The 72,089-nt window shown below is 34.0% G+C and overlaps 4 protein-coding genes, 3 long non-coding RNA genes and 2 other non-coding genes across 12 annotated transcripts in view; 6 read left to right on the top strand and 3 right to left on the bottom strand.

The window, feature by feature from the left end:
• The first annotated feature begins 18,517 nt into the window (after positions 1-18,517).
• On the top strand, positions 18,518-23,209 carry LOC146938394 (glycerophosphodiester phosphodiesterase GDPDL3-like). The gene is made up of 9 exons (XM_085752354.1): positions 18,518-18,744; positions 19,879-20,172; positions 20,321-20,442; positions 20,540-21,044; positions 21,231-21,269; positions 21,410-21,694; positions 21,795-21,925; positions 22,037-22,520; positions 22,780-23,209. The coding sequence occupies exons 1-9, from the start codon at positions 18,648-18,650 to the stop codon at positions 22,974-22,976; spliced, it is 2,154 nt and encodes a 717-aa protein (XP_085608480.1). The 5' UTR covers positions 18,518-18,647; the 3' UTR covers positions 22,977-23,209.
• A 384-nt stretch (positions 23,210-23,593) lies between these two features.
• LOC146938393 (U5 spliceosomal RNA) lies at positions 23,594-23,710 on the top strand. Its single transcript, XR_015033896.1, has one exon. It is a non-coding gene; the product is annotated as a U5 spliceosomal RNA (small nuclear RNA).
• A 2,603-nt stretch (positions 23,711-26,313) lies between these two features.
• On the top strand, positions 26,314-31,914 carry NHX3 (Na+/H+ (sodium hydrogen) exchanger 3). Of its 3 annotated transcripts, XM_085752355.1 has the most exons (14): positions 26,314-26,728; positions 27,598-27,716; positions 27,800-27,897; positions 27,993-28,052; positions 28,484-28,530; positions 28,620-28,811; positions 29,062-29,108; positions 29,261-29,327; positions 29,692-29,792; positions 29,874-29,975; positions 30,249-30,393; positions 30,489-30,551; positions 30,901-30,984; positions 31,187-31,914. In XM_085752355.1, exons 1-14 carry the CDS (start codon positions 26,540-26,542, stop codon positions 31,472-31,474), a joined length of 1,602 nt encoding a protein of 533 aa, XP_085608481.1. In that variant the 5' UTR covers positions 26,314-26,539; the 3' UTR covers positions 31,475-31,914. The 3 variants fall into 3 exon arrangements, with proteins under 3 accessions (XP_085608481.1, XP_085608482.1, XP_085608483.1); XM_085752356.1 differs by lacking the exon at positions 29,874-29,975; XM_085752357.1 differs by lacking the exon at positions 27,598-27,716 and having other exon boundaries at positions 26,604-26,728; positions 27,750-27,897.
• Positions 31,915-32,375: 461 nt separating this feature from the next.
• LOC146938391 (Bifunctional inhibitor/lipid-transfer protein/seed storage 2S albumin superfamily protein) lies at positions 32,376-33,159 on the bottom strand. The gene is made up of 2 exons (XM_085752358.1): positions 32,793-33,159; positions 32,376-32,544 (listed from the first exon to the last, which is right to left on the bottom strand). The coding sequence occupies exon 1, from the start codon at positions 33,103-33,105 to the stop codon at positions 32,794-32,796; it is 312 nt and encodes a 103-aa protein (XP_085608484.1). The 5' UTR covers positions 33,106-33,159; the 3' UTR covers positions 32,376-32,544; position 32,793.
• Positions 33,160-49,275: 16,116 nt separating this feature from the next.
• On the bottom strand, positions 49,276-52,158 carry LOC146938390 (uncharacterized). The gene is made up of 2 exons (XR_015033371.1): positions 51,236-52,158; positions 49,276-49,512 (listed from the first exon to the last, which is right to left on the bottom strand). It is a non-coding gene; the product is annotated as an uncharacterized LOC146938390 (long non-coding RNA).
• A 3,363-nt stretch (positions 52,159-55,521) lies between these two features.
• LOC146938389 (disease resistance protein RPM1-like) lies at positions 55,522-59,164 on the top strand. Its single transcript, XM_085752353.1, has 2 exons — positions 55,522-58,689; positions 58,860-59,164. Exons 1-2 carry the CDS (start codon positions 55,889-55,891, stop codon positions 58,861-58,863), a joined length of 2,805 nt encoding a protein of 934 aa, XP_085608479.1. The 5' UTR covers positions 55,522-55,888; the 3' UTR covers positions 58,864-59,164.
• A 2,505-nt stretch (positions 59,165-61,669) lies between these two features.
• Positions 61,670-63,543, bottom strand: LOC146938388 (uncharacterized). 2 transcript variants are annotated; one of them, XR_015033370.1, is made up of 3 exons: positions 63,127-63,543; positions 62,246-62,356; positions 61,670-62,052 (listed from the first exon to the last, which is right to left on the bottom strand). It is a non-coding gene; the product is annotated as an uncharacterized LOC146938388 (long non-coding RNA). The 2 variants fall into 2 exon arrangements; XR_015033369.1 differs by having other exon boundaries at positions 62,246-62,352.
• Positions 63,544-64,708: 1,165 nt separating this feature from the next.
• TRNAN-GUU (transfer RNA asparagine (anticodon GUU)) lies at positions 64,709-64,780 on the top strand. The gene has a single exon. It is a non-coding gene; the product is annotated as a tRNA-Asn (tRNA).
• A 6,690-nt stretch (positions 64,781-71,470) lies between these two features.
• The window catches only part of LOC146938386 (uncharacterized), a 732-nt gene continuing 113 nt past the window's right edge, over positions 71,471-72,089 (top strand). The window contains exons 1-2 of the long non-coding RNA XR_015031270.1: positions 71,471-71,813; positions 71,951-72,089. The exon at positions 71,951-72,089 is cut by the window's right edge and continues 113 nt beyond it. This is a non-coding gene — a long non-coding RNA (uncharacterized LOC146938386). The remainder of the gene's footprint in view (positions 71,814-71,950) is intronic.

Here is a 72,089-nt window from a genome sequence, read left to right as displayed (position 1 = left end):
CTGTCGAAACACCCGAGGTTGGGGAGAATCCAAGGCCTTCTTTGCGCTTGTTTTCCAAAATCTGAATTACTTTGCCCCAGCCAGCAGCTTGCCCTGCTTGAACAGCCTTCTGGGCGTCTTTCAGTGAAGCCATAGCAGTACCAGCTCTTCGGGGTTCTGCTCCTTCAACAGTCAAACCTTGAAATGACGTCCCTTCAGCGGACCCTGCTTCAACACAAGAGAAAGATGATACCTGGCTAACTAGATGTGCTTCTTCACCATGCACAGTGACAATCTTACCGTTCTTCACGAACTTGAGCTTTTGATGCAAAGTAGAAGTGACTGCTCCAGCGTCATGAATCCACGGTCTTCCGAGGAGACAGCTGTAAGAAGCATTGATGTCCATGACTTGGAAAGTGATCTGGAATGTTTCAGGACCAATAGTTATTGGCAAGTCTACTTCCCCGAGAACATCTTTGCGAGATCCGTCAAAAGCTTTCACCAAGTAGCTGCTTCCCCTCAAAGAGATTCCGTGATGACTCAATTGCCTTAGTGTGGACTCAGGCATTACATTCAACGATGATCCAGTGTCCACCAACACGTTGGATATCATATCAGACCCACAGTGCACCGAGATATGTAGAGCCAAGTTGTGGTGTTTCCCTGCTTCGGGGAGTTCATCGTCACCAAACCCCAAGTTGTTGCAGGCAGTAACATTACTCACTATCCCATCAAACTGATCCACAGAGACTTCGTGATCAACATAAGCTTGCTCAAGTATCTTCATCAACACCTTCCTGTGAGCTTCTGAGCTCATGAGCAGAGACAAGATGGATATCTTTGATGGAGTTTGCAGCAGCTGGTCAACAATCTTGTAGTCACTCTTTTTAATAAGCCTCAGAATCTCATCCAGATTAGACTCTTCAATAGATTGGCCTGTTGGGCCGGGGTTCTTGTCAACAGGAGGAGCAACTGGTGGAGTTATTGTGGCAATGGGTGTCACCATCTTCTTTTGAAACAAGGGTGGACGGACTTTTCCGCTTCTCAGAGTTGTAATTTCACCGGCAACATTGTCAACTGTAGCTGGGGATATCAGAGGCACTTCCACTCCATTCTCGACCATGGTTGCATTGTACTTGTAAGGAATTGCTTTTGTAGAGGTATAAGATACAGGACCAGGTAACCTGATCACCAAAGGCTCAACATTCCTTGTCTTAGATACACTTTCAGCGGGAGAGTCATGAAACACTGGCACAATCACACATACGTCACTGGCAATCAAGTGTTTGTTATCCATCAGACTCTGGATATCACCTTGCACAACACAACAGCCCATAGGATTTCGAAGACATTCTGGACAAGAAGCATGATCATGTTTGAACAGAGAAGCCTGGCAGAGCTTGACATGTAATGGTACCAAGGGAGTAACGACATTGCGGACATCCAGCATGGGATCATCTTGAGGAACGGGGATTCCTTCGAAGGCCTCGATCATGTTAACAGCAGCATGGTTTGGAAGCGGATTGTCAAGAACATGAGGGACACTATTCTCAAAAGTCAACCGTCCTTTTTCTATCAGGTCTTTCACAATATATTTCAGAGCAAAGCAACCTTCAACATCGTGACCTTGAGCACCCTGGTGGAATTCACATGTTAGATCCTGTCGGAACCTGGGAGGCAAAGGATTAGGCGGAGGCTTGCCTGGTCGGGTGACACAGTGTCCCTTGGCCAATAGAGTTGGGAGCAGTTCACCATACCGCATTGGTATTGGCGGAAAAGAAGGTTTGGGTCGGGGACCCTGTTGTTGCTGCCGTTGCTGTTGGGCAGGAGGCTGTTGTTGTACTTGCTGAGCGATGGCATTGACGGGCACTGGTGGTTGGCCTGGCGGCAGAGGATACTGTTGATAGAATGGCGGGAAGAAAGGATGTTGAGAGTATTGCATGTATTGATAAGGCGGAGGTAATTGTGTAGCAGCTGCAGACGGGTTACCGGATACCATCCCTACTTCAGATTCTTTCCTCTTATGGTGACCATTACCATACTTCTTTGGTGCACTGGCTGAAGATTCACCCTTCTCAAGGACAATAATACCCTCTCGGACAGCCTCCTCTAGACGAGTTCCCATTGTAACCATATCAGAGAAGTTGTTTGGAGCAGAGACTATCATTCTTTCCTTATATTCCTTCTTCAGAGTCTTCAGGAATGTCTGTGTTAATTCTTCCTCATCAAGTCGGGGAGAAACACGGGCAGCTGCCCCTCTCCATCTCTGAGCATATTCACGGAAGGTTTCATCTGATTTCTGAGATAGGGCTTTAAGAGAGTCCCTATTTGGCTTCAGACGGGTATTGAATTCATATTGACCTTCAAAAGCAGCAGCGAGTTCCTCAAAAGTATGGATGTTATCTTTGCTCAAACTAGTGTACCAATCTGCTGCATCATCTGTCAAGCTACTCTGAAAGCAGTGGATCATCAGTGCATCATTATCTGCGTAATTAGTCATCTTCCGGACATACCGGATGACATGGTTGTGTGAACAGGAAGTTCCGTTGTATTTGTCAAATTCTGGCTCTTTGAATTTCTTAGGAACCTCAAATCGGGATACCAAGCATAGATCACGAGCTTTAGCAGGAACACCGTTGTTTCCCCGGCTAGCCTTGACTTCACGGAGTTCTCCAGCCAACTCCCTTAACTGTCTCTTCATAGTTTCCATTGCGGGATCTTGTCCACGCGGAGCGTCAACATCAATCACCTGTTGCACAGTGTGTACAATAGGATCGGTAACAACGGTGGTTACTTGAGGCATGGCAGTGGATACAGGAATTTGTCCTTGACCAGCAAAACCAGAGACTCCAGCAGCAGTATTAGGAGAGTAGTAAGCCGAGAGGCCGTAAGGACGGCTGTTGGACATAACAATACGAGCATCAGTAGCCACAATAGACAGTGGGATAGAGGGAATCACCTCAGCAGTAACTGGAACAGAAGTGGTTGGTTGTTCCTGTGCAGCCATCATAGCGGACATAGCGTCATGAGCCTTAGCCAAGTCTTCTTTCATAGCAGCCAATTCGGCACGGAGCTGAGCATTTTCTTCTTCAAAGTTAGCCATCATTCTTCTCTTGTGAAATCTTGTTTGATGAATTCTATCTGGTTGATAAACTTTGCGAACACGAGCCACTTTTCAGACTGCGGCGGACAAAACCAGGAGGCAATGAGCACGAGAGAAGTTTTTTGTGACCAATGAATGCATATGATGCATGAGATGTGTTAATGCATATGCAAAAAGACTCTTTTTTGTGTTACCGAAGGGTTTTAGACAAATTAGAAACTTGTAAACATTACTAAACAACAATTAGCATGAACGGGAAACAACCAGTTTTACAAGACAATTCCGACATAAACAAATGGAAATAACAACAGGAAAAAGAAATCCTCAAGCATAGGAAGTGGAGGCATCATCCTCAGACTCAGACTCATAGCTGCAGTATCGTGCATAGAAGTTACGGGCACCCCTAGCCCTCTTGGGGTCTCTCATAAGCAACCTATCTTTCTCTTCAATCTCTCTCTTGGCCTTAGCTAACTCTTTCTTCAATGTCAAGACCTCATGAGTCTGCTGCTCATCCTTTCCATCCAAAGTCATGATCAAGTTCTCAGCCTCATAGTATCTAGCTCTCCACTGATGCTTCTCCCGACTCTCCATAGCTAGATGCTCCTGATACATCTCCTGGGTAGGTGGGAGTAGAGGCAAAGGCATGGTAGGAACAGATGCAGACACATCTCATAGAGGGGTAAGGCATACCAATCTCCTCAGCTTGGTTTATCACCCACTGTGTATAGGCCTCATGAGCAACACCGGACCTTACACCCATGTGCTTCACCTCTTTCTTCCGAAGCTTAGACCAAGTTCCTATGAAATCCTCTCTTATTCCGGTGGGAGCATTGGAGTAGTGAAAGAAGTAAGGATCTGTAGCAAGATTGATGGGCTTATCTTTCATCGGAAAACCAAATTGTCGCAAAGCAAGCTCCGGGTTATAGTTGATTCCACCCCGGGTACCAAGAAGAGGTACATTAAGAAACTTCCCACCGCCAAAGATAATTTCCTTGACTCTAGAAGCGGGAGTGAGCCAAACCACTTCATTGGGAGTGAGAGCCATAATCCTCTGTGAAATAGACCACTTCTCCGGATTGTCGTGGAAAGACTCCAGAAGGTGCGAAATAAACCACCTATAGAGGAGAGGCACACAACAAAGAATGTATCCACGACCCTTGCCGGAACGATCGTGAATAGCATGGTATGTGTCAGCTAGCAAAGTAGGAACCGGATTCTTGGAGTGGAAGATCATAATAGCATTCATGTCCACGAAGCCATCAAGATTCGGAAAGAGAATACGCCCATAGATGAGAAGTGCAAGAATAGCTTCAAGAGTGTCCTGACAAGTGGTATTGAGGTTGGCTTTCCCAAGAAGATACTCTGAAGCGAACCCTCGGATGCGTGCCTTAGTGACAAGATTCTTGGAGACATCGGTGGTCTTGAGATAGAGATCCTTAGCAATAACCAATGGAGTAGGAGGATTTTCAGGCCCTGAGAAAGGTATCCCCTTAGCAGTAGATAGACCCATCAAGGAAGAATAGGCCTCTAGAGTAGGCATCAACTGAAAGTCGGGGAAAGTAAAACACCGATACTCTGGATCATAGAATTGCACTAGAGTGTGCACAAGCTTTTCATCCACATTAGTCTGGAGAATAGTAAGTAAAGCCCCGTAACGACGTCGGAAACCAGTTGGATCCTCGATCTTGAGTGCCAAATCTCTCAAACTAGCCAAATCCACTTCCTTGAACTTGTAGGAATTAGTCCTCTTCATTCCTACAATGTTTACAAATTTAACTTGTCTAAGCCCTTCGATAACAATGCATGGAAAAAGTTTATGCATGTATGCATGTATGCATGAATGCATGATTATGTTCAAGTTCGGAGAAAACATGGTGGGTTGAAGTTCAAAGTCGAGGAGTCATGGGTGGACACGGTGTCCGGTGAATCTAGGGCTTTAGGATAATAGTAACCGGGTTCTAAAAAGGTTCCCAAGCTGCAACCTCTCCGACGCATATCATGGTGTCACGAGACAACACTCGCTCCAAGATTACCCGCGGAAGGTCTAACTTGAGTGTAGTATCGCGTGACGACTAAAACTCGAGACAACACTCGGTTTAGCCTCCGCACTACGTCCTAGAAAATGGCCATGGATGGGTTTGGTTATCTACGGTTCATAGCGTCATAGAACAATTAGAAGTAAAGTGCCAAAACGCGACAACACGCGCCGACAACATCACCCCCAAAATGCCTCAGCTATGTGGGATTGATCGCATAATCCAAAACACGAGGCAACCCCCGGAATGAATTGTCGATTATATCCCTCCTAAATCCTAAGTTCACTCAGCCCGGGTGCAGGACTTTTGATATTCTCACCCCACACGTTTGCAAGAATTTAAACATTTATTCACATAGGAAAGCAAGTAAAAGAAATAAGTAAAAAATACAAGCGCAAGCGTGGAAATAGAGACTAGGCGTAACTCTCGAATCTCCCCAGTGAAGTCGCCAGCTGTTTTATCTTGGTTTTTCGGGTGTCAAACATTGATTAAGTTTGAACCTTTTTAACCTTTGATATCTTATTTTTTCTTGGGAAGGGAAAAAGTAAGCAAAACCCTTGAGAATCGAGGTCCGGGAGTTGTTTCCGTTACGGGAAGGTGTTAGGCACCCATAACGACTATAGTATCCTATAGGAACCGTCTTTATTTTCTACGCGCGCGCTTTATTTTTAAATGCTATTTTGAAATGTTATTTACACCTAAAGTTTGCTAAATGAAGAATTGGAGGGAGAGGAATGTTTTTGGATTTTTATTTTATTTGAATTGAAGGAATTTTGTTCCTTGCCTACGTACCCGTTTAAGGGATCAAATCCATCGTAGTTCTCTTCCAAAAATGTTTTTGTTTTTGTTGGTTGATTTTAAGTTTGAAAATTGGAATTTTGAAGAATGGAGATTGAGAGGCCTCAAGGGCATAAGATTGGAAAAATGTGGGGTTTGATTAGTTATTTGCAAAGTATGGTCTAAGTATGGTTATTTTTCATTGAAATTTGATTAAGAAAATGAAGAAGGAAAATTCAATGGGATTTTGATCCCAAGGTTTATTATGAAAAAAGGTTTGAGTGATAGTTTGTTCACATTTTTTTGGAAAATTGATTTTCTCTAAGTATAAAGCCTAAACATTCATCTAAACATACAATCCTAGACATACATCTAAACATGCATATTCTAGCTATATACCTAAAGTGAAGTGTGTGCATGTGTCGGTGCTTGTGTCGGTGTACATTATTAGAGTCCATAGTCCATATTACATCATTGGCCTAGATACATTCTATGGTCTTGCAAGAAATTAAATGGCATAAGAAAAATATTACAAAAGCTCCTAAGTCTTTACATTCTAAGTCTTGGTACAAATTAAATTGCAAGAAATAAAGTGAATATGAGATGAGATGGGGATGCTTTATGAAATGATGAACAAAATGGTTAGTAGCATAGTATGTAATATGGTAAGGAGATGTAATCAAGTAAACACCACAAAACTTCAAGACACACCAAAACAAAGGCAAAACACACCCAAAACTTGACCACAAAAGCAAAGCCAATTCATCACTCCCAACCCTCATATTTCAATCAATTTTTAAAGGTTCCATTTCAATTTTAACCATGAGGATTAGAGAGAAGTATTAAACTAAGCAATTATGAAGCACTTTTAGGCCTATTTTACACTTTAATTCCACATAGAGCTATTCCCATGACTTATAACACAAGGAACTAACAAACCACACTTCAAAACAGTAAGGAACAACTCTAAATCAGGGGTATACACATTGCAAACTCTCACACTAAGGGTCAATATACCATATCAAGATTTTGGGATCAAGAACATGCAAGAATTTCACAAGAAATTAACAAAAAGTAACATAAAATCACAAGAAAACTCCACATATATTTTTATCAATTTTAACATGCAACAATTATCACAAAAATACCACAAAACTATCAAGGAATGTGTATGAAAATCTTTGGAGTTTTTTAGAGAATTTTTAACCACAAAAAAACATGTGAAATTTCACAAGATTTAACAAAAATAATGAACAATTGACTAAAAAAAATGCCACTTATTTTTTATCCAGATTCAACACATAACAGCATCACAAGAAAGTCAAGAATCTAATCAAGAACCCATGAAAAAATTAATTGGATTTTTTAACAAAGTTTTTGAGCATGAAGGTGCACAAATAGAAAGAAGTAGTGACAAAAATAGCAAAAACAGGGGAAATTCGCAGGAAAACCAAGCCCAAACCCAAGCCCAAGGAGGAAATGGATCCTGGATCCTTCAGGACTCACAGAAGGCCGTTGGATTGATCCAACTGGATCAACCCCTAGATCTAATGGCCAGGACGTAAAGCCAGCGAACCAAGACTGAACCAGACCGGTTCAGTCACCTATACAAAGGCTGGTGGACCGGTCCAATTCATTATCACCATTCGTTTCTCTCTCTTCTCTCAGGTTTCTCTCGTTCTCTCTTTTTCTCACCCTAACCCTAACGGCGCCGTTTGAATGAGAGGACGATGATAGAGACCTTGCAAACCCTGTAAGACGACGGAATCATCGTCTTCTCCGACGAGAACGACAGATTCCGTTTATCCTTTTTTGTATCTTCTTGAAATGTGAAGGTTCGGTTGGTGTTCTCATCGTTCATCATTTCAAACCCTAATCTACCTTATTTTGCACGCTGATGGCGAATTTGCATCTGGCTTTACCAAATAAACGGTGATTTGTTACAGATCTGTGTTTTAGGGTTTTGACTTTCGAATCTTTTCAAGCTTTTTCAGTTCTTTCGAATGAACAAGTCTCAGGCCTTGTTGATCCGTCTCATTTCACCGTTTATTTGGGACGTGAACCTTCAATGATGAATTAAACACAAAAATGAGAAGGATTCATAAGCTTACCTGGTTTCGAATGGAAATTCGAGTGAGGAGATGAAGAAAACCTTCTCGGATTCTCTCTAAGCTTCTGGTGAGTAACTTGTTGTCGTTCGTCTTCTTCCTCTCTGATTCGTTTCGAATTCAATCCCTCTTCTTCTTCCTTTCACCCAAAACCCTTCGTGATCGCAGGAAATTCGTCTTTGTACGAATTCTTGTTTGAATTGTGAAGGTGAAGGTTCAATGATGATGATTTTCGAGGAAAATCACTGAGAACCTTCTGCAAATTCGAATCACCTTTGCTGAATTGAATACACTCTGCTTTTTTGATATTCTGGAACTTTGAATTGATTTTTGTGTGTGTTGAATGATGAATTCGATGAAGAATTCGTATGAATTTTGAATTTGTGGTGGTTTGTGATTCTGTTACGGCGGTGGAAGTGGCGGTGGAAGGTTTGTTACGGTGGTTAGGATTGGAGAAGAAAGAGAAAGTTTGTTAGACTTTCTGTGATGATGTGTCACTGAGTGATTGCTGATTCTCTGAAAATTTCTGAGTTGGCAATGCTTTATAGGCCAGCTTGTGACTTCTGATCCAATGAGTGTTTGACACCTGTGCTGGACTGAAAAATGGCTCGGCCTTGGGCAATTTCTAAATTTTGGGACCTTCTTGCAATATTTGGAACTTTGGGGACTGGCCTGCAAAATAATAAAAGAACTAAAAAGGACCTTGGAAAAAAAAGGACTACTTTGCAATACTTGAGACTTTTTGGGACCAAAATGTAATTGACCAAACAGAACTTGAAACGAAAATTGACCTAAAATAATCAAAGACTTAACATAAAATGACACAAGGACCAAAAATGCAATTTTTAGAATTTTTAGGGTTAAAATGAAATTTAAAATAAAATTGAATTAAAATTGGTAAAATGAAAATAACATAAAGTGAAACGATTAAAATTTGACAAAACGGACTAAAATGAACCAATGGCTTAAATGAGGTACTTTAAAGTAACCTCTCTCTGCCAAAATTTCGTGTGAAATGACCAAAATGCCCCTGGGGCTTAAAACGATTGAAGATGACTCAGATGCAATTTAAAAGATGGATTTTTAACAGGGAATTGAAACAAAAGTTTATTTGAACCAACTTGAAAGACTCAGAGGCAATTTTTAAGATTTGAACAGGGTTTTGACACTTGAAAAGACTAAAATGCCCCTAGGGGCAAAACTGACTCAAAATGACTTCAAATGCAATTTTTGAGATGGATTTTGACATAGAATGAAACAGAGACTTTCAGCATGTAGGTCACAGAATTTTTATGGACTTTCAGCACAACTTTTCCGAATTTAAAAAAAAAAACTGGTATTGATCGGTACAGAATTGGTCTTAGGCGTAAACATGAAAGTTTTAGATAATTTTGTTAGCTTTCTAGTGGCTTTGGTTTGACGTGAAAATAATGTTTGGTCTTTGAGTTATGATTAAAATACTACAGGGAGGTCTTAGCGAAATTGTACGGTGACATCATTCTCTGTTTCATGTTTTTGCGTTTTGTTCATATGTTTCTGTTTTGAATTGATCTTTGTTCTAAACATGAAAGTTGTTGATATTTGTGATATCTTTCCAGTAGCTTTGGTTTGACATGAAAATATGTTGTGGATAATTTATTATGTTTTTACAAAGATACATAGTGAATTATTGTCGATGTTTAAATACGATATTATATGAAGTTGTTTATGATTGATGAATATGATGTTTTAAGATGTTGTTTATTATCATTTGATATTGTTATATTATGATATGACATGAATTATTTATGTGATCCATATGTTGTCAAGATGTTAAGATGTTAAGACGTTAAGATGATAAGAGTTGTTAAGTCGTCGAGTCGTTATGAAGTCATCAAGTTGTTAAGATGTTATGTTGTCAAGATATCAAGATGTTAGGATGTCATAGATGTTCATAAAGTTTCTAAGACGTAAGATGTTGAGTCCATGCATACTCATTTAAAGATGAGGGCTCATGCCCTGGAGCTTTTGCTCAACCACGACGATGGAGCTTTTGCTCAACCACGACGATGGAGCTTTTGCTCAACCACGACGATGAGGGCTTATGCCCTAGGAGTATATTTATGCTCAACCACGATGATGAGGGCTTATTCCCTAAAATGGTACCACATGCATTTGCATTTTCATGATGATCAAAGATGGTTTAAGACGTTAAGAGTTGCATAGTCGAGTCTAGATGCATTGTCAGGTCAAGTTGTTAAGATGTCAAGTTATCGAGATGTTAAGATGTTAAGATGTCAAGTTGATGAGCTATTAATGAAGTGCTTTATGAATGATTATGATGCTTAAGATGATGAATGATTATGATGTGTATGATGATTGATTAAGTTGCTTATGATGATTGATTATGAAGTTGTTTATGATAAGATGATATGTGATTTATGATAAGATGCTATGTGATTTATGGTATGATGCTATGTGATTTATGATATGATGCTACATGTTTACTAATGATGATATGTGATGATGTATGTGATATTATTGATAATATAAGATGAAGTATATGACTAATATAGGAAGAATAGTGACACTAGTTAAGAAAGTTTAAGTTGTTAGATATGATTAATGAATTATAAGATGTTTAAGTTGTTGAATGTACTTTATATGATTTATATGCTTTATATTATTGTTTGAGAAATCTCACCCCTCTGCTTGGAAATGTTGCTCTTCGTATGGGTAACTTGCAGGTAACCAGGATTAGTTGCGGTCGTGAGTGGACTCCTCACAAGTGTGTCTTAGGTGCTCTGATACGTAACGGGATGGGATTATGTCTTTACTTTCTGTTCCTTACGTATTACTTTATGAATCTTTCAAGAATTGATGTTGAACTAAGTTTTATGAAATTTTATATTGAGGCCCTTGTGCCAAAGATTATTTAAGTTGTCAAACTATTCCGCTGCGAAGATTTAAAGATTATGTTGTTATATTTTTGAAGGATAAATTATTATTCCATTTACGTTTTTTTAAGAAATGTGACATTCCGTTTTATGATGAAAAACTCTGATTTTATTTAAGAAATTTTTACGTTGGGAAAACGGGGTGTTACACTTGAGGCCTCTCTCTCTTATTCTTCAAAATTCCATTTTCAAAATTAAAATCAACCAACAAAAACAAAAACATTTTTTGGAAGAGAACTACGATGGATTTGATCCCTTAAAAGGGTACGTAGGCAAGAAACCAATATTCCTTCAATTCCAATAAAACAAAAATTCAAACACATTCTTCTCCCTCCAATTCTTAACCTAGCAAACCCTTAGGTGTAAATAACACTTTCAAATAGCATTTAAAAATAAAGCGCGCGCGTAGAAAGTAAAGACGGTTCCTATAGGATACTATAGTCGTTATGGGTGCCTAACACCTTCCCGTAGCGAAAACAACTCCCGGACCTCGATTCTCAAAGGGTTTTTCTTGTTTTTCCCTTCCCAAGAAAAAATGAGATATCAAAGGTTAAAAAGGTTCAAACTTAATCAATGTTTGACACCCGAAAAACCAAGATAAAACACCTCCTACGTCCCTGTATGCGCATCATGCACATGGCTGCAGGAAAAAATCGCCTATAGCTTGTTTTTCAAGCAAAAAAGGTGGAAAAAGTCCAATTTTCTTCTCTTAAACCCTAAGTAATCATATGCAATAAATAGAGACTCTTGCACACATTATTTTTCATTCAAAACGCTAGCGGTTCAAGGTAAGGGTCAAGCATCAGAGTTCCAAGGCAGTATTCCATGATCCTCTAGTTCTCTCTAGGGTATGTTTTTCTATTGTTTTGTTATGTTGTTTGTTGTCATAAGCAACTAAACCTCTTTGATTAAGGTTCTAAGATGAACCCTTCTTATTTTTTTGATTCAAATAATAAAGTTTATATTCAGTTATGCTTTTCTTGTGTCCGATTTAATTTGTTCTTGTCTGTGTTTAATGTTTTTTCAATTGAGAATTCGAGTCAGTAATCTTTCAAATTGGTTTATAGATAATTAGTAGGATTGACAACCCGAATTTATTACTTTGTTCATGGCAGTTCCAATTTCTTATTTATAAATTATTGTTAATGAAATTAAGTATGAAACTTCGTAACTTCTAAATCTTCCCTTCCGGTCAAGCTCTAATTATGACTAGGTTATCTTACCCCACATGTCGTCGTTAGGGTTAATAAAGATTTCTAAATTTAGATTCTTAAATCATAAGTAGACATCACATAACTGATTGTTTTCTAAGTTAATTCCAACAAAGACGAAGGGGGGTTTTAAGGATTCCCTAATCGTCGTTAATCATTTGAATCACAAATCTAATTTCTAAGTTGAATGACAATCCTTGTGGAGAACGATAAACTTACTACTTTATTACTCGTTACGATTTGGTGAACTTGCCAATTTCGCCCATTTGGAGCCTCAATGACCCAAGCGTCAGGAAGGTCTGAAATTACATTTGTTAGATATCAATGAAAGCCTTCTTAATCTCCTAATGATGGAGGGTTGCCCCATTATTTCTTCACTCACTAAAGGAAACTGCTTTCAAAATCTGATCGGGACGATGGGTTCGCCTTAAGGGTAACTCCTCTTCCTAGTCATATCATTGAACCCGTCTACAAAAAAAGGAGACCATGTTCACACTAGTAAAGCGAAAGAATATACCTCTTAGAAGGCTAAGAACCTATAATCAAGTCCCGACACCCTAAATATATATGGTTTGGACAACTAGAAGGGAACCCGAGGACAAACCTAAAATCAGTTTATGGTGTTTTTAATATCTGCTGGAAACGCACCTCTCAAAGGCACACACATTAACATCAAATATGGGATTTCGACGAAAAACATCATCGTCCCTTGAGCATAATAAAGAACTTACCCATAATTGCTTGATGCAGGCAAACATGAATAGCAGTAAAGAGACACAAGTACTTACACCCATCCCTACCAATCGAAGGTCTGGGAATACCTCTCCTAAATAGGTGAGACCCTAAGGGTCAAACACCATGGGTAAGGACACTCTCCCATTCAAAGTCTAAAATCTGATCATTTCCCCAAAGAGTACAAAGTGCATACATATCGGCAAAAACCAAAAGATAAGGAAGAAAAGAACCTTACTTGAATGGGAAAGTGCATGAAGGGAAGGATGAAGGAAGATGATGAAGATGATGAAGGAAACTTCCTCGCAAATCGTTCCCAAAAAGTAGGGCATCAAAGGAGAAAGGTAGAAAACGCAAGAAACATAAAAGAAATAATGAAAGCTATCTAAATAGCTTTGCAAGGACATTTGAAATCTTAGAAGATCCAACAATTGATAATGAGAAGCCAAAATGGAAGCGATGAAACAATGCCAACCCTAAAAGAGAAAAGCGCCTCGAAGTGACACAACCAAAAATATCTGACACGTGTCGTGGGGAAACCCAACAGATGAAAACTGATTAGACAAGAAATAAAAAGAGTAAAGTGAATGAAACGATGTTGCATTTTCTCCTATGGAAGACCTATTAAGGGCCGGAAGCCAAAGGGGGAAGAAAGCACATGGTCCATATGCAAGTTTGAGAGAAGTCAACTAATGAAAGTATGGCTCGAAAGTCCCCCTCCAGCAATACATGCACCAACCATGTCGTGGAACCACATCGATGGGTTGTTGATCCCATGAGGAAGAGAAGTCAGACCAACAATCAACGAAAAGGATAAGGTCAATAAACCTCTCCTACGACGGGCTATCCAGACGGGAAAAATGATACCTTCCATAGTGTATTTTCAAGCCCTTGGATAAGAGAACTAAAACTTTTCGTCAAAAAATTGCTTAGGCGCAACTCCAAAGGTCTGAGACTCACACCATCCATTGTGGGTCAATATGCCCAACGATGGGAAATTGGCAACCTTAGGGGACCGTCCATATCATGCTCACCGAACCCAAAGAGGTCCGAGCATTGGATTCTTAAGGAACTCTTGTTCTCTAAGACAAGTTCCTCATAAAAGCTTTATCAAGATACAATGCGACTCCCTCAACTAATAGCTTGGGGGCAAATGTTTCGGACTAGGCCAAGGCCCACTCCATTTGGACTTGAGTTCGATCCAGGACCCAGGAGCAGGCGATAACCTACGATGGACACCCCCTAAACCCCACTGGATAATGGTCCACAGCAATAAATCATGTCGTTTAGTCTGGATCCAATGCAAGAGAACCACCTAGATGGTCACACCTGCTCCTCAGGTGTGCAGGTGTGCAGGTGAAGGTTTGACTGTGAAAACCGTACTTATCCACTATATATACCCCTCTGGTGGAGACGCACTAAGAGGGCCGCGACGAACGATGAAAGCTCAATTCCTTTACACATTGGATCTCAACCCAGCAACCCGTCTTCTCAGGTCCAACCGGAGCAAAATCATTGAGCCTTCTGGCCACATGAAAAGATTCAGGGAAGTGGTAGAAATTAGTATTTGTTCTTATAGAACCTACTGAAGGCTAATTTATTGTAACTCGTGTATCTCTTTGTAAGAAACTCTTTGATGGTGAATTGTAAAAATTTCTCTCTTCCAGGCGTAGGTATGTCAATTTGGGCCGAACTCGTGAACAATTATCATTGTGTTCATCTTCTCCTTTATCTTATTGTTTAGTTAGTGATCATTTTGATTTTGGTTGCTACTAATTTTTCTCCACACATCGAAGTATTGGTGTGAGTTTTGATCCGAATTCACAACCATACTAATACTATACGATGATTTAGGGTGAGAGCAAGCCTTTCATTGTCACAAATTTTTGGAACCCTCAAAAAAAAAAACAAAATGTAGAATTAATTATTTTTCATTATTTTTGAAATAATTAAAAGAATAAAATGTATAATTAATAGTTTGTGAGTATGCCTAAGAGGTTTATATTTGATCTTTGTTATCATTCAAAAATAATCCGTATGATGAATATTGAATACTTAACTACCTCTATTCCACTTACATTTTTTGTCCATATTAGTCATAATGCACATTATTACATTTTTTTTGTAAACATTCAAAAAATAAAATTTTTGACGTTTTGTTTTTAAGGAAATTTTTTGACGGTATAAACATGCAAATTTGTACTTCAAAGGATAGTATAATTTTTTTTTTTTTTTTTGAATAAGGATAGTATAATTATATTTTGTCCACATATTGGTCATAATGCAAATTAAGTCATTAACTAACTACAGGTACATAATCTATTAAGATCCGCCTTGCACGACACCGTTGACCAAAAAAGGAATTTTTCTTTATGCATTGCACGACAAAGAATGTTCCTAATCCAGTGAATCCACCAATATTTTTAATTTCATAATTTATGTTTCTTTCGTAGGTACGAACTCTAAGTTAAGTGAAACCAGTAATGAATTAAGGTGAATCAAGCAATAAAAGAATGTTTGATCTAGTGGTAACGACCTAGAATTTGGAGGTTATGGATTTAGCTCAAGAATTTTTTTCCTTTATGTGTTGGATGGATGAAATGTTTTAAATGAGGTTTTTAAATAAATTTTATTACAGTTTTGTTGATGTTAAACCCACTTAAATTGGTTTGGTAATGTTAACTTGAGACTTTGAAGTGTACTCCTCTTCCAAATCACAGATTTAATTATTACCGATGGGAATTTGAGTGAGTTAATTTAACTTTTTTTTTTAAATCATCAACAGCTCATATACCATTATTTCAAAAGAAACAGCTCATATATCATGTTATTTAATACCTTTAACATCACACATTTTTAATTCAAAAATATGAGAGATGGATAAGCTTGCCAAGTTTTAAAATAAAATGACTAAATCCGTAAAATAGTGAAATTAGAAATATTAAAATTACAATTAAGCCAAAAAATGAACAAACCTTGCTTCATAAGACTTTGTTGTTTACTAATCCAATGACACATCTCTCCTAGTCACTTTCAAGGCTTCTATTTTGATTGTCGCTTGTTGTTTAAATCTTGTGATTAATGTTGATTAAATCTTTCAAAACAAACATTGTATTGTAATTTGACTTGGTAAGTTCTCCCATATGTGTAAACATTATTACTCACATCACATGGTATGAGATTGATTCCCTCATTAAAAAAATAATATGAGATTGATTGACCTAGTATGTTCGACTAGTAAGCCAAATTACAGCAATCATTCACGTATGTTCTTCTTCTTTCTACCCCCTCTATTTTTTATCTTTTGACGTTTTAGCTCCTGGCACAAGTCCTTATTTATGATTAAATTCACGTGTGATAAGTCAGTGGTCATAACTCCTTTAATAATTTTATGGTATGTTTTTCTATAAGGGTAAACAATATTAAATATACTAAAATATCAAATATTTTAAAATATAGTTGAATTTCTAAAGCATCAAAAGAAAAGAACGGAGGGAAATGCTATTTTCAATATGAGAAATGTGACTAGTTCCCCGAGGTACTCTTTAAGCACATTTAATAGTACGTTTTTTTTTTTAAAATCTAAGTAATCAATGCATTGAAATTTGTAACATTTGACTTTTTTGAAGAATAATTTCTAAATTTAGGATGTTTAAAGAGTGCGCTGAGACCCTTTCAAAATAACATCAATTGTAACTACTGCATCTGGTCATATTTTTTAGATTCATTTAATACCTAATGTATTAACTATATAGACCAATACATTATATATTCAATGAACCTAAAAAATATTTTTTTATGCTTATAAATGTGATCGAAGAGAGTACATTTAGCTATTTTATTACATAAAATAATACTTCCTCCACTCCCAAAAACTACCTCCGTCTCTAATTATAGGACCCTTTTGAGGATTTTTTTTTGTCTCTTTTTATAAACGCATTTGATATTTTCAAGTACATTATTAAATTTTTTACCAGCCTACCCCTATTTATTTTATATCTTTTTCTTAAATCAACATTAAATGTTATGCTGAAAACATAGACTAATTCTATTTCTTAAAGGATAAAATTGTAAGAACAATAGTAATTTTTTTTAAAAGGGCCCTATAATTAGGGATGGAGGTAGTATACTCAAAAGAAAATCAAACATAGCATATTTATCTGATTGAAATAAGCATTCCCTATTTTGCGGGACTCCGACACATCTTTGATACTCCCTTCGTCCTTAGTTATAAGCCTCCTTTAAAAAAATAGTCTAGTCTCTAAATATAAGTACCTATGCAAATAAAGGACAATTTAGTAAAATTTACACATAAACTAGACATATTAACTACGCTACAAACTTTTTTTAATATGTGTGAAATTAGTTAAAGAGACTTATGACTAATAAGGGACTAAAGGATTATTTTTTTTAAGAGGACAAATGGAGTATTAAGAGAATAAAACATAAAGATATAAAAATATTTTTTTTTGACAAATAAAGATATAAAAATATTAATAGCTGATTAATGAGTTTAATTTAAAAAATTGGTATGAAATTTATTAATTATTCTGGATTAATAACACCGACATTTCTATTCATCAGTGTTTTGAAAAGGTATAAATACATTTTTACTGGTGGATGAAAGCAGCTAATGAAGTTTTTATTCCACTTTTGATCGAACTTTTGTTGTAATTATGGTCGCTTCCTTTTAGCACACCTTGTGCGGTAGAAGCGACGTTTCGTTGTTAATATAAGTCTTATTTTTGCCTGATCAAAAAAAAGATTATTTTAGATTGAAGAGATTTAATGCTTATTAAGTACAACTATTAAAAAAATTATAATCAAATAATGTATGCACGTGTGATCCATTTAAGTACTAAAAATGAATTTATTTATGTTGATACTAACTCATGCGTCCGAGGCGCTGATTAAGTAAGTCAAAAAAGAAAGTTTTAAATTGAAAATGATATTTTTTTTGACTGTGAAAAAATTGAGTACACAATTTTCAATACAATACCTAATATATTTCCTTCCTCAAACAATGTCTCGAAAGCACCGGTTAACATTTTATTTTATTAGATTATACAATTACATCTATTAATGTTCTGTGACCCTTAAGCATGCTGTGTACCTGGTTAAATCCAGATGCCCAACATAGATATCCAAAGATTTAGAATAAATTTGTGGGATCTACTTAATTTTGGTAGCAAAGGGTACCCTCAACAGTAATTATTAAATGCAGAAATAAATGCAGCAATTATTAGCTGCAACAGTACTACATAACGAGTTTTCAGTCTTCACCATTTAATTAATAAATCTTTCTTCTATCATATCCAACATCACATTTTCTATCTTCAAATTCATCAAATTTTGTTATCCTCATTTTTTATCATATACTAAATGATAAACTTTACAAGCTGTAATACTAACGTATAGTTGAAGGCATGTATAAAAACCGCGTTATCATAACAGGAATAACGTGGCATCACATATTTTTTTATACACTGCCAAAATACCTGTATTGTTGACATTTCTTCATAGTTGACTTCTAATGGAGACAAAAAAAATGCCAAAGTTTGTGATAAGGGTGTTTGTGGAAACAAACAACTCAACTTCATTATAGTTTATAAGTTCTATTATACTTATAAGTTATAACTTATAAGTCATTCAATTTTATGTTTTCATAATTAATTTTTTTTTATAAGTTTATATATGTTTGCTTAGCTTCTTAATATCATTAATTAAAATCCTAGATAAGGATTTTCTTTGTTGATTAGAATTATATGTGGAAGTTCATGGCTCTCCCTCATCTACTTCTTCTGCTTGTTCTTCATTGCACATTGTTTGTAGCATTGGTATCTGGATGGAAAACATTGCAAGGTGTGTTTCTAATTTTGCTTCTATTCATTTTTCTAATGTTTCATACATTCATACATATATGTATGTATTTTTATTGCAATTATCATGGCAATGTAGAATCATCAATGTTTCTTTCTTTATAGAGTAAGTAAGCCATTGTATTATATTGAATTAAAAGAGAGAAATGAATGTATGGAAATTTAACATTTTTTTAAGCATATTTAAACAAGTCCTATACTACGCTGGCTTAATTGTTGTTGATATATGGGCTTTAAACGAGAAGATTTTGAGACATTTAGGTTATGATTGCATAGAGACATGATGATATGTTGCTTAAAATTTGTGGTTGGGCCTAATACAACCCGACAAAACCGGCTTATGAGGTGTAGACTGCCCACAGTTATAACACTTGTTGAGGTCATCTCTCAACATCTGTGGGACTCTTCAACACACACCCTCACGCCCAACACTATTGGTCTTGAAAAACCTGATAGCAGGTGACCTACCGAATCATAGAATTTATGGTTGGGTGTAACACACCCCCACAAAACTGGCTTATGAGGTGAGGATTGCCCTCACTTATAAACATTTGTTTTGACAATTCTTTAACAATGATAATAATGGTTTTTCATCTCTTAAAAAGTTGTAAAATTTTGTTGCTAGAAGTGTTCTTCATAAACAAATGTCAGAAATTAGACCTTGTCTATGAAGATGTATAGTGAAATGCAAAGTCTTGATTCACAACCGTGATGCGGTCATATCGTTACTTACACAATGCTGGCTTAACTGTTGTTGATATATGGGATTCAAATTTTAAGATATTACATTATGATTCCATAAGACAAGATGATATGTTTATAATGTTAACTGCAATGTTTTTCAGCTTTTAAAGAGTAGTAAAATTTTGTTGCAAGATGTGTTCTTCATAAACAAATGTCAGAAATTGTACCTTGTCTATGAAGATGTATACAAAAATGCAAAGTCCTTAAGTCATGTGTCACAGTCATATCGTGATTCCTGATATTCCGAAACAGTGCGGTCAAATACGGCCGAAGCAGCCTCAATAGAAACTTTGACTAATGCCATGGCCAAAATTAAGGTCGCGCTGTTTAAAATATTGTACAAATTGTGATGCTTGTTCGGTATGCTGTGCAGGATCACCACCCGTGGTAATAGCGCGCGGTGGATTTTCAGGAATATTTCCAGATTCAAGTTTAGCTTCCTATAACTTGGCACTAAAAGCTGGTTCCCCAAACATCACTCTATGGTGTGACTTGCAACTGACAAAGGATGGAGTTGGGATTTGTTTTCCAGACATCAAGCTTGACAATGCCACTGACATTTCCGTTGTTTACCCTGGCAAAGCTAAGGATTACTCAGTTAACATGGTTCCAACTCGCGGATGGTTTTCTTTTGATTTCAGCTTCAAAGAACTACAAATAGTCTCGCGTAAGTCCTATTTTTCTCGTTCAAATTATAAAATTCTGTCTTGACTCAGTTAACAAGGTTCCAACTCGAGAATGTATTCATTCATCGTAGAAGCAGATTCTTTCCTGTGCAAATTTCTGCACTGATGATTTTCTTGTTACTTGGACAGTTGTTCAAGGAGTGTATTCTCGCACTCCAAAGTTTGATGGAAGTAACTATTACATTCTCAGTGTTGAAAATGTCGCTAAATTGGTAAAATCATCATCAGCAGGCCTATGGTTAAACGTTCAGGTAATGACGAAATGAAATGGAATATATTATTTTGTTTCAATCAGGTCCTAACTTCGTGATTCTGACATTAACTTTTAACGTTCAAAATAATACGCAGCATGATACATTCTACAAGCATCACAATTTGAGTGTAGAGAAATATCTTCACTCTCTTTCAGCTGAAAAAGTATCTATCGGTTACATCTCATCGCCTAACGCGAATTTCTTGCAAAGAGTAAGAACAAAATCAAGTCTTAAAAAAACTGTCACGGTCTTCAGGTTTCTAGATCAATACAAAATTGAACCTACAACCAACAAAACTTATGGTGCACTCCTGAAACACCTCAAATTAATCAGAACATTTGCTTCCGGAATTCTTGTTCCAAAAAGCTATATATGGCCTGTAGACTCAGAACTTTATCTACGTCAACATACTTCTCTTGTCTCAGATGCTCATAAGCATGGTCTGAAAGTTTTTGTTACAGATATTGTTAATGATGTTCCATTCAGCTACAATTTCAGTTATGATCCTATGGCCGAGGTTCTGTCTTTCATCGACAACGGTAACTTCTCTGTTGATGGTGTTCTGTCTGATTTCCCAGTAACTCCGTCTGCAGCCATAAGTAAGTTTTGTATCTTCTCTATACATTAGTTTTAAATTTTTAAAGATATACATTGTCGGTGTAAAAAAGTCTTACACATGCATCCAATCATATCTCACTGCGTAAATATGATTGGAATTTCCTTAACCTTCATTCGCCACACCTTTCTAATGTTGTCATAAATTATTTTGGCAATTCCTTCTGCAGATTGCTATGCTGGCGTAGGAAGAAATGCCAAAAAACAAGGTATAATTTATTTGAACTCTCCATGGACACATTTCATTTCTTCATTTTAAACAAGTTATATGTTGTTTTGAGGTAGCATAATATTCAAATAACCTTTATTGAAATGTTCCTATCTCATGAATTATTTTTTCTTGCTAAAGTGAAAACTTTGGTTATCACAAAATATGGAGCGAGTGGAGACTATCCAGCTTGCACCGATCTTGCATATAAGAAAGCTAAATCAGATGGAGCAGATGTAATTGATTGTCCTGTTCAATTGTCCAAAGATGGAATACCGTTTTGCTTAAGTTCAATAGATCTTTCAACGAGTACAACAGTTGTTGATACAAAATTCCGAAACCGCACAGCGATTATTCCAGAGATTCAAAATGGCAGTGGCATATATACATTTAGCTTGACTTGGAATGAAATCAAAACATTGACTCGTAAGTTGAATGATTTTCTTGAATGCTTATTTCTTATGTATCATATTGGTTAGCATTTGTCCTTTTGATTTATGCATTATTTCTTGTTATTTCATTGCAGCCTCAATATTGAAACCTTATGCGAAATATGCATTGTTCCGGAATCCGAAATTCAAAAATCAAGGGAAATTTGTAACCTTGTCTGATTTTCTGTCCTTGGCCAAAGGCTCTAGAGTCTTGATCAGCATCGAGGTGAGTTCTTACTAGATATTGATTAAATATTTCATAGTGATATAACGAGCGATTAACACCTTGATCAATTCCCTTTATGCTATGTTAATGTCATTTTTATTTCACTATCAGAATGCTGCATATCTCGCATCAAAGCGGAGATTAAGCGTAACCAATGCAGTCCTTAATGCTCTACAAAAAGCAGGTTATGATAAACAAAAATCTCGTAAAGTTATGATTCAGTCAACACACAGCTCAGTACTTAAGATATTCAAGGACAAATCCAAATATGAAAGGGTTTACAAGGTTGATGAGAATATTCATGATGCCGATGATAAAGCTATCGATGACATCAAAAAATTTGCTGATTCTGTTGTGCTAGAAAAGACTTCTGTTTTTACTCAAAATTTAGCTTTTCTTGTCAACTCTACAAATACTGTAGCAAGGCTGCAATCATTTAAGCTATCAGTTTATGTAGAAACTTTCAGCAATGAATTTGTATCTCAAGCATGGGATTACTACTCAGATCCATCTGTCGAGATTAATTCATTTGTCGTTGGAGCTAAGGTTAATGGCATTATTACTGACTTCCCTAAGACGGCTGTTCGATACACGAGTAAGTATAAAATTCTTTATAAAACTTTGCTTCTTGAATAAGGTAATTGGAAAAATGACATTGGATAAACTTCAACAAGGAAATTATAAGAAAACAAAAATTGAAATCGTCTACCATTGATCGAGATTTTTAAATAACAGTTTCTTGTTTAAATTTAAATCAGTTATAGTATATGAAATTTTTTGGTTTAAGTATACTTTTAGTCTCGATAAATTTCAATTCTGACATGATTGTTGGTTTGTTGATCTATTTCTTGCAGAGAACAGGTGTTTGAAGCATGCGAAAAAAGCACCTTATATAAGCCCTATTCCACCTGGAAAACTTTTAAAACAAATACCTAAGTTAGACCTTCCGCCACCTTCCCCTCCACTTCCGGTCTTAAATGACAGCAATGTGACAGAACCACCTTTGCCTAGTGTTTCTGGAAAGTTTTCAATTTCCGGCGCTGCTCGTTGAATAGTAGCAGTTCCTGCCACCATCACAGTATAAAGAAAGCAAAGAGGAAAGGAAATGTAGTGTTCATACATGCCAATTTTAACTTGAGTGCTCCATTGTTTGAAATGGAATTCAAGGATTTCTTTTATGAGATGTTTTTTTTGTCTTATTATGATTGTTTTATTGTAAGATGTGATTATCCAAATAGCTTCATTTCATTGTCAATAAAATTCTTTTGGATTGTGGAGATAAAATTTCATTGCTTCTATCAAATTTTACAACAATTACAGCACATTTGGTCTAGAGACAAATCTCAACTAGTAACATATACAAGGTCTTTTACAGTTACCCTTGTTTTAGTATCAATTAAATATATCAATTACCATACATACTATAAATTAATTAATCAAAGTTTTATAGCATTTTACAATGAACACATGCTATCAGATGAAATTGAATACAAAAATATTTGGTTTATATATTTAAGAAAGAGTACTATATGGTAAAGATGTAAAACTAGCAAGATGATACTTTTCTTGTTATGATTATGAATATATATCCCACATCGGTTATTTCATAATTGAAAGTATGTTGGTGACCTATAAAATGAAAGCGCCTCTCATGTTTCAAAATCACGGAGCCGTGTGATGAGCACATAGCGAACTATTCTTTCGCCTTTTACTAAAGAATACCGTGTGCGCGTCACTTTAAGCGGCATACGCTAATTTTTGAAAGAGCCCTCTTCACCGAGGGCTCTGCGATATAAGTATAATTTTTAAATCATATGATGTATGTTAATTTGATTCTTTTGGCTTAAATAACATTTTTAAATCGTATATGTTATGATTCTTTTGGCTTAAATAATTCCTCAAGATTTACAATAAGGTTTATTTTGAAATGTTTTTGGTCATTTCTATGTGTTTCTAGAAAACAATGGACGTGAGAAAAGCAATCGTCCAGTTTTTGGGTCTGCTGTGAATTTGACAGTTGCAGGGGATGGGCCTGTTAATGTGAAGAGTATTGTTTGTTGGTAGAAAGTGGGTGGTGTATAATTAATAGTGGGGTGATACAAATGAGTAAATGTGGAAAATGACGTATCACATCATTTTTATTGTGCAACCTCTCATCCATTTATTGATAATCATATACCCATCTTAAATCTAAAGTTTTGTTTGGGTGTTTTGCGAGGAGGGTATGTGAGAATTTTGGAGGTAGAAAATATAAAAGAAAAAGGAGAAATTTTTCACAATTTTTAAAGAAGTATTTTTTTAGAGATTGATAAATTCCTATTTATTGTTAATTTTAAAAATATTATAATAATATATATCAAATTTGAAGAATTTATATAAACCGTCCAAAATCTTCCAATACAATTTGAGTTTAGATTTTATATTACGAAGAAGCATCATCCTCTTGCTTTAAACTTGTTATTTAACATCCTCTTGCTTTAAACTTTTTATTTAACATCCTCTTGCTTTTAAATTTTTTATTTAAACATACAATCAATGCTCAACTTAGTCTTCGAGAAAAATTGAGAAGGTCAATTTAGCTCATGAGGAAAATTAAATCAATTTTTAACTTTTAAAATGAAAATTGGGACAACTTTTTCTCTATCCAAACCACTGTCACAAAATGCATAAAGTCTCTAACAATAATTAAAAAGAGATAATTTAGTCTAAAAAAATAACTGAAAGAAGCAATTAAATTTCTACATGAGAAATTATCCAAAAAAACCAATTCTTTAATAAACCACAAAAACTGTATTTTTTTCTTAGGGTGTGTTTGGTAAAAATAAGCTATAAGCTAGCTGATAGCTGATAAGCTAGCTGATAGCTGATAAGCTAGCTGATAGCTGAAAAGCTAGCTTATAGCTGATGGCTGATAGCTGGTAGCTTATAGCTGAAAAGTTAGCTTATTAAAATAAAAAAGTGTTTGGTAAAATTAGTTGTTGAAGTGCTGATAAATATAAAATGACGTAAAAGGACATGTTTATTTATTTTTTTTTATAAATCTTTTATACAATTTTTATTACTTGATGTATTTCTTTTTAAATGTTTAAATTTATTTTAAAATATTTTCATCTTCACAGTAATAAATGTACTTTATGAATTCAATTGACATTTTTTGTTCGACAAATTTTCATTTTTTGACGAGTTTTATTTAACTATACTTGCTTCACTTTTTATTTATTATATATTTTATTTAAAATTAAATATTATGTGAATTAAATGGAAGGTCATAAAAAAAAAAGAGAACAAAAAAATATAGAAAACCATACATAACTAGCTGTGAGTGAGGTTGGTTGTCGTAAGCAATTAGTGGGAACGTGGGTGGTTTATTTCTATATAAAAATAATAAAATTAAATTAACAAGGTTAAAATTGGAAGAAATTATAAGAAGCTACAAGCTATAAGCTCAAAAGCTACTTGAAATAGCTTCTCAAAAAAAGCTATAAGCTAACGAAAAAAACTTGTTACCAAACACATCACATTTTGATCTAACAAGCTTATAAGCTAATTCAACAAACTATAAGCTAGCTTTTTGTTGTTACCAAACACAGCCTTAATATTCATATCATTGTAAATATGAATTAAGTAATCATTAGTGACCCACTTGCCAAGTGTGACTCGTATCCCACAACGATTTAGGTTCAACTGATATAGTCAACATAAGAATTTTTTAACGAGAGTTCGTCGAACCTTTGAGACATGCTTTTTTATGTATGAAGGCCAACTAAATTTAAACTTTTGTATATTTAAAAAAAAATAATAACCATCTTATTTTTATCCACCGTCGTTACTATTTTTTTTTTTTTATATGTTTTTTCTAGAATTTTCAAGTGTTGATATCTTTTTAAAATTTCCATATTGAAATTAATATATTTTTGAACTTTGGCATATAAAATTTCCAACTAGATAACATTTTTTTAAGGATGATTTCTTTATATTCCCAAAAGAGTAATGATATTTTGACATCCATTTGATGACAACTTTGTTGACAACCTTGTTTTTCTCACTTCTTATTGGTCAAAAACAATGAAGAGAGAAAAAGGAAGAGAGAGGATAACAACATCATATGAGTATGAAAGAGAAAGTTGTCCAAAAGTTATCAAAAAGTAGTTGTCAAAATATCACTTCTCTTCCCAAAAATATATTGGCCGACATGAATAATAGACAAACCACTGATCACACGAGTGTTTATGTGATGTCATGATCATCTTTATTGATAACAATAACAATTTCAGTAGATGACAAAATGAAAGTATATAAATTAACTAACCTTGTCATGATTGTGTAAAAAGTGACACGTTATTTTTTTCATGCAGTCTTATAAAACGTGTCATCTTTTGCCATTACACACGATCAGTGTGCTTGTTTGTTTCAGTTTTTGACTTTTGTGTTCATTCAGATTCACTTCATTAAAACAGCATCCAACAATAACATCAACCTTTGTGTTGGTGCAGATTCTCTGACACCAATTTTATCCATATACAAATACAAACAATTATTATAAAAGGTAGTGTTAGTGTGAGTGAGAGAGATGAATTGTTAGAGAACATAGATAGATAGAATTGAACGTTAAGAATGGGAATGATGAGCTTGATGGTTGCACTTAATTTGATGAAATCTGATGTGGAAAAAAATTTGGCTCATGATCATGCACAAGTTGTGCCAATGACACTCTTTGTAGCTGTTCTTTGCCTATGTTTGGTCATTGGTCATTTGCTTGAAGAAAGTCGATGGATTAATGAATCTATTGTCGCCATTTTTGTTGTAAGAAACAAATAACCTCTAATTTCTCTTTCAATCATTCTTGTTTGTGTTATTGCATATGCATTATATGATGTTTTTACAAAATTCGGTCCAATGACCGATTAATATGAGGGGTCCAATCCCACCATCTTCAAGGCCTCGTTTAAAACCATAGCAAAACTCTGTATGTACTAGTCCATTAAAATTGACACGTGGAAATCAAAACGTAGGACCTTGAGAAGAACACACCTATATTATATGTTGTTAATTAGTAATCTTTGAAAATTTAATTTAGATGGGGATGATTAAGATGAATTTTTGGCCTTTCTTGTTAAATATATACACCAATTTTGCATATCATGGAAATAATGAGATTATTATAAGTGTATGTGTAATGGTTGAGAAAATAGTGAAGTATGGTGTGAGGGGAAGAACATTACCATCTCACATCTATCTGAAAGCTTAACTTTATATAATTGTATCGAAAATTAATCAATATTACATGAAGATGATGAAATTATAAACAAATTGGTATAATTATAAAGAACTTTCTATTTAAGTAATATATATCCTTCTTGTCAAGAACCAGTGTAGGATTACCTTGTTTACATAGTTGCAAACTTGCAATCAATGTTTTAAATCGCAGTTGCGATCGATTGTGATAATCGGCTAATCACATTCACATAACTGTTCTTGATATTGCCTAAAATCCGATTGCAGTGCGGTCGCAGAGATATAATCTAATCGCGGTCGCATACCTTTTTTAAACTCCTTAGTTGCAACCTTTTTATTGTTACTTGAGTCCCAAGCAACCAGATCGGTTGGTGAGCTGAGGGATATACATTGTCAAATGATATACTTTTTGCCTCCTAACATGCTGTCTTTGGTAGGGACTCATTGCTGGAATAATACTCTTGTTAGTCACTAAGGGGAAGAGTTCTCACATCCTAACATTTGATGAAGAATTATTCTTCATATATCTTCTTCCTCCGATAATATTCAATGCAGGGTACAACTTTCTCTCATTGTGTTATACTTGCAGGTGCTCTTGAAGTTCAAACTTTGATGTTTTTGAGTTACCCTTCCTAACAGATTTCAGGTGAAGAAGAAACAGTTCTTCCATAACTTTTTAACCATCATGCTGTTTGGTGTAATCGGTGTTTTCATTTCCACGTCTATTATTACTGGCGGTAATGATTATTAATCTCTTATTTTTCCTCATGAAATTTATAGCACTATCATTATGATGATTTTCATGGATTCACCTTACATTTGGTTCACCTAGGCAGCATGTTGCTGTTCCCCAAGTTGAACTTCAATCACTTGACAGCGCGGGATTTTCTTGGTGAGAGTAGTTGCATCATCTAAATATTATGCAAAATCACAAGCAGTATTTATAAGAGTAAACATCTGTATTAGTCCTTGAAATTGTACGTTTGTATCAATCTAGTCTCTCTCACATTATTTGTATTTCAGAATGATTCTAGAAATGGCAAAATTTTAATCAAACTTGTTCCTCTATTGGTATTTGTAGGGACTAGAATGACATTAAATTGGTAATGTCAGGGAGGGATCCATTTGATAACTGGCGCAGACAAAGAGATGAAATTAATTATTATTTTGAAATTGTAAAGATCATTTTGGAATATTTGATAATGTGGGACTAGGTTGATGCTATCAACAATTTCAAGGACCAACTTGGATATTTACTCGTATTTAAAATTATCCATATATATCATATTTGGATGGTAATTTTCTTATCTTAATTCGATTCAGCTTTAGGAACAATTTTCTCCTCAACTGACACAGTTTGTACACTACAGGTTAGTTATATTGGTGAATGGATTTATTCGTTTAATTATATATCCACATGATCTTAGTGCATTAACATTTCATCTGAAAACTCTTGTAGGTTCTCCATCAAGACGAGACTCCTTTACTATACAGCTTAGTCTTTGGGGAAGGCGTGGTAAATGATGCAACATCAGTGGTACTCTTCAATGCGGTGCAAAAGCTTGATGTCTCAAGACTTAATGGCAAGACGTTGCGTGTTCTTGGTGATTTCTTGTATCTGTTCTCAACAAGCACTGTTCTTGGAGTCGTTGTGAGTCCTGTTAATGAGCATTGTATGCAAAAATTTAACAAGTTATTTTATGAAATGTTATTCGCTGATTTCATGGCTTCCAATAACGTATCTAATTAGTCGATCGCATTAGATTCACATGCATCTAGATATGTTACCTGTTACATGGAGAAGAATTTGTGAATGAAGTTTACAGAGTTTATCTCTTACTCCGCTCATAGTTTGTTCCCGGGAAATCCTATTCACTTAATTGAATTCATGTTTTATGCAGACTGGACTTCTCACAGCATATATCTTGAAAGCCTTAAGCTTTGGAAGGTATGTATATTACTCTCTAAAAGTTCTCCAAAATGGTATTTCCAGAATGATTTGAAATGTGAACATCAAAGTTCAGTAACTACACCTCATACTCTGGAGTTGAGGAAGTAAAAATTTGAGGTTAACAAATTTCTTCCTGCATATGCCTGCAGACATTCAAGCGTTCGTGAAATTTCATTGATGATGTTAATGGCATACCTATCCTACATGTTGGCAGAGGTATTACATTCTCAATAATTTAGTCTTTTATTGATTTTCCATCATTACAAGCCGAAGGAATTAGGCCCTTTTGGATAAATAGCTTAATTAAGCGCTTATTATATAAGTTCTTATGTATAAGGTATAACTTGTTTTCATAAGCTTGAAAAGCATATGGATGTTATAAGTTGTTTTCATAAGCTCTCTCACACACACTCACAAGTGTTTGTGTCGGTGGATAAGTTCAAATAAGTCAATTCAAGCAGACCCTAAACGAGTTTGCAATCGGTCAACATGAAGTCGCTTAAGCTTTTGGACACTTGGCTTTATTAAGTTTAGATACTTTCCTTTTCACATTCCATCTTAACTGAAAAAATTTATGCAGCTACTTGAACTAAGTGGAATCCTCACTGTTTTCTTTTGTGGAATATCAATGTCACATTATGCATGGCATAATGTGACTGAAATTTCAAGAATAACAACCAGGTATTTGGCTAATCCATTGAAGATTTTAGTAACTTCCAGACTAAAGGTCTGAGATTTCTGATTTTAGTTTCTCTTCTCCAGGCACGTGTTCGCAACAATGTCGTTTATTGCGGAAACCTTCATATTTCTTTATGTGGGTATGGATGCCCTTGACATTGAAAAGTGGAGGATGACCCATTTAAAGTACGGTTACTTTTTACAACTCGGCACAATTAGTTTCCTTATGACTAATGCAACACGACTTCAACATCACTTTGTTATTTTCTTACATTATGTTCTTTCAGTTTGAAATATAAAAAAATGATTGAGATCAGAAAAGATTAGATGTGATGTTATGTTGTATTTCTGAAATCTTCTTCTAACTGACTTCCAAGATACATTGTGAGTCGTGACATATCACCTTGGTATTATATAGCTTTGTTTCGTTTAATATTTTTCTTGTCAACTTCTTTGCAGATTTGGAAATTTGATGGGAATTTACAGTTGCTTGATCTTCTTAATATTGATTGGGAGGGCTGCATTCGTTTTCCCCCTCTCTGCACTTGCCAATTATATGAATAGGCGTGCTGAAGAAACACCGAGTATTACATTCGGACACCAGGTTATTGAACATGTTTTGTGATATACTTTTCGTGTTACAATTACCTGAGAAAATGATTTTTTATTGGTTTCTAAAGTTTTGGCGAATTATTTCAGATAATCATTTGGTGGGCTGGCCTAATGAGGGGAGCAGTCTCCATTGCGTTGGCTTTCAAACAGGCATGCACATGAAATTTTATTTTTAGACATTGTAATTAGAGTGAAATTTATAAAATAAGGAAAATGCTAACAAGTGCCTAATGGCATTGTTTAAGCATCTAAAAGTAGCAATTTTTGCATTGAAAATTGTACGGTTATGACTTTAAAAAGTGTTTGACTTGTATTTTCAAGACATAGTTTCTTTTTTTGGATTCCTTAAACAATGCCCTTAGGGCACTTGTTAGCAAAACCCATAAAATAAATATGCGTTCATGTATCGAGATTTCTCCTACATTCATGTAGCCATGAGTAATATTGGTGTAGCATAATGAGGAGGTACCGTTGAATTCTCATCTTTCTGTTTATGCAGTTCACATACTCGGGGGTTACTTCTGATCCGGTTAATGCGACAATGATTACAATCACCATTATTATTGTTCTTTTCACTACAGTGGTGAGTAGTTGCAATTCTTATTATTCGATTTACAGTCAAATTCAGCCCTACAAAACTGGCGTGAAGTGAAGGGTTGTCTAGGTTTTATAAGCTCTATCTACAAATCTTGGACGGATTTTGATAACATCTTAAATCTTGGTCATTCTTATTATGATGTTTCAATTTTAAATAATTGACATATATATCACCGAAATGATTGCAGGTGTTTGGTTGTCTAACAAAACCACTTGTAAGATATCTTCTTCCACATCATGCAACAACAAGGGTAAATGACAGCCATGAAGAATCAACCTCACCCGTCGAGGACATGAATCTACCTTTGCTATCCTTTGAGGAGTCGACAGCAACCAACATTAGCCGTGCCAAGGAAAGTTTATCCATGTTATTAGAAAGTCCTGTGTACACCATACATTACTATTGGAGGAGATTTGATGATTCCTACATGAGACCTTTATTTGGAGGACCCCGCGCTAACCATTCAGAATGTTAGCAAAGCAAAATGACAAATCATATGGATATCTAAGAGATGCACTTGAAAAACAAATGATGATCCATTTGAGTCCAGTTTTGAAGATTAAGTATCTGCCACGAGCATTCAATGCCGCTGTTTTGGAATATACTAACGAGGCAGTGATGAATATGACAGATAAGTGCAAATTTATACAGAAGTAGATAGTTTCTTACTGATCGATGATGCGGCAAATTAGTAATATCGCACCTTTTGAGTTAATCCATGTTATGGAAATAATTTTGGTTGATCAATACTTGTTCTATCTACAGTCATAAAAAAAGGGAATTGCTGACATGTGCCACATGTTAATGTACTAAAAATAGAAATTTTGTATTTGAAATTGTGGCTATTTATTTCTCAAAAAATTGAATATCTTATGTGAATTAATTTCTCTCAATAAATACTTGTTATATGTAGAATCTCTAACATTTGTCCTAAGGGCATATGTTAGCAAGACCCTTTTAATATTTTATAAGGGAAATATATATATGTTGAGATAGTTGAAATAACAGAACGGGGGATTCGATATAAAAGTCTACCTCAGATCTCTTATATTGGGTCAAGATATACGTTATTCTACGGGAAATGGTCAACGGTTCTGATGTTCAATCCTTGGCACGGAAAACTATGTTATGATCCTAGTTATTCCGGCATCCATGTCCCTTCATGAGTGTGGACGGGTATGTATGTGTCAAATGAGTATTGAAGCGGTAAATAGTCTTTACCTTACAAGTCGATTATGTTTATAGTCTAAAATTCAATTTCTAATAATATAGGTGGAAGATTGAGGTGTAAAGGGAGTGATACAAATGTCTTGCATTTCTTGTCAATGAGTGAGAAATACATCTTGTTATCTTTAAATTTTAGTACATCAAATAACTTTATGAAATCTAATACATAGGAATCTGATACATCATACATCTTGAATACATAAAATAGATAGAAAAGGTAAACACATTCAAAATACATTATTCATTTATTTGAGAGGCCAGAGGATGCTTAGTTAACCATTTTAAAAGCAAGTGGTTCTCAAAAATTTCTTCAATTCACTGCGAAAAAGAAAAAGAAAAAAAATGAGTCGCCAAACAGTATATTACTCCCTCCGGCCTTACTTATAAGCAAAAGTTCATTTTTTAGATTTATTAAATAACTAATGTATGTGGTCTGTATTATAGATCAAATACATTAATTATTGAATGAATCTAAAAAGTAAAGTTTTTGCTTATAATTAAAGTCAAAAGGAGTACAAAATATGAATATTAAAGCTATATTTGTATCAATGTCTATTCAAGGTTACCTCAACATCCAGGTGGTGTTTTTCGACCACATTTTCTAGGCAAGGCCAAAGCTTTTGTAGGGTTGATTCCAAGTGCAGGTAAGAGTGACTTGTATCTGCAAAGACAAGGCAAATCAGCCTTTTTAATAAGTGCACAACACTTTGTAGTTGGTTTTGGAGGGCGTTTCCCAGTTATTGCATCATGGCATACATCTAGCTTATTTGTGTCAATGTTACATACTATAATAGCATTGGCACCACCAAATAATGCAATAAGCAATGCTACAAAAACTAGCAAATTCATTACCAAAGCATTGACATTAATCTTTGTCATAGCTCTAGCTAGCTAATCTAGGTTATTAACAAGCTATAATGTTAATTTATATATAATGGAGTTTTAGACTTTAGGGTTTTGTTGCAAGTTGCAATATTATTTTACATTGCTTCACTTGGTTTTAGGTGTGTTAGTTGCAATATTATTTTACTTAGATTCACTTGGTTTTAGGTGTGTCATGTGAATTTACTCGATAGGTCACGGGATAGGTTTACACAATGAGATGTTGACCACAACAAAACAAACTTTGAACTGGCCTGTTTGCTAATAAACAAAAATTGTTCCAGTGACTTTGCCAATGCATGAATCTAAAGGTAATTTCTCGATCCGTCACAAATTACGTAGGGCTTATAGGAAGCACGTTTTCGATAGTGTATATGACAAATTCGTGGAGAGCGGATTGAGAAATTATCATTATTATCTAATGGATTAAATATGTTCTTAGTCCTTATAAATATATCAACTTTTTGTTTTAATCCCTCTAAAAAATTTGTCTAAAAAATTTGTTAGACTTTTGGTCCCTCAAAAAAAAATATCATTATTTTTGGTCCATACTTTTTAGTCACATCATATCAGCCTTTATATTTTTTTAATGAAATTTGTTAGAAACGTGTAGAATATTATGACAATCTCTCCAATAAAAAAGAATTTTTTAACAAAACATTAGTTAAATATGAATTTTTAAGCACCAAAAACATAAAAAAATATTTAATTCATATATTTGTTAAAAAATTATATTCTTTTTTTTTTTGAGAGATTGTCTTGATATTCTATCCATTTTTGAAAAAATTAATTAAAAATATGAAGGTTGGACATGAGTTGACTAAAAAGTAGTGGCTAAAAGTGGTGATCAAAAACTTTTGGGGGACTAAAAGTTTAACAAAAAAATTAGAGGGGCTAAAATGAAAAGTTGATATATTTATAGGGATAAAAAACATATTTAACCCTTGTTTAAAACTAATTAGTATTATTATTTATTTTGTTTGGTCTGATTCAATGCTAGGGATACCTTCTATTAAAACGAATGGAATCTAATCTGAGACGCTATACACATGTTGTCAGGGTTGTCAAACTCGTGAGTAGACTCGTACCAGTTTATGAGTTTAGAAGGTAAAAACGAATGAAATCGCACATAGAATTATTTTGGTGGTAGACTTAGGTAAACTCATGTAAACTACAAACTCGTATAGACTCGTAAGTCTATGACAAGTTTATGAGTTCATGAGTTTTTTTGAAAAGAAAGAGAAAACCCAAAAAACTCAAACTAAACAAAAAAATTATAGGTCATGTTTATGTCTTACAATGTCTGACCCAATCTAGCCCATTTTCACCCCTACTGTGCACAAATGTGGATGCTAATATCGCCGATATGGTAGGATGGGTATAAAAATTGTCTCTCATCTTTATAATTACTACCTCCGTCCTTATATATAAGACCCTTTTGCCAAAATCACGGGAATTAAGGTAGTGGATATTTGTATTAAAGTTGTTTGTAATCACTATTGATTTTACAATTTTACCATGTTAGTTTATGTTTTCAACATGTTATTTATTGCTGATTGAAGAAAAAGATGTATAATAAATAGGGGCATGTATGTAAAGAAATAATTAATGTAGTTGGAAATAGCAAAGGGGGCTTATAAAAATGGACAAAAAAAATTCTTAAAAGGGTCTTATAATTAGGGACTGAAGTAGTAATAAGCATCTCCTTTGTCAGAAGATGGAATTTTTTGATGGATGAGTTGTTAGGTTATGTAATTTTTCTTAAATTATCATATTTGTCTGCAAAGTTTTTTTGTATTGCAATTCATGATTAGTAGGCTATTTCTCTTGTATTAGCTCTTTAAAATTGTTCGGAAATACCCTTTCAATGTTAACACTAGTTGCTTGTAATTTTTGATGGATGAGTTGTTAGGTTATGTAATTTGTCTTAAATTATCATATTTGTCTGCAAAGTTTTTTTGTATTGCAATTTATGATTAGTAGGCTATTTCTCTTGTATTGGCTCTTCAAAATTGTTCGAAAATACCCTTTCAATGTTAACACTAGTTGTTTGTAATATTTTCTATTTTATGAAATGTTAAGCTCTTGTTTATTGTTCCTAAAAAAAAAGCTCTTGTTTATTGTAAAAAATAAATTATCTACATCAAAATGTTTCCGCTTGAAGCCATTGTAAATTTCATAAAATAAATCTCTGTGAGCTTAGCTCAATTGGTAGGGATATTGCATGTTATTGGGATTCGAACCTCGAATATCCTATTTCTCCATATTTAAATGTGTGAGCACTATCTCCCTTTGACCATTCCTACCTAATCTATTCAAGAGTCAATGAGGACTTCAATTTCGTGGAAGACTCCTTCTAACTTCATTATGTAATTAAGTGTGAGCCATGCTATAACTCTTTAACGCCCTTGAAAGTTCAAAATTTCTGTCCAAAACGTGAATGGTTATTTCATGAATGAATATAAAAAAGTCAACAACCAAGAGTTGAACACTTTATATAACAATTTGAATAATTACTTTGTAATTGGCATATTCCCCGAATCAATATGTTCTTAATGGGGTTTCAGATGTATTACACACAAGTAACATTGGAACCACAATTAGATACAAGTTATCTTATTATTTTTTAGTCTGAGTTCTGCTATAGATTGCATGCCAAGAAAGTTGATAATAGTATTATTTATCACTTTCACAGTAACTAAGTTTTATGAAATCCCTCTAAAAAAAAGATTTATGAAATCAAGCTGAAAGAGAACCTTGTGACAATTTATTGAGACAGCTAGCACGTTGCCTAAGAGAAGACTTGTTTGATTGATACGTATGGTACTTGGACATAAGACAAAAACCAAAATAGATCCAAGTGCCCGTGTACATATTAATTTTGCTCTTTCAAAAAATAAATCTCATTAATTTTGCTAATTAAATTATAAATAAATGTAATAGTTACTTTTGTTCAGTTTAACAAATTGGGTTGTGGAAACTCTCCTCACATCTTAGGTATGTATTAGGCAAGCAATTATTTTTGTAAGTGATATTTGAAGTATGAAACATGAAATGAAGGAAATGCAAAGATATCAGGGTCGACCTAAACGCAAAGCAAGTAAAGTAAGAGCTTTAAGGTCTCAAATTTTATCATTATTTAAGCCTACAAATGTCTTTTTATATTATATACAAAGTTTTCACGTATATAATAATCAACTTTTGTTTTTGGAGTTTCCATTATACATATTTAGTAAGAATTATATAAATTAAAAAGATTTGCTAAAAAAAAAAAATATAAACTAAAAAGATAATTTAATTTGAGAATAGAACACGAGTCCGAACCAGTGGCAGATTGTGTAGAATCATAAACCTGTTGGGCATGTCCACCATTAGATTGGATTAAATTCAATTGTGATGACGTTGTAAATCATGGTGGTTTAAATGCATGGGGTGGTGGAGTTATCCGAGACTCAAGCGAAGATTTTGTCACGAGACGACTTTTTCAGTAAAATTGGGAGATTGTAATGTGATTGAAACTGAACTTTTAATTTGTGGAGAATTTGGAATCAGTCAAGAGTTCAAGTTTGAAGTTCTCCCAGCGAAACAACAGTGTTCGGCTGAGAAATCTGAGTGTAAATTATAAAGATCTGTTCAGTTTGCTTCTCTTGGCAAGTATTTAGGAATTTGTTTGATTTGAACTTATATATGTAAGTTATCTATGTTTAAAAGATAATTGCACATCATTTAAAATCACATTTGAATAAGATAAAACTGGTTAAGCAAAATTATGGATCCAAACAAAAGTAAAAAACTTTAGCATACTTACTTGTAGCGTATTGATCCGACCATGATTGTTCTTTTCTTTCACAATGGAACGAAAAATCACATCGGATGTATTAGCTTTGCTAAGTGGAACAACTCCAAGACTTGAAAGGAAAGATTCGATCACCCACCTTACATTGTATGTATTAGGTCGAGACATTTTAACAAACATCTTGTGAGAATAATCTATGAAACTTGAACATTTATGTGCAAGTCCAAGCTTGCTAGATTATGCTCAAAAGGTGTTTGCTGAAATGCTTCAACATGATATTTACGGTATAAGGTCTATGATATAATCTTTCTTTCTTAAGAATCCTTTTCAATATGAACCATTTCACTAACCAGAGACCGATACATCTCGATGTGGATTGTGGGGTTTTTCACTTCCACTATGGAAAGTGTAACATCCATGTTTGGGTCAATACACTACAAGCAAATATGCTAAAACCAGGGCCAGCCTTAGGCATAGGCCGGGGGTGCGACGGCCTAAGGCCCTTGTCGGCAAAGGGCCCAAAAAAAAAATTAAGGAGGGGGGTGTATATATAAATATTTTGTTTATGGGGGTATATATAGTAAATTTCATAGAAAGACCTCATACATTGATATGATGAAGGGTTGTGCTAAGTTCTGTTATTGGTTTTGGCCCTTTTGGCACAATTTGTTGTATGTACCACCACATAGCACAAAGATTTCTGTGCACACCTTCTCTATAAAAAAAAAAATAAAAAAAAAATTTGGTTGTTCTTAATAATGTGTAAAAAAATTATTATTGAAGAAATTTGTGATATTTTTTTGGGCTCTTTGTTCCTAATAATGTGCCTCACTAATAGTAAAAATATTGGTGATATTTATTATTCAATAAATTTGGATAATTTTCAAAACAACATAAATTATATTTTAGTTGAAAATGGACCTACTAGGGAAATTAATATTAATCTTGTCTTTCAAAGGTTCCGAAAAATTAAATCATATCAATATATTAATGTCAACTTTTTTGAATTGATTGAAAGGATTGCATAATTGAATTTGATAATGCAAGATCATGCGAGACACATTCATGTATCATCATAATGAACTTGTTAGAGATACTTATAGAATTTTTCCCTAAAAAAAATAGATACTTATAGCATTTAAAAGGAGGAATGATGTACTTGTAGGATACAAAGGAGTTCTTATATTTATGATTCCTCTAAAAAGTCTAACACTAATTTTGTATCATGTATTATTGTTGTTAATGAGTTTAACATTGCAGAATTTTGCATCTAACAGTTTAAGATTTAATTAATTACGTGTTGATATACTTTTAATTTTTTGGTGTTATTATTCTTAGGTACTAAAGTTTCAGTCTACTTCGTATGTGATATAGTTCAGTTTCAGTCTACTTAGTATGCGATATAGTTCTATACTTCTATGATATTTTATTTTGTTTTGGTGTTTGTGGATTATTTGATTTATTTTCAAATGTTGCCTAAAAAAATATTTATTTAGTAGTGGAAAGCAAAAAAAAAAAAAAAAAATGAAATCAAGAGTTAATAAAATCACAACAATGAGCTAACAAATTTTATGATTTATTATGTAAGGGGTCATTTTCTTTATATTTAAGGCCTCTAAAAACGACCCTTGCTAAAACTTTGCCTTAGTTTTGATACAACACTAATGGATGCATACCTAAGATTTTATTTGAAGTGGAATATGACAAGAAAAGTGCAAAAAAAATAAATACATATGTGATGAGATGGATACCAATATTCTAATTGATATTGATTGGTACATATATGTGTGCCTCCTATAAAATATGTATGAAGGGAAGAAAGAAAAAAAAAAACCATAAATTTTTCTTTTGTTGCTTCTTGAATCGAAAATGGGTATGAAGGGAAAACAACCATAAACTTCAACCCATATTTGCTTGCAGTGGGTATGTAGATAATGGGTGTAAGGGAAAATCACAAAATTTGATGATTATTGATGATTTTTGTAACATTAACTGAGATGATGATTTGTAGATGAATGTGAAATTTTTAAAATTATGGTTCATGTGATGGGAGATGATGATTATTGGATGTTGTTTCAAGCTATGAGTTTCTGGCTCTTACCTATCTATAGGCATTTGTATTTGTATTGAGGTTGTTTAGTGGTTAGGGTTTGTACCACAATTTATGTATTTTTGAGTTTGGGTCAACTCTACTTTATTATCTGTTCGGTACTGTAATTGTAAATGGGTAAAGTTTGTTGTTTGACATGAAGGAAATGAGGAGACACAAGTTGTGGGATGGATTGATACAAGTAACAAAATGTTCCAGCTGGAATTGGCATGGATAAGTTTATGTTTTATCATCTTGTTGGTAGTAACTTCTTAAAAAGATAGTTTAAAAACAAAAAAGTCTAAGGCTGTGTTTGGTAACATAAAAAAGCTAGCTTATAACTTGTTGGACTAGCTTATAAGCTTGTTTTGATAGAATGAGATGTGTTTGGTAAAAAGCTTTTCTCACTAGCTTATAGCGTTTTTTAAAAAGCTAATCCAAGTAGCTTTTTAGCTTATAGCTTATAGCTTTTTATACTTTTTTTCCAATTTTAACCTTTTCTTGATTTTATTTTATTTTTTTATAATAAAAATAACTACCCATGTTCTCATGGGCAACTCACGTTTACCATGTTGTCACATTTAACTTTTTTTGTTTTTTTAACCTTGCTCATAATTTATATTATTTTTAAAAAATTTACAATAAATAGTGAAGAAAGTTTAGTTAGATTAAATTCATAAAAATAAAATAAAAATTGTTAAATAAAAAAAGTCGATTGAATTCATAAATATATTTATGATTTTGGAGATGAAAGTAATTTGAAATATATTTAAATATTTAATAATAAATGCGTTAAGTAATAAAAATTCTATATATGGTATTAAAAAAATTAAACAAGCATGTCCTTTTATGTCATTTTATATTTATCAGCTACTTTAACGGCTAATTTTACCAAACACTTTTAATTTTAATAAGCTAACTTTTCAGCTATAAGCTATCAGTCATCAGCCACCAGCTATAAGCTAGCTTTTCAGCTATCAGCTAGCTTATGACTTATTTTTACCAAACACACCCTAAATGAGATGTCAGTTAAAATAGCTTCTCACAAAATCTAAAAATTATAAAGAAAAATTACACAATTTATCCCTTAACTTAATTTCAGATAACACTTTCGTATTTATCTTTTTTTGTCCTGTTTTAATCCTTTGTGTTATAAAATGACAATATCTTATTATTTTTTATGAGATTTTTGCAATGAAATCCGATTTTCTAGGTTTGTATGATAAATATTTGAATTTGTTTATGAGTGTGATTGATTAAGAATTTTGAATGAAAAATTCTTATTTATCCATCAATAAATGATAGATAGAGTTATACTTACTTAAGTTTGCATCAATCAAAACTTTATAACATAAATAGTAAAAGATAAATAAATTATTTTGATTGATGTCAACTTAGATGAGTTCCTTCAAAAAAAACAAAAAACTTAGATGAGTAACTCTATCCACTTTTTGTTGATGGGTATTGTATTTGTCAACTTTTTAAAATATTTTCAAACTGTGTTTATGTTGAAGAATCTTGTTATTTTATTTTGTAAAGTTTTTTTTTTTTGAAGGAATTTTATTTTGTAAAGTTGTTTGCACTGTTAAGTTTAGTTTTGAAAAATTGCAATATTAGAGATGAAATATTAATACCAAATTTTTCTCTTAATTAGAGATGAAACTTGGAGACTGAATTGTGAACATGCATTTAGTTTTAGAGATAAAAATTATCTTATGTTCTCAATTGTCACATCAAACGATCCATTTAAACACTTTTGGTAGTGAAGAAATAGATACATATATGAAAGCCAATGTGCAGCATTTTTTGTTCTTTGGCCAGAAAGCAGGATGTTTAATTATACAACATTAACATGTCATATTGAAAAGAGTTATTGAATGTCGATTCAAATGGAAATGAATGTGTAAATCAATAAATGGAACCACTTAGAATTGAATGCGGTTAAAAGTGATTTAGAGTAGTGATGCATGCTATAGTGAGTGATGATCAATAAAAATTCTTGCTTGTATCTCCAATGATGATTAAAATAATTTCTAATAGAATAGAACAGTACTCAGTTATAAGGAGGCATGCACAAAATAGGATCACAAACAATGTGTCTTCAAGACTTGTTTTCAGCCTTGATGAGTTTCATATCAATTAACAATTAACAATATATATTATTAATTACATCATAAACGCACAAAGATAAATATAATAGTAGTCCAAGACAGGTACCAGAAATTGCAAGAGTAATTAAGATGAGCTTCAAGCTGGCCTTTTTGACCATGTGCGGAGATGGGGGAGCATCATCAATGAGTACAATAGGGAAGTGAGGATGTGAGGGGACTTGTTTGGGACAGGGCGCCGCAGCTACCTCTTTCCCTAGCGTGCTGCAGGCAGGGCCGGTTTAAGGGCAACATGGCCCAACCAAGGACTTTAGACCTCAAATTTTTAGGTTCAAAGAAGGCCTCAAAATATTTGAAGCTACTTATAAATATATAATATGAAATTTATGAATGAACATTTCCCAAGTTGAATTGATAAAAGCAAAGGTTTCATGTTTCTTTGTTTAAGGTTTAACTCTTGACCCCAACAAAACTAGAGTTTATTTTATTTATTTTTGTAAAATTTATGTTATTTTTTTATTGTAAAAGGCCACATAATAAAAATTGTTTTAGGCCTCAACTTGTTGTCAGTCCTGGCTGCAAACAGTGGTGTTGACAAGATCTTAGATAAGGGGTTCAAACTTACACATGTGTGCGTCTGCGCGCTCGCACGCACGCACACGCGCGCACCCACTCACAGCCATAACTGCCCGGAAGATAGCAAGTGTAAATGATGACCTTCATATTCTAATCAAGAGAAAAACAGAGAGAAGCAACAAAACTTAATACTTCTAAAGAGAAACTCAAAGTCTCAAAGTGAGAAATTCAAAAAATTGTTCTACTATATATATAGAAAAAAAGAGTAACACTTATAATCCTAAATATTTGCAAAAGAATCTGAAGAAAATATGTTTGAAAATTGGCATACCTGTGGAATATTTCTCTTGATTAGAAATTTAGAATATGGGAATGAAAGCAGTGGCCCCTTCGACGTTTTAAAAAACAATCATAACAATTCTGTCGAAAAGATTTATTCAATTACTATGATGAAATCAGTTATAATCTGTGTCTTCCTAATTTTGATGGCCTTGCCCAGGGGGCATAGCCGAGGCTTTCCCCCAGCCTCAGATTATCCGTTGATTATCACTCCCGATTTCCCAGCCACATGCGCAGGTGCAGGCGCGGAAGCAGGTGCTTCTTTTTCGGCCACAGATGCCAGGAAGAGAGCAAGTGTCAGGATGCATATGGTGATGATGAACTTCATTTGTAAGCTAGTTAACACTAGGTAGCTTGTTACTCAAGTAATCTTCTCTTCTTTCTCTAATGCAGAACAGACATTCAGTTTATGTATTGTATTATTAAGAGGTCAGACATAAAGAGTTGGTAGGTAAGAGGAGTAATGTCATTGAAGTATTATTAAGAAAACGCCAAAAGAAACTTAATAAATATACTCTAGCACATATAAGTGAGCATTCATATACATTTCAATATGGTCTTTCAAATTGAAGTAATAATCCAACTTCCTTATCATCGGAGCAGATGATAGATAAAATAAACTTGAAGCTGGACTTCTTGCTGTGTGGAACTGGGCCTGGTGGAGTATCATCGATGAGCTGGCCTGCTCCATGGCACATGTCTGGTCGCCACATGCGCAGGTGCAGGTGCGAAAGCAGGTGCTTCTCTTCCGGCCACAGATGCCAAGAAGAGAGCAAGTGTCGGGAGCTTGATGACGAACTTCATTTGTTGTCCCCTTCGACGTCTATGACTAGCAGTAGCCTCACGTAGCTCAACATAGTAGTGACCGCGATGCTCGCGGCATTTGATCAAAGTTTTCTGATGAACCAGCCATTTCGAAAGCTTTAGTGTTAATTAATGCATGAATGAAATGATTTAAGAGAGAGAAAAAGAGAAATGAGCAATGATATTACAAGTATTGAAGAGCAATAGTTTAAATAGAATTACACAAGTGGTTTATCAAATATCAAGTACTACCAACTAAGTACGTTACATTTCATCAATTCATTATTTGGTCCTATATATACTACTACTACAACCAGGGCCGTCCCCAAGAATTCGGAGGCTCGGCTCAAGGAATGAAAAGAGGCCAGTGATAAAATCAAAACGTATTTTTTTTTTAAAAGAGCAATAGATAATATAAAACGAGTTTAGGCAAATACCTTCAAAAATAGTCTTCATTCGCACTAAAACGAGACTTCCTATGCGTATTTACTGAAGCAAATTCATCAATCAACTCTTCGTATTGTATATTTGGTGAGGTTAGACATGTAAGATTATTAAGAGGTCAATTTGGTGATAATTATCTAGAGTAGATAATGTGGCAACACTAATGCTTCTTGTTCACCACCTCTGTTCTTGTTGCCTTGGATTATGAACAAGAGCTTGAGACTGCAAAGAGAAGTTCTTCAATTCAAAAAAAACTATGAACGGGCAAGTTATCATAATTGGGGCTGAGAGGTTCCGTTGCCTAGAAGTCCTTTTCCAACCATCTATGATTTGAATGGAAGTTGCTGGAATGGAGGGGGCCTAAAAAGCAATACTCATTTTTTTATTGGAGGATACTATTACTACTAGGCATAAAAAAAATTGAGGCCCATCCTTGAGGGAGGCCCAGCTCATTTGAGCTGTTTGCACCCCCTCAGGGACGACCCTGACTACAACGAAAGTTTAATATTGTGTGTTTATCCTTTCTTTGCTCTTTTAAAGTTATACTTTTTTAGCAATTTTGAAATTACACACTTATAAGTTAAGGTTATTGTGATTTTTGGTTTTTTTTTTTTTTTGTTTCCTTCTTAAAAGTTACTTATGGATAGGGAATAAATAATTAGTGACGGAAGAATGATATAATGGTAATTATTTAGCAAGTAAAAACTTATTTTATTGTATGAAAATGATAATAGGGTCAGTAAGAAATTATAACTGTATGTTCTTGTTTCAAATATGTGTGCCTTAAATAGTTTAATTGTCTTGCAATAGTTGGTCCTCAACATAGTTGTGTCGCAGCTCCAAGTAAATAGATGTCTTTTATATGTTTTAAGTCGTTTAGGAAGAATAAGACAAAATAATTAAGAAAAACATTTCATAAGTTCCCTTAATCGAAAGTAATTCTATATGACGTGTGTCAGACACTAATTAAATATGAGTATTTGAACCATCATTCATTACCATTCACCAAGCAAAAAGTAATACTAAAAAACTAACAGAGTTTAACATCAGCCTTAGGGGTGGGAACAGGCCAGGCCGCTCGACAGCGGCCTACGGCCTAGCCTATTTAAAGCCTAGTTTGGCCCAGTTCGTTTAATAAAAAGGTCAGGCTCAAGCTTTATATAAAGCCTATTTACTTAAATAGGTCAGGCTAAGGCTTAGAAAAAAGCCTATTAAGCTCGTCAGGCAGGCCTATTAAGATTTTTATATATAATATATCTTCCATTATTGATATTGTTGAAGATTTTTTCATAAACTCAACCCTTCATATGATTTGGTTATTATTTAGTACCACGTATAGTTGTGTGATTAGACATTCGTAAGATTTCGTTATTTAGTAGCAGACATATTCGTGTGTTTTAGGCCTTCATATGTTTTGGCCTATTTAGTAGTAGGCTTATAGATGTTGCTAGACTTTGGTGTAAAATAGGCTTTTAAATAGGCTTTCAGGCTTCATCAGGCCTTTAAAAAGGTCAGGCCAGGCCTTAAAAATGAGCCTATGACGGGTAATAGATCAGGCTCAGGCCTATAATTTTTGAAGCAGGCCAGACTTAGGTCTTACAAAGCCCGGCCCGACCTAGCCCATTTCCATCCCTAATACACATCAACCATTACCATGTACTCTCAAAATTAGAACTAAGAGACCAAATTTAGTACAATATGTATATATTTGTAACAAAATGTGCAATTAGGTCTAAATAATAATCCGTTCTCAATAATCACCTAACTTTTCTCTAACAAAGACTCGTTTTAAAGGGAAAATAACATTCAAGGAGATTTCCAACCCAAGCGAAAATTCTATAAACCATGTAGCACAAAATAAAGACACTGATTGAAGAAAAATTGCAAAAAAAAGAGATAACTTTCTCTCATATAATATAATATAAACTTACAAAGTAAACATTCATTCAAATAAGTATTACAAATTCAACCTTCCCTACGAAATATAGTCTTGTAAAAGTCACAGCTGCAGCCCCAGAAGCACCATAAAAGGCTAAGAACAACCGCCGAAATGCCGATAATAGATAAAATGACCTTGAAGCTGGCCTTCTTGTTATGTGGAGCTGGGCCTGGAGGAGCATCATCGATCAGTGTACAACTAGGAAATGCAAGCTCCGTGGCACATGTCTGGCCACAGGCGCGGAAGCAGGTGCTTCTCTTCCGGCCACAGATGCCAGGAAGAGAGCTAGTGTCAGGATGCATATGGTGATGATGAACTTTATTTGTAAGCTAATTGACACTAGGTAGCTTGTTACTCAAGTAATCTTCTCTTCTTTCTCTAATGCAGAACAAAATTCAGTTTATAATTTTTTAACATTATGAATAGGGTCTGCCTCATTTTCAACCCAACTTTTTCTAAAAATAAAAAATAAAAAAAATAACCCCTTTAACCTTCCCTAATTGTTAGCATTTATTATGTTCTTTTTTTAGGGTGTTAGCCTTTGTTTCAGAATAACCAACATGTCACTCTAACCTAAAGTTAGACAAACCGCAAGCCCTAATCCGTTCTCAATAATCACCTAACCATTCTCCAACAAAGAACAAATTCAACCTTCCCTATGAAATATAGTCTGGCAAAAGTCACAGCTGCAGCCCCATAAGCACCATAAAAGGCTAAGAACAACCGCCGAAATGCCGATAATAGATAATAAAAAAACATTGAAGCTGGCCTTCTTGCTGTGTGGAGCTGGGCCTGGTGGAGTATCATCGATTAGGACAGTATGGAAGTGTCGGTTCCTTGGCACATGTCTTGCTGCCACATGCGCAGGTGCATGCGCGGAAGCAGGGGCTTCTCTTCCGGCCACAGATGCTAGGAAGAGAGCAAGTGGGATGATGCTGATCAAGAGAGTGATGACCAAATAATGAATTGATCACATGATAATGAAATGAACTAATAATCCCTAGATAATAGGAGTAGGAATATTAATGAAATGAAGAAAAAAGTTTAATATTGTGTGTTTATCCTTTCTTTGCTCTTTTGAAGTTATACTCTTTTAGCAATTGTGAAATTACACACTTATAAGTTAAGGTTATTGTGATTTTTGGTTTTTGTTTATTTTATGTTCTTAAAAGTTACAATTATGGATAGGGAATAAATAATTAGTGACGGAAGAATGATATAATGGTAATAATTTAGCAAGTAAAAACTTATTTTACTGTATGAAAATGATAATAGGGTCATTAAGAAATTATAACTGTATGTTCTTCTATCAAATATGTGTGTGCCTTAAATAGTTTAATTGTCTTGCAATAGTTGGTCCTCAACATAGTTGTGTCGCAGCTCCAAGTAAATAGATGTCTTTTATATGTTTTAAGTGCGTTTAGGAAGAATAAGATAAAATAATTAAGAAAAATATTTCATAAGTTCCCTTAATTGAAAGTAATTCTATATGACGTATGTCAGACACTAATTAAATATGAGTATTTTGTCAACTAGAAATCAAACTTTGGTTTGTTACATTGTGAGAGTATATCCTCTTTCGTTATAATCAACTCCGTTAATATGTGACCTTTTTAATATATTTGTGTAAGCGCGCACGAGCGCGTGCGTGCGTACGTGTGTTGTAAACGATATTTAATATAGACATTATTCACTAATTGTTTACCGTCAATATTCGACCTAAAATCACCCCGATCTAAATCATATTTCTATTTCTCTTTAATTTAAATTAGTGATTTTCATATATATTTAGTTTTTTTTTTCTCTTGTTGTGTTCATTGTCTTTGTGGGACATTTTTTTACTTTTTCGTTTAGATTGTCATATTAGTTTTGATCCAATGTATATCTAATCAGATAACCAAAGAGTACATTATTTATGTTAATAGAAGAGTACATTTATCCAAAAGTTCATCATGTCCATTGAAGAAGTCTCTCAAGATCATTTGAAAAACAATCCTCATCAAAGGGAATCTGTGTATATTGGATGGAGGAGACCTTCAAATGGTTGGGTGAAACTCAATTGTGATGGAGCGTGCAAAGGTAAAGGGGAGCTTGCCAGGTGTGGCGGTATTTTACGTCAATCTGATGGAAGATGGATCAAGGGATTTAGTCGCAAAATTGGAGCTTGTGATGCTCTGCATGCTGAGATGTGGGGTCTTTATCTAGGGCTTGATATGGCTTGGAGTGAGGGTTTATCTCACGTGATTATTGAGAGTGATTCAAAAGTGCTTATTGATATGGTTACTAACAACTGCAAGATCAATGGAACCATCCCTTCTCTGGTTCGACGTATTCAGGAGATCCTTCAGCGAGATTGGCATACTCAGGTTATTCACACTTGGCGGGAAGGCAACAGATGTGCTGACTGGCTGGCAAATTTTAGCCTATCCTTGGATTCTTGGAATTTGGTTGTTTTGGAGTCTCCACCTAATGGACTTCAAAGACTCATTTATGATGATATTTCTGGGGCTTGCATGCCTAGAAATCTGCGTGTAATTTAGTTTTCTTCCTCTTTCTTTTGGGCCTTAGGCCCTCTTTTGTACCAAAAAAAAAAAAAAAAAGAAGAGTACATTATTCTCTTAAAAAAAAGTACGTTATTATATAAAATCCAAATTTCATTTTCAATCCCATCATATCTTCAAGAGTGTTTTACGCTACTTCATTTAAATATTTTTTTTGAAGAGACTAAAATGGATTATATTATCAACACAAAAAATCCTTTCGAGCACAAGATGAGCCAAGAAGGAACAAAAGAGTTTAAATATGTTTTAATATTTGTAAAAGTTATAATCATACGGTGTATAGAATAAAAAATAATTGGAAAACATGTACAATTAGTTAATAGATATCAAAATTAGAGCAATGATGTATGTTTAGACCTTGAAAATTAAGTAGATGTTAAAATCAACTGACTTAGTGAATACAATATCTAAACTTAAAATATGATGCAAAGCTAATTATGCTAAGAATCAAATTGATTTCAAATGAATGGAGATTCACTTCAAATGTAAATCACATAAATAAATAACTATGAATTAACTACGCATTGGCACTACTTTCATATTAACTCGTGTAGTAAGCAAATGAATGCTTATATAAGAAATGAGAATATGCCGGTCAAATTAGCCTATAACAGAAACTCAAAATTCACAATATTAAGTTCATAAATTACTGTCAAAAAAAAAAAGTTCATAAATTATAAACTGCTATAATAAACTAATATTGCACTGATTCGATAGTTTTGTCTCAATACAACGTAAATTAGAAAGAAAGAAAAAGGAACAAAATTAAAAATGAAGCATGGTTATAGAATAATAACAAAAAGTAAAAGAGAAGAGAAAGAGCTAGTGCTTGGTGTATGCTACCTTGAGTTAAAATCGCAGTCATTGTGAACTTAATTAGAATATAGAATAAGACATTCATATAAAATATATTTTTATTCTTATTCTTATTTTCTACTATAGTTTCCTTTTCTAGTGACTATCAAGAATGTCTCCTGTGAATTATTTATTGATGATGAATACTCTAAGTTTTTTTATTATAGAGATGAATATATTTATTCTTGTCATCGTGAGCTTAACTCAATTGGTATGAACAATGCATAATATATGCAAGGTCTCTGAGGTTCGATCCCCGGCCACCACCAAAAAAAGAATATATTTATTCAAAGATTATTCAAAGATGAAATATTTTCATTAAATTCAAGTATGTCAAGATTTTTTATTAAAGTATGTCAAGATTTTTTTTTTTTTTTTTGAAGAAGCAAAGTATGTCAAGATTTATATGAAAAATAGTTAGGAATAGGGATATTTATAATAATCCCTATATAGGAGTAAGAATATTTCTCTCTTCATTCCTTCAAAAAAAAAAAAAAAATATTTCTCTCTTCATCGAATCACATGTTAGCTAGAGGAGATTAATTATTAGTCATTCTTTATTATCTTACACTCTTGTGGGGCAGTTGGTTTTCATTACTCTACTTGAAGTTATTTATACATAGAAAAAATACTAAGAAATATTTGAATGCCACATATTGAAATAAAAACAAAAGTTTTATTTTGAAAGCTATGTTTATTCTTTAAATTGATGATTGATACGAAACTCATCAAGGCTGAAAACAAGTCTAGAAGACACATTGTTTGTATCATATTACACTAACCCTAGAAATACAGAGGAATAACCGGAATAACTGCATATTCTCTAATAGTTGAAATGCTCAGATCTCCATTTTTTGCATGCATCCATAACCAATGTTATTCTTGAGCACCACCTGCCAATTACCAATACCAAGTAACTTAGTATATCATAATATAACATGCTCAAAAAACTTGGAATATATTAAAGGCACAATATAACACACATGCCTAACACACATGCCAAATTTATAGTATGTACTAAACAAGACTGAAGAAATTGGACAAGTAAAGGTTCACACTTAAATGCCAGATAAATTCTCACCTAACCATCTCTACCACACTAGAAGAGCATCAACTAGAAGGCATTTTTGTATCTGTCTTGTGTTGAATGAGTTGCAAATTCAAAATGCCTGATCAATTACCATCTATGTAGCGCAAACTTTAGAATGAGGCGTGTTTGGTGTCCGACACCATCATGTACAACACGGATATACATGGTTATAATATTCAATAACTCTATTTTCTCAAATTATTAATGAGTCGATGTTTTAGTGTTGTGTAAAATAAGTGACTCCTTAACTATTTTTAAATATCAAATACACATAAACTACTGTCAAATTAACCAGCAAAAAAGAGAGAGAAATGTTGCCTCAACTCAAGTACTACTCTATACCTTCTGCGAAACGAAGACTACAAGAAATGCACAATTACACAAGTTGCAGAAAGCATTAAGTAAAAGGAAATAGAGTATGAATAATGCAAAATCAAGCAACATAAAAAGAATAAGCCTATTTAAAGGATATATCTCATGCTCAACCATGCAAAATCAGGAAATTCAGTTTGCATTTGATAACTTTGAAGATTCACAATGAGTTGAAAAGATAGAGTCTAAATAACAATGTTTTCTGTAAACAAAGAGATACCTGGTCTTGGAACCTGCTCTCATGATGACATACATATCGACTAATGCTTTGCTTTGAAACCATTTTAAATTAGAGTTGTGATTTCTTCATGTACCTTCTTCCTCGTTTCTCTGCCAAACCATAAGTTTAAACACAAGAACATGCAAAACAATATATGAACGAAACGATTAGATCAGCGAAAAGATACAAGTTGAAGTAGCAATAAAAAAAAATACTCAATAATCTGAGCAAATTTAGTAATGAAGGAAAGTGGATGACAAGGGTAACATCCCAGCTTTGAAGAGCATTGTTAGACCATTCAGTTTACACTGCAATGAATCAGCTTTGCCAAAAAGACGGAATCTTCAGTTGCAACCATCACCATCCTTAATATTAACTTGAGAATTTAGACACAATGTGAAATAATGTTAATTAGATGCATAAATCTGTATCATGAACCCGAACTTTCATTAGTCAGACTTAGTAGCTAGCATCCTCCTAAATACTAGGCCAACTAATAAAAATGAAAGCATATGAAGAAAAAAAAAATTAACAAGAATAAAACCATTTTGAAAAGTCATTATGATATAATGAGTTCCTATACAGTATAGGTTGTCAAAGTGAATTCCCTAAACTTGGCATTAAGCACATTAACCACTAACCATCATCGTATATGAAATTAACTAAAATTCTTCAATCATATGATTATATTGTATCTTTCTGGCAAATACATTACAATTACATAATATTTAGGTTGAAATATTACTAAAGCTACTCCAAGTCTACTATGAAGTTTATTCTTCAATCAAACATATGACCAAAAATGATACACGCTAATTATCTTAAAGTGAAGAAAATGGCACTCTTAGAGTGTAAAAGTCATTATAAAATAAATAATTTATCATACCACACAAACACGACTAACTCAGTTAATGTAAAAGAATAGAGAGCTAACCTGCACAGCAGGATCATAATATTGATCACCGTCATCATCATGATTGACAAGGCATGGTCGAGTTATAATTTGAAATTTATCAAACTTTCAAAATAGGTGCATCAGAGTGTAGCAAAATGGCATAATTTCTGGATGCAGAGGAACTGATTAGTGTCGTCCACAATTTTAAAGTTGTGAGCAGTGAGTTAAGTCGTTCAACACAGAACCTTAAGAAATTTGTGCTAAATGTGCACTTAATAAAAAGATTTAAGAAAATTAGCAAGTCTGAATGGAAGAGGAAGTGTTCAGGGCGACAGATGTGGCCGGGCATAGGCTGCACCGTTAAGTCCTCTGGCAGAGCTGGATTTGGTAGATAGATATCAGGCGGAGAGACGAGAGAGGTCATCTTTCGAACCATTCTTAAGCCTTTCGTATTCATCACAAAGTCGGTCTTCATTGTTGGCTCCGGCCCTTCAAAATCTAACCATTCTTAAAAAATGATTTCACACAAATTTTCTTTCCTTTTTCGATCGCAGCCTCTTTGCAAAGAAATTTGGAAGATGGATGTTGGATTGTACATATGTACAAACCATTTCCGCTTTTTGTCATTGAAGCGGCGGGGAAGAGTGACTGCCAATTCAGTAAGATTAAAATAAAGATAACAAATATCACAGTTACTTTTAACATAATAATCCTCACATGGTTTCTAATGAATATTAAAATTCTCAAAAGAAGAATTGGTTTCATACCACATTTAAAAAACCGTCTTTTGCTGCTTTCCTTTTCTTCACTGTCAGTGTCATCTCTCCCTCTGTATCCTCCTCTTTGATGGAATAATGTAGCTACAGACATGAGCCTCAAAATTCATCTTAAATTCCTTTTGTATCCTTCTTCTTTGAGGGTAAAACCGATTTTATGATCAGCGAAGGGTTTGTGCAATATAGCTGAAATGTCAATGAACCAGAAATTAATGATAAAAAAAATAGAATACAAATAAACAAATTTCTCATACCTCACAAACACAGCTAACTCTAAGGTTAAATACAAAAAAATTGACAGCCAACCTTAAGAAATTTGTGCTAATGGGAACTTAAAGAAATAAAAAGATTTAAGAAAATCTAGAGGGGTTTGAGTTTCCTTAATTTTAGTTTCTATCTTCCTTTCAAAGTTCAGAACTAGCAAGTCCAAATGGAAGAGGAATTGGTCAAGGCGACAGAAATAGCTCAGCATAAGCCGCACCGTTATGTCCTCTGGCAAAGCTGGATTTGCTAGCCAGACATTAGTTGGAGGAAGGTGGTCTTTCAAACCATTCTTAAGTCTTTTGTATTCAACATGATGTCGATCTTCCTCGTTGGCCGCAGCCCTTCCAAATCCAACAAGTTCAAAACATCCAATAGGAGGAAATACGCACCTTGAGCTAAATTGAACAAAAATGACACTAAAAAGGGAAATATGAGCGTGAAGGAGTTAACTATGAAGTTGCATACCTCAATCTCCTGGTATATTATTTCCATATTTCTCTTATATTGACTGCAAGTACATCAGTGCAGAACATATTAACATAGTCACATTGTCAAAAGCTACTATGGAATAACTCTTCATCTTCTGGGAAATGATTCCAGCTAATTTGGGATCCAACATGGTCTCATATCAAAATACCACAATGATAGCAGATTGCAGCACACGCTTAGCAAGAAAATAGGGAAACCAACTATTTTCCCTTTCGGCGTCAACAAGATCCTACAACCACCACAACCATAAATATTAGACTGTGCTAAAAATATTAGGCAAAAATTTCTGTCAAAATACAGCAACTAAGTTAGTTACTTGCTATGTAAGTTGGTCAGTTAATCGTTAACCGGTTACTTGCTACGCAAGTTACTTTTCATTTTTTGTTATAACTGAATATAGCTGTTATAGTTACATTACATGTGTGATAGTGTAAAGAAGTGATGAACTGTTGAAATCATTCAGGGAAGTAATACACTCAATCAATTAGCTCATTTTTTTCTACTTTTCTCTCAAATGTTCATTTTGTGAAAACTTCTTTTGATTGATTACCTTGACACCTTATTTGAATGTTGTAAATACCAGGAGACAACATGGCACTTTCACCACTCTTGAAAAACGGGCAAGCATCCTCTACTGCAACCTGTCTAACTCAGCTTGTCGTTAGCTTCCGACAGCCTGCAGCTACCATCACATCCACATTTTCCACACATGTCTCGACAACATCAGAATTAATACAAAGTTCCTTCCTGGAAGAAAATCCCACCACGAAGAGGCTAGGGCCATCATCTAGGACAGTGTACCGGTGATTTTACACCAATTTGAGCGCCCCCATTGTCCGTTCAGTGTTATCTTTATGGATTCATCTGGCTTACAGCAAATGTAGTTGACAAGTAGAGATAGCATTGACGTAGTTTGTCATCTGCTCTTGGCTTTTTACATCGAAATGACAGCATGATCATTAGCATCCAGGGCCTGCTTTATGAACCACGTGTAGTTAAACTGCTCACTATAAGTTTCTTGATGTGGAAAATAGTTAATCATATCACAAGTATTTGGGAAAATTACCAATATGTCACAAAAGCAACTCAAATTACAACTATAATTTAGAGTGCAAAACAGAGAAGTAGACATTAGCAAAGATTACAAGCTTCAACAACAAAAAATATGCAGTACTGAGAGAGAATGTGTGAGTCTGAGAGGATTAAAGTGGCAATTTCGCCATCAGACAGAGAAAAACACCATTGTAGTTTGTAGTGTATTAACACAAACATTACTGTTACGCTCTTCAGCAATGTATCATTCTTTGGTTCATTGAAATATTAGTTAATATCCGTTGGATTCTATAATTACGTTTGAAATGATCAAAACTATTAAGTGAGTATGAATGGTAGGAAAGATTATTTCAACCATATCGAAGACAATCAATTTGAGAGTTATGTGAGCAAACTTTGAAACTAATATTATTATTGTAAAATGATACTCTGTATTTTCTGCTTGGTCTCTAATATACAAGCTTTAAGTATTTCCTAAAACTATTATCTACTGTTTCCTCTTTTACTTTTGTTCTGGTGTGCTTTAAATTTTCTTTATTCTATCAATCATTATATGTTCTATTTTGATGCAATCCTTTAATTCTCCATACTCTAATCTTCAATTATATTAATTCTCTGTGAATTGTAAGGGCTAGGCTTCCAATGCAATGGAAAATCAGATTCGCCATATCTACTTCTATTTCCTAAAATAAAAAATAATGTTGCGAGATATTTTGCTTTTGATTTAAGATTTGAGTTGTATGTGATGTATTATGTATGCAACATGTTATGCTTATGAGAGCTTTCCTTTCAATGATTTCCAGAACTTATTTTTCTGTTGATATCTATTATAGGCTTCCAACCATTTTAAATATTTTTAAGACCTATAAGGTTATATTCTTAACCTTCATTGATTTCTTTGGTAAAAAAAAATAAACAAATACCATTGATTTCTCAAATCCACAATTTTGTCAAAGTTTGTTATAACCACACACAAAAATTTAATTTTATGTGAAGAACCATACGAAAAGCACCTAACAAAATGTACCTGAGTTTGGCCTTAATTTACATTAGGTGGATGACGATGTGTAAAATTAGTTGACACTTCATTGTTCACGTCATTATTGACCAACTGTTGACTAACATTCGTTTAACAGAATGTCCTAATTGAAAAAAATATATAATAATCCATAGATTTGATTACACCTTTTTTAAGTTTAGGGTCTTATTTAATTTTTTTCAAATGGTTTAGGAATCTACAAATTATGTAAACCAACAATAAACAATGTTGTATTAAAATTTGTTTCTTGGTTTTGGTTCATTTGTAGAGCCTGTTGTATTTCTAGTTTCATTGGTAGAGCGTGTCATATATAATTCTAGTTTTGTCTTTTCTAATTGGTGTAATAATCCTTTAATATGTCTACAAGCATCTAAGGATTGTATCTTTTTGAATTGTAAGGGTTTGAGTACCCTTTATACTCCTTATAATTCAAATCTTTGGGGAGGGGAACCCAGTGCACCAGAGCTCCTGCATTACGTAGAGTTTGGGAAGGGGTCCCAACATTTTAGTGTACTGTACGCAACCTTACAATGTTTTTACACAAGTATCTGTTTCCAGGACTTAAACCCGTGGTCTTTCATCCAGGTGACAACAACTTTACCTTTGCGTCAAGCTCCCCCTTAACTCAACTATTTGCTTAACAAAAAAAAACTTTGAAGCCAAGAAGTAAATAGAAATATATTTTTTCTACAGAAGACATTGGGGAGTTTTTAATTTTTTTTTTTTTTCTTTTTAGCTTACATTCTTTGGATATAATCGTTATGTACTGTGCAAGCTTATTCAAAAGACATGCTTTATGGAAATGTTTATTTGTTTGCTAGCTTGTACAAAAGACATGCTTTATTCATTTCTTCATATGATACAAAAGACATGCCTTATTCCTTTCTTCATGATAGAAGTTGCCTTATTCTCTTCTTACTTCAGGCTTTACGGATTCCCATTTAGTGGATAGAAGGTAATTACCTTATTCCTTTTTTCATAATAGAAACTGCGCAAAACAATTCTCAATCAAAAACAAACCGTGTAGTCTGCAATTCATATAGAAAAACATCAATAATCAGAGCTTGACCAATGGCCGAAATGGCGGTGTCTTTTGTTATTGACCAACTACTTCCACTGTTAAGGGAAGAAGCCAAGCTGTTGAGAGGCATTCACAAGGAGTTCGCAGAGATTAAAGATGAACTGGAAAGCATTCAAGCATTCCTGAAGGATGCTGATAAAAGAGCAGCAGGAGCTGAAGGAGACAACACCAGGGAAGGAGTCAAAATATGGGTGAAGCAACTTAGGGAAGCAGCTTTTCGCATAGAAGATATCATTGATGATTATTTGATCCAAGTAGGACAACGTCCTCGAGATCCTGGATGTATAGCTTTACTTCATAAGCTCAAAACTATGATCCCTCGTCGTCGAATAGCATCTGAGATTCAATATGTTAAGTCATCTGTTTGTGAGATCACAGAAAGAAGTGAAAGATATGGCTTCCAACGTTCTTTTGAACAAGGAACAAGCAATTCTAGAGGAAGTAGGAATGCCAAATGGCACGACCCTCGAGTGGCTGCTCTTTATGTCGAGGAGGCTGAGGTTGTGGGATTTGAAGTGCCAAGAAAAAGATTGATTGATTGGATGGTACAGGGAAGGGAAGAGCGTACTGTGGTGTCTGTGGTAGGAATGGGAGGGCAAGGAAAAACAACTCTAGCCAGGAAAGTTTTTGACTGCAAGGATATCATTGGACACTTTGATTGTCGTGTATGGATTACTGTGTCTCAATCATATGAGGTTGAAGGATTGTTGAGGGACATGTTGCTAAAACTTCACAAACAAAAAGGAGACAATCCTCTTCAGAGTATTTATCAAATGGATCGAGGATCATTGACTGATGAAGTGAGAAAACACTTGCAGAAAAAGAGGTACGTTGTCGTGTTTGATGATGTTTGGAATGTACATTTTTGGGATGATATTGAATTTGCTGCAATTGATAGTAAAAATGGAAGTAAGATATTTATAACAACAAGGAACATGGATGTTGTGGTGTCTTGTAAAAAATCTTCTTTCATTGAAATGCTTGAGTTGCAACCTTTAACTGATGAACAATCTTTGGAGTTGTTCAATAAGAAGGCATTCAAATTTGACTATGATGGGTGTTGTCCAAAAGAGCTCATTGGTACAACTAATGAAATTGTTAAAAAATGCGAGGGTTTACCACTAGCAATTGTTGCCATCGGTGGACTTTTATCTACAAGAGAGAAAAATGTGTTTGAGTGGCAGAGATTTAGAGATAATCTAAATTTAGAGCTAAAGACAGATACACATCTGATTGGGATAAAAGAAATTTTAGGTTTAAGTTATGATGATTTGCCTTACTATCTCAAGTCATGCTTGTTGTATTTTGGAGTATATCCAGAAGATTATGAAGTTAAATCAGAGAGAGTGATTCAACAATGGATAGCTGAAGGGTTTGTGAAGGAGGAAAAGGGAAAGACTATGGAAGAAGTAGCAGAGGGATATCTAACAGAGCTGATTCATAGAAGCCTGGTTCAAGTATCCTCGCTTAGAATTGATGGCAAAGCTGAAGGTTGTCGTGTTCATGATCTAATACGTGATATGATCCTTGAAAAGAATGAGGATTTGAATTTTTGCAAGCATATCAGTGATGATGGACAAAGATCCTTAAGTGGAATAGTTCGGCGCCTGTCAATAACAAGCATTGACGATGTTTTCAGGGCGTGTACTGATAAATCTCATGTTCGGTCCCTATTTTATTTTGAAAATGAAGAAATATCCAGGTCCTTTTCTCTAGAAATCCCGACAAAGTACAGGTTACTGCAGGTTCTTGATTTTCAAGATTTTGGTATGAAAAGTATTCCTGAGAATTTGGGAAATTTCATCCACTTGAAGTATTTAAGCATCATGATTAAAGTCAAAATATACACTGGCGAGTTCCAGAGGGGAAAGATCAACAAAGTCCCAAGATCCATTGGCATGCTCCAGAACCTAGAGACCTTGGTTCTAGGGGGTGAATATTTTTATGATTTCGCAATAGGTGAATATTATTTTGAGTTGCCAAAGGAGATTAGCAAGCTTAGAAAGCTAAGACATCTTACTGGCAAGGCACTGTCTTTGATTCAATTAAAGGATGGTATTGGAGAGATGAAGTCCCTACAAACTCTGCGTTGTGTTTCTTTAGATATGGATGGAGCAGTAGAGGTAATTAAAGCGTTGGGAAAGCTGAAGCTGATAAGGGATTTGGGTTTGCTTGATGTTGATAAGGAAAATGGAAATATTTTATCTTCCTCAATCAATGAAATGCAGCACTTGGAGAAATTACGTGTTCGATGTTCTAAAGATGATCATTTTGTTGATTTGAATTTGATTTCACCGCCAACTATGCTTCAAAAACTTATACTACAAGGGGGGTTAAAGGAGTTTCCAGAATGGATGTTAGATCTTCAAAATCTTACTGAGTTGGAGTTGGTGTGGCCTTATTCAGATAAAGATCCATTGCAATCACTAAAAAGTTTGCAACACTTGTTGAGATTGTACTTGGACCTTAGTAAGTATGAAGGTTTACAATTGCATTTTCAAGAAGGAGGGTTTCAGAAATTAAAGGAACTGAGAGTTGATGGTAGCAATGAATTGAGAGAAATTATTATCGACAAAGGATCAATGCCTTCTTTGAAAAGTCTTAATTTAATGAACCTTCCTAATCTGAAGAATATACCCACTGGCATCCAACACTTGGAGAAGCTTGAAGAGCTCGGTATTTGGGGTGTGGAAGATGAACTATTGGAGCGCAATTCTACTGAGGATTGGAATTGGATCATGAAGCATGTGCCCCATGTACAAATTAAAAAGTTTAGAAATATTTACTCCAGGTGTGCTTTTTCTTCCTATATAACTTATTTTTTCGTACTAATATTTACTATTTTCCATATGTATGAGAATTTTTAATGTTCATTCATCAAAATACAAAAGCTTTATTATTTTAACTCAGCATCGCCACATGGGGCTAGTTTTCTATAACCCTTTTGTTGTGATTTGGTAGGTGATGGACTTCAAGTTCAAGTGCGATGGCAATTCAGATTCTCCACATGGACTTTGAGATTTGTGTTTCTCAATAAATAAATAAAATGTGTGATCGTTCTTTAACATTGATGTATTAAATATCTAAATTGTTTGTAATTGTAATTGTTGCTTTCAAGAATTGTGAGACCTTATTGTTCAGGTCATTTACTTTCTGTTTTGGTGTAATAAAAGTGATGTGTTATGTAATAAGAAACGAGGGTGAAAAAAAGATGTTGTGATTGTTTTCTGTCGGTTTGGATAAAATTGGTCATCCTCTGCCTCTTCATATGTTGTTTCTAGTAAAGCTTAGGAATATATATATATATATATATATATATATATATATATATATATATATATATATATATATATATTGCCAAACATATTGCCCTACAAGTTTTCAATTATACGATTTTGACCCCTCTAGTTTTTTTTTTGAGCTATTTTCACCTTTCAAGTTTCCGCGCTTTCTGATTTTAAAGTCCTACATTCATATGTGATTAGATTTATTTAGGGTGTGTTTAGATGGAGGGTTTAAGAGGGGAAGGGAGGGGAGGTTTTACTTTTTATTTTTAAATTACGGACACAATGAAATGTTTTTTAAAAAGTTAACATATTAACATGATAAACGATCATGTAATACTTCAATCACATTTAGTTTATTTTAGAAAAACATGATATATAGTCCATAATTTAAAAAAGAAAATTGAATCCTCCCCTCCTTTCCCCACCTAAACCCTCAATCCAAACACACCCTTAAAGTCTATGATAGTGACATATCTCCTGGTCTTCTTTTCTTCCTTTGATTTTTTTCATTTACAATAAATTATTTTCCTGTATTATTTATTCTTCTTCCTTCAATTTGAAAAGTATAATATATATCTAAAGCTTCTTCAATTAGTTGTAATGAAAATTGCAAAGTGGAGCATGATGAGAAACTCTCGTTGACCACTACACTCAACATATTATTTTTAATTAACGATCCACCAACTTTGTGCTATTTGGCTCATCATCGTTCTTAATTTTAAGTAAAATTGTTACCATTTTTTTAATTCCAAGTGACCCATTTAATACTCCATCTGTTTCCAAATAAGTGTCATTTTAGCCAAAAAAATTGTTTCAAAATGAACGTCACTTTCAGTTTCCAATGCAATAATAACTTTTTCTTTTCAATTGTACCCTTCAATTAATGTTATGTTACACTACTTCCAAAAGATTATTTTTTTCTTTAATGAAAAACAAACCAATAGTTGATTAGGATAATTTGATAAAATTGCTATGACATTTGACTACTTTATTTCATTCCTTAATCTGCGTGCAATTGGCTAAAGCGGCACTCATTTTGAAACGGAGGGAGTACATGGTTGCAAGCATGAGTGATTTTAAATGAGAGAGTTGTATTTATAGGCTAATTTTCAAGTGGGTTTGGGCTAGAAAACTGGATTTTTTCCTCAAACCCTAGGAGAAAAAATAGCAAAAAGCTCTTTCTTACTGAGGCACACACGCCTCATGCGTGGTATGGCGCACCTCGCGCATAGGCACAAAAACACTTCTTTTTTAGCACTGTTTCGCACACCCGGGAAGTGCAGCAACACACCTGAGACATGCAGTGTTGCCTTTTTCTTGGTCTTTTTTTTTTTGTGTGTTTTCTTCCTTTAAACTTGTCTTGGAACTTGAAACCGAAATTCTCCACTTTCTAATATCTTCAGAGACCTCTTGAGTCTTCATCCATTGTCATCCGAAAATCCTCAAAAGGTGCTCTATTTTGTCGATCTGTATGATTTTACAATGAATTACATCGAAAACACCTAAGAGTTGCTTGGTTTCAGGAAAACTAGAATTACATGACTTGAAATGAGAACATTACAAAATATCTTGTAAACCATATACAATTGATCTAAAACTTGTCTAATTTGGATTAAAACAATACTAAAATAACTGACAAAATATGTAGAAAATAATGTAAGATTGCATGTCATCACAACCCTAAACTTAACCAAACCTAATCTCACATTGGCAAAACAATTAAAACCCCGCAACCACTCCAATCTTTTCTCTTTTAAATAATTTTCTAAATAAGTTACTAAGTTAAACAAAAATCATTATGGAGACGATTAATTTACTACTTTATTACTTGCTAAGATTTTGTACACTTGCCTAAACGAACCACCAACTGAAAACCAATTCAATCAGCCGCAGAACATAACTCCCGACAGATACAGTGAAACAGAACCAGAGTGGTCCGCAACAACGTAATAGCACGCACTACAAGAAATGTTGCATTTTGCCAGGGGCAGAAGCCCTGGCAAAATGCAGAAAGCCTTGGCAAATGGACGTTTGCCAGGAGTTTTGCCAGGAGCAGAATACCCAGCAAATCTGCTCATCGCAAATGACCCTGCCAGGGCTTTAGCTCCTGGCAAATGCGCTCCTGGCACAGCCCCTGGCTCAACCCCTGGCAAATTGTGTCTGCCTAATTGCAGGCTTTTCTGACGTATTCTGGTCAGTGCAGGCTTTTGCAGATAATCACATCAGTCATTTTCAAACCATACCAGGGAAATTGCCAGGGGTTAACCCCTGGCAAATTGTGTACGAATTTTTTAAAAAAAAACATTTTTTAAATGTTTAAAAAAACAAAAATATTAAAATTTAATAATTAAAATAATTTTAAAAAACATTTTAAAATTAACTTCAACAAAATACACAACATGGCATCCCAATCCAAAATTGATGGAAAAGTTCACAAATCACAGTATAGGTGTGCCAATTAACACATAAAAGGAGCATACAAAGTTCAAAATCGATAAACAAATTGACAAGGCTCAAATTTACAACAGAGTGAAGAATGGTGGAACTCCCTCTAATTATAGTTAATCTTAACACAATCTAGCAAATAAATAAAATTGTGCATTTAAATATACATGAGCATAACGAAAAATAAAAATAGAGAATAGAATAATGCAATCAGCTGCAACTTAGAAATTTATTCAGTTACATCCTCCAAACATAGCAAGCTTGTAAATAAAGAAAAAACATATTCCTAACTAATAGCATTCCATACCTGCCACAAATTGTTGTTCAACACCTGTGCCCGCAGCAGCTTCTTGTTCTGCTGCTAATTTCCATCAGTTAATTTCTTCTTCAGCAGCCGCAATGTCCATCATTAGCCCCTCGATCTGCATTACAAAGAGGCCAATTGATTTCACGAGATAAAAAAGTATTGACACCAAATGCCTCACGCAAATTACCCACAGCCCATAACCACACAACAAAACATACATTCTACAAAATAAGAAAAAGTCGACAGAACCTTCACAAATCACAATTAAGGGATCATATTAAACTTGTAGCAAATGTGGTTAAGCTTACATTTTCATTTGCCACTCTTTCCTTCTCTTCAAGTTCCTCCACCCGGTGCATTCTATGATCGAGTTCTTTAGCCTGGGCTTCTACGTGCTGCTTAAGTAAACTCAACTCTGCCTTTAATGGAGTTAAGCAAATATGCAAAGAAAAAGAATCACGACGTCAGCACAGCTAGATACACCAAATGTCATAAACAATCCAATAATCAATACAAGTAATCAAAAATTCCAACACTTTCTAGTGACTTTTAGAAATTCTAATATGATCGAGTACTTGCATAATAAGAAAATATGATCCCATAAGTTTATTATAAAGAATTTGGAGCCCTAGAGTTTTATATACTATTACACTACTCTAGTCAAATCTCATCCTCTACTAAAATTCCACACGAGTAAAAGTAAATCCATGCTCATAAGAATATAATACGCTCAGATCCAGAGAGTAGAACCAGCAAGAGCAACGACCGTAGCAACAACACCGGCAATGAACGACGGAGAAACAGCGGTGGCTGGAGAGGTAGGACTTGGAGCTGGAGCCTCAGCAGCGGATTAGTCACCATTACTAATTTCCAACAAGTTATCCCAACAAAAGCATCAATTCAAGGATTAAAGTTCAATCCACATTAAAGTCTACAAGTTATCAAATTCTAAAGAAAATTGTTTATGTCTAAGTTACTCTAAATTATGATTTTCAATTATACAATAGTACCAAACAAAACCCAAACAACAACCAATTCTAATATATCCCCTTGGACCTTATTAGGAAGCTTAAAAATCATCAATTTAACAAAAATAACATGTTCAATTAGTGTATCTAAGCAAAAATCCGAAAATAAATATAAAACTTCTAAAATATAGTGTAGAGAAGAGAAAGAAGAGAGAACTCACCAAGAAGAAGAATAGAAAGGGATGAAATGACCTCAAATGATTTTTCCGACGCGGTGGCAGTGATTTCCGGCACGGTGGTTGCGGGTGAAAGTTCTCCGATCATGAAATAAACCAAGGGGTTTTGTTGCTAACATCATGAGGAAGAAGATGGAGGGTTTGGTTTCTCAAAAAGAGGATCATAGTGACTAGAAATTAAGAGAGAAGGTGATGATTGGAGTTTTTCAAATCTAACCAATCGATAAAATAAATGGGTAGTTTTTGAAGAGGGGGAGGAGAGGGTTTCAATGGTGGCTGTGGTGTGGTGGAAGGAGGTATGATGGTGAAGTTGTGGTGGCTGAAAGAATTGGGAGGTGGGGTTCAAGCAAGAAGAAGAAGTCGCAAGGCAGCAGGGAGAAGAGTATAAGGAAAGAGTTTTCAATTTTTGTTTTGACAACAAGGGCAATAATAATAATAATGAGAAATGATATTTGAACATCCATTTTTCAACAACTTTTGTGACAACTCTCTCTCTCATACTCTCATTGTACTTTTATTCTCTCTTTCTTTTTCTCTCTCTATTGTTATTGTCCAATAAAAAGATAGGAAAAAAGTTGTCACCAAAAGTTGTTGGAAATTGGTTGTCAAAATATCATTCCTCAATAATAATAATAATAAACAAGGGCAACCCCATGTGTTTTTCTCTGCAACGCCTGCATTTTCCTGTTCCCTCTTTGAATTTGATTTTGGGCCTAACATTTTGCCAGGGGTTATTGCAATTTGTGAGGGGCTTACCCCTGGTTCACAAAAAGGTGGTCCCGTATTTTTTTATGACATTTTGCCGGGGGCATCCCTGGCATTGCTCCTGGCAAATTTGCCAGGAGTTCTTGCCCCTGGCATTATTCCCTGGCAATATGCAATATTTCTTGTAGTGACGCCATCGGCCACTTGAACATCTCTACATGGCAAGACCTGAGCGTTAATGACCTACAGACCTTCACGATACTCATAATAGTGAATATTGAATATATTTTTTATGATAAACCACAAAACAAATTTTTATAACTCTTATAAACAATGAAGTATATTTTTTCTTATGAAAAAACCGTTTCAAAAATATAAAAGTCGACAAGTAGCTTTTAAATTTGTAAAAAGTATTATTAATTTTTTTAAAAAACTAGTATTATTAATTTATTGATTTAAAAAAGTACCAAATCACTTAAATTTATCAATGCACCGTATAAGCTATCATGATAAACAATACTTGTTTGGTCACCACCAAAAACTTAATGGCTTAATAGCAGTTTTGGCCCCCTAAGTATCAGGAAGTTGCGATTTTGGCCTCCTAACAAAATAAAATACAATCCAGCCCCCTAAGTACCGCCCCTTTTTGCAGTTTTGGCCCTCATGCCAATTTTGACCAAGTCAATGCTGCGTGGACGCCACGTGTGTGTTTTTTTTAATTATTAAAAAATAAAAATAAAATATTTTTTTAATTAAAAATATATATATATAAAATAAAAAAATTACACACGGGACGTCGGTATGATATTGGTAATGGGTTGAGAAAAGGAATGGAACTCTATGAGATATAATTTACCGTTGTTCCTCAGTAACTCAGTGGTAGAGCGGTCAGCTGTTAACCGATTGGTCGTAGGTTCAAATCCTACTTGGGGAGATTTTTTTCATTCCGGATTACATAATTCGGAAGGAAAAGCAAAGCGTGTCCCCGTTGTCAAAATTGCCCTGCGGGGCCAAAACTGCAAAATGGGCAGTACTTAAGGGGCTGGATTGTATTTTATTTTGTTATGGGGCCAAAATCGCAACTTCCTGATGCTTAGGGGGCCAAAACTGCTATTAAGCCAAACTTAATTGGTTTAGGTACACTCACAAATTGGAAAAAAAAAAAAGGTTGAAATAGAAAAAATCAATTTGTCGTTTGTATCATTCAAAACATTGATTAATGTGTTTTTTTGTGCATATACCTAAATGAGTTGGATTTGTAGTTGTGATTGTATAAGAATTATCCATGATTAAATGATTGTATACAGCTTTCTTACCTCTTCGGTGTGAGATAAATTTGCAATTTTTTGAATGGTTTCCTAGAAAAATCGATTTCCTTGAATACCACCATTAATCTTATAAGAATAATAATCAAACAAATATTCTAGCAAAAAAATTAAAAAATAAAAATATTTCTATAAAGCTATTAGGTAAATCCGATTGTCATGGACACATGTATTTCTAGAGAGGAACATACTCACTGCTTTCTATAAGTTTATTTGATTGTGAAGTAACATTCCATTAACTAATTATTTCCTTTAAACTTAGTATATTGAAAATTATACCGTTGATCTTAGTTTATATTGTTCTACTTGCTTATAAATAGTGAGGGAGCTCAAGGTATTTAGATATAACGCTAAAACCAATACCAAAAAGATCTCTAAGTGAAAAAACAATCGAGTTTATAATGAAGCTTTCTCTTTTGATCCTTTTCTTTTTGTCTCTCCTAATTAGCTCTTCTGGCGGTGAGTTTCTTCTCTTCTATTGCATATTATTCTTCTTCTTCTTTCATACTTGGTGCATGAATTTTAATGTAAGTCGTCTTAATATATTTCGATGTAATGTAAATATTTTCATTGTCAAACTTTTCTTTGTCACGTACGGAGATTAGCAAACTGATAATCATGGATCATTAAAAATGCTTCATGAATATATTGAACAATTTTTTTTTTGTCAAACATTTCTTCAATCTATTGTCTATCTATTGCAAATTGGTGAATGAATATAATATTTATGATTGTTCTTTGTTTTTCCTCTAAAGGTGTGATAGCACCGGCGAAGCCCCCCGTTGAAACACTGACATGCAACCCAAACAAGCCTGGAATTATCCGCATTTGGTTTTGCAAACATAGGGAGTGTCATAGAAAATGTTTTGCTAAATATGGTTCAGCTGGAATTAAAAATCCTCATTGTCAAGGCAGAGACACTTGCGTCTGTTGCTTTACTAATTAGATCGATGGATTCATTGTGTCTCTTTGTATTGAGAAATTCTTTAAATAATACACGTTTTAATCTACTATCCTTTTTGCCCGTTTATGTTTCAAATATTAAGAAATTTGTTTGATTTGAGCTTATATATTTAAAAACTAGAGAGAGATAATTATTTGATATAAAAAAAAAGTTTACTTACCCATAAACGAAAGGTATATATAGAGTTACTCATTTGAGTTACACTAATCAAAATCATTCAAATGAACGGTTTTGATGAGTACTCGACTAACTTTTTGTTAATGGCTATAAGAATTTAAATGCATATAAAAATAATTATAACAGTGTTCACCTAAATATTTCTTGCATTATAATATTACATATTGATGCAATTGTAACAACAATGGCCGTTTAATTAAGATCAGACTATCCAGTAAAATGCAAATCTTATTTTTCTATATAACTCAAATTACCGAAGTTAAACGTAAGCTATCCGATTTTTTATCGAATAGCCACCAATGTTTCAAGTGCATCAGTGCAGAGTATCCCAAATGCACATGATCTAGAAACACAATCCAAATGCTATTTTTGAGTGTTACCCATAAAAAGAACATATTGCCTCCTTTTGGATGGTTAAAAAGATAAAATAAAAAACTAATTAAGTTTATGTCTCTCTTCCTTAATCGTTTTTAACTCTTTCATATTTGATTTGATACATGTTAAATAATGATATGTTTATTTGCAATGTATTGGAATGATTGAATATGTTTAAAAACCATCTGTCATTGATTAATGTTTTGTTCATAAGTTTTATTCAAACACCAATAAATGAAATCCTTGTATTTCCTTGTTAGTGTTTTAATTGTTGAAAGTATAAGTTTGATTTGTGATTGTATTGGTTTTGTATTTAGTGTATTAATTTGATTGGAAGAACATTATATAATTAATTCAATAGTGAATATATCTTGTTCAATATTGAATTCAATTGTTTAATCATTGTTATGCTTGAATATCCTTTGTAGCTAGCGTCACAAATTCAATAGTCGAAACCTTTTAGAAAACACATTTTGAAAACCATGTTATTGCATTAGCATAAATTTTTATTAGGGTTCTATTTATTCACCCTCGCTCTAGATCAATTGATATACCGTCATGCAAACCAACATACATTACGGTCAAATAGCCCATAATCCGCAACGGGTCAGAGGCAACAAGGAACTTTATGTGTGTGTCGTAACAAAAAAACGCATCTCCGATGAACACCCCTATATAAGGACAATCACACACCATTTCAAAGACATATTCATTATTCACCACTTTTTCAAACTATAATAGAGAGTTCCACTTGTAATATCATTGTACTCTCACCGGAGCATTACCTCTATCGTGAGCTAGCAAAGCACCGTCGTGTTGACGACCTTCTTGTACGGTTATCATTGTTTGAATATAAAAGATATGGTTTACACTAGATCAATATCATTTGCCAAAAATGTCAACAAAATAAAATTTAATTTTTCTTCCGAATAATACACACAATAGTTTCTTTTAGCCCAAAGGAAAGTATAATGAAATAAAACAAGAAAATAAACAGATGAGAGGACATAAAACCTAACCTAGATAATCTACACAAAAGCGTACTAAACCCTAAATGGTAATAAAGGCATACAAAGCAACATGAGTAGATTTGACTTTACTCAACCCTAATAAACGAACATCCATCACGAGCACAGCCCAACAAATTTGCGTATGCGCTCGAAACCATATTGCAAAAAAATATATTGGTTTAACATTTGCTAGCACCAAACCTAAGTTTTAAACTAGAAAATTATCTCAACTCCTCTCACTTCTCATACCCCGATATCAACGGTTTCGTCTTTGTCGACATTTAAATAGACTCATCGGATAAACATCGCAGTCTCAGAAAAAAAACCACATTAGACGGAATTGTTTCAGTACAGCCTTATAGCAAAACCGCCAAAAAACACAAACACTAATCTGATATCAACATCAATTTCTTGAACACGAACACAGAGTTGTTTCAATTGATTGGGTTAGTTTTCATTTTTGTTTCCATTTATGCATGTATTTGTTTAAATATGATTTTCATCTTTGTTTTGTTTCCAAAATGAGTGAATGATGATAATGGTGCATTTGAATTAGGGATTATAATTATGTTTCTAGGGTTCTCGATTAAGGGTTAATGTATAAACCATTAAAATTTGGGATTTTTAGGTTGTGCCATGAAATTTTCTTTTTTAATGCTTCTTTTATAGGGGATTATTAATTCAATGTTTTGTGATAGCTTTAATCTTTTGTTAAATGAATCATCTCTGTTTTATGTAAGAACACACAAGTTGGTTAAATTTTGGTTGGGAAATTTCATTCTCTATTAATTTAGTATTTTCTTTTTAAGAAGTTAAATTAGCTCACCCAAGTTATTAATTTAGTATATTGATATTGATCAGTACCAAAAAATTAATAAACAGTATCAGTACCAAAAGTATATTGATATTGATGTCACCCTATTGTGATTTGTTATATCACTCGCCTTAACTTAATTTTACCCTAAAATAAGTTTACGTAGGATTTTTTTATTATATGATGGGGCAGTGAGCTTCTTTTCTGACCCTTTGATTTGTATTAAACTTTGGGTGCCTTGATGATGATTTAAGTGTTTTGAGTTCGGAGATTCTGAATCTTAATTAAACTTTATTTTTTCTACCTTAAAGAACTTAATTTACAGTTATGTAGGGACTCCAATATTCCTTATTCTTTTTGTTGTTCTAGTTTAATATTTTTAAGCTACTATAGTAGTTGTTCCAGGTAAGATTGGTGGTATTGGTGATGTTCTTTGGGGACTTCAATAAAAGGATGCATGGGAAGACACTAGACATGTTCTCTGTGCACTTCAGTGTTGTACCATTGGACATGTTTCCATTAATCACAATTTCAAATGCAAGGTTAAATAGTGTTTACCCCCTGCCAGTTGAGCGAAATTTGATTTAATTCCTCTAAAAAAATTGATATAATATTGATTCCTCATTGTCATTTTAAGATCCTTTGATTTTGGACCTTCATGCACCTGATTGTACAAAAATGTTAAGGTAGCACGCTGATTTTGGACACGATTACATTGATGACGAACAAAGCGATAGAAGTACACTCAATGTAAGCCAAGCCAGAGCATCTCAAAGGCATTCAGGCAAAACAAGATTCACTAGGCGAGCTGCAGCGACGTGAAAGTGAGCCAAAACAGAGAGCTCCTTGGAGATTTCTCAAAGTCGGTTCGCTAGGCGAGCAATGGTTTGCTAGGCGAGCATCTTAATTAAGGCCTAGCGCCCATTTAGGGCCCTGATCTTTTTATCATTTTCACTCCAAATTGATTAGATAGAATCAAATAAATAACAAACAGGATATATAAATAAGGGTTTTAATTAATTAAATCAAACGGTAATAGTTATTTTGGTCTCTCAATATGTAACGATTAACCACAATAGTTCCTCAATGTATCAAAATTACAAAATAGTCTTTGATTATCAAAATAAATAAATTAAAAATACTGAACTTGGACATGAATTGTCCTATCCTAATCAAATAGCCACCAATAGGTTGTCATTCCTTAGTCATACACCTTAAAATTTGGTTAGCAAAAATCCTGATTTGAGATTCTCTTACAAAGGTTTTATACTTTATTAACAATATGGGTGAACCTCATTTGCAAGGAAGACATGTTTTCACCTTCTTCCATGTGAAAGAGTTAATATTGTTGGGTAAGTGAATTAATGTTTGATTGTTTGACATCTTTGGTACCCTCATAGAGAGTTTTCAAAGCGTCTCACATTTTTTAGTTGTTTTACAATGAGAAACCGAGTGATATTCATTCATGCCTGAAGCGGAAATGAGCATGTTCCTTGCATTCAAATCGTAGTCGACTTTCTGAGTATCCTTGACTATCCAATCAGACCAGCTTGTGGCTTGTGTAGAACGACTTATTTATCACCATCAACGTTTAGTTGCGATTGAAACTCGACGTTGACATCGACATTTCATACTTGTTAATGATGGAATAACATATGATGTTTTTAGCTATGTTTTTAGTGTAATTATTTGCATTTGAAGGCAAATTAGAAGTCAATTATAGGATTTGTCATTGGTTTGAGAAACTTTGTGTATTGTTTTTACTCGAGTCGTTGTAATTTGCTTTTATCGTATATCATTCAACTTCATAGGTGTATTGAGTGTTTTGTTGTGAGAAATCATGTAAATAAATAAATTAAAACATCACATGAAGGATCAAGGATATGGGGGATTCAAGGATTCCCTAATCGCCGTTAAACATCTGAATTAACCAAACATAATCTCTCATTGGGCAAGACAATTAAAACTCTGCAACCACTCCAATCTTTTCTCTTTTATATAATTTTCTAAATAAGTTCCGCTAATTACTGCGTTAAACGAAAATCGATGTGGAGGCGATTAATTTACTACTTTATTACTTGGTAAGATTTGGTGCACTTGTCTAAAGGAACCACCAACTGAAAACCAATTCAATCAGCCGGAGAACATAACTCCCGACATATACAGTGAAACAGAACCAGAGTGGTCCGCAACAACGTAATAGCATGCCATCGGCCATTTGAACATCTCTAGATTGCGAGACCTGAGCGTTAATGACCTTCAGACATTTACGATACTCATGATAGTGAATATTGAATATATTTTTATGATAAACCGTAAACAAATTGTTATAACTCTTATAAACAATGAAGTATATTTTTTCTTATGAAAAAACCGTTTCAAAAATATAAAAGTCGTCAAGTAGCTCTTTAATTTATAAAAAGTATTATTATTTAAAAAAACAATATTATTAATTTATTGATTTTAAAAATTACCAAATCACTTAAATTTATCAATGAACCGTGTAAGCTATCATGATAAACAATACTTGTTTGGTCACAATCAAAAACTTAATTGGTTTAGGTACACTCACAAATAGAAAATAAAAGGTAGAAATAGAAAGAAAAAAAAAATCAATTTATTGTTCTTATCATAAAAAACATTGGTTCATGTGTATTTTTGTGCATATACCTAAATGAGTTGGATTTGTAGTTATGATTGTATAAGAATTATCCCATGATTAAATGATTGTATACAACTTTCTTACCTTTTCGGGGTGAGATAAATTTGCAATTTTTTAATGGTTTCCTAGAAAAATCGATTTACTTTTCTTTTTTTGAGGGAAGAAATCGATTTACTTGAATACCACCATTCTACCTTTTTTTTTATAAGTAATAATCAAACAAATATTCTAGCAAAATAATTAAAAATAATAATAATAATATTTCTTTTTTTTTTTAAGGAAGGAAATAATAATATTTCTATAAAACTACTAGGTAAATCCTTCAATAATCCGATTGTCATGGACACATGTATTTCTAGAGAGGAACATACTCACTTCTTTCTATAAGTTTATTTGATTGTGAAGTAACATTCCATTAACTAATTATTTCCTTTAAACTTACTATATTGAAAATTATACCGTTGATCTTAGTTTATATTGTTCTACTTGCTTATAAATAGTTAGGGAGCTCAAGGTATTTAGATATAACACTAAAACCAATACCAAAAAGAACAGTGAGTGAAAAAAACAAACAAGTTTATAATGAAGCTTTCTCTTTTGATCCTTTTCTTTTTGTCTCTCCTAATTAGCTCGTCTAGCAGTGAGTAATTTCTTCTCTTCTATTGCATATTATTCTTCTTTTTTTTCATACTTAGTGCATGAATTTAATGTAAGTCGTCATAATATATTTCGATGTAATGTAAATATTTATGATTGTTCTTTGTTTTTCCTCTACAGGTGTGATTGCACCGGCGAAGCCCCCCGTTGAAGCACCGTCATGCGACCCAAACAAGCCTGGAATTATCCGCATTTGGTTTTGCAAACATAGGGAGTGTCATAGAAAATGTTTTGCTAAATATGGTTCAGCTGGAATTAA

The sequence above is a fragment of the Medicago sativa genome, chromosome 3 (assembly GCF_051527215.1).
Source record: "Medicago sativa cultivar Bolivia chromosome 3, Bolivia_mono, whole genome shotgun sequence".
Lineage (NCBI taxonomy): Eukaryota > Viridiplantae > Streptophyta > Magnoliopsida > Fabales > Fabaceae > Medicago > Medicago sativa.
Note: the sequence above shows the minus strand (reverse complement) of the source record. Positions and strands in the feature narration are given on the sequence as shown.

What these genes read in the sequence shown, in the direction of transcription:
- LOC146938394 (XM_085752354.1), top strand. Translation starts at nt 18,648, where the DNA reads ATGTGGAAGTTCATGGCTCTCCCTCATCTACTTCTTCTGCTTGTTCTT. An exon ending in AGAACTACAAATAGTCTCGC is followed by an intron (nt 20,173 to 20,320) that starts GTAAGTCCTATT and finishes TTACTTGGACAG; the next exon opens with TTGTTCAAGGAGTGTATTCT. An exon ending in GAGTCTTGATCAGCATCGAG is followed by an intron (nt 21,926 to 22,036) that starts GTGAGTTCTTAC and finishes TTTCACTATCAG; the next exon opens with AATGCTGCATATCTCGCATC.
- NHX3 (XM_085752355.1), top strand. Translation starts at nt 26,540, where the DNA reads ATGGGAATGATGAGCTTGATGGTTGCACTTAATTTGATGAAATCTGAT. An exon ending in TATCCTACATGTTGGCAGAG is followed by an intron (nt 29,328 to 29,691) that starts GTATTACATTCT and finishes AAATTTATGCAG; the next exon opens with CTACTTGAACTAAGTGGAAT. An exon ending in ATTTCAAGAATAACAACCAG is followed by an intron (nt 29,793 to 29,873) that starts GTATTTGGCTAA and finishes TCTCTTCTCCAG; the next exon opens with GCACGTGTTCGCAACAATGT.
- LOC146938391 (XM_085752358.1), bottom strand. Translation starts at nt 33,105, where the DNA reads ATGACAAAGATTAATGTCAATGCTTTGGTAATGAATTTGCTAGTTTTT.
- LOC146938389 (XM_085752353.1), top strand. Translation starts at nt 55,889, where the DNA reads ATGGCCGAAATGGCGGTGTCTTTTGTTATTGACCAACTACTTCCACTG.